The sequence below is a fragment of the Mobula birostris genome, chromosome 1 (genome assembly GCF_030028105.1).
Source record: "Mobula birostris isolate sMobBir1 chromosome 1, sMobBir1.hap1, whole genome shotgun sequence".
Classification (NCBI taxonomy): domain Eukaryota; kingdom Metazoa; phylum Chordata; class Chondrichthyes; order Myliobatiformes; family Myliobatidae; genus Mobula; species Mobula birostris.
In genome coordinates, this window is record NC_092370.1 from 199,979,263 (window position 1) to 200,030,240 (window position 50,978).

At 40.6% G+C, this 50,978-nt stretch overlaps 1 protein-coding gene across 2 annotated transcripts; it reads left to right on the plus strand.

Moving 5' to 3' along the window:
* Positions 1–615: 615 nt before the first annotated feature.
* On the plus strand, positions 616–47,110 carry gch1 (GTP cyclohydrolase 1). 2 transcript variants are annotated; one of them, XM_072268589.1, is made up of 6 exons: positions 626–1,075; positions 27,389–27,498; positions 34,571–34,626; positions 36,283–36,314; positions 37,974–38,058; positions 43,647–47,110. In XM_072268589.1, the coding sequence occupies exons 1-6, from the start codon at positions 727–729 to the stop codon at positions 43,771–43,773; spliced, it is 759 nt and encodes a 252-aa protein (XP_072124690.1). In that variant the 5' UTR covers positions 626–726; the 3' UTR covers positions 43,774–47,110. The 2 variants fall into 2 exon arrangements, with proteins under 2 accessions (XP_072124699.1, XP_072124690.1); XM_072268598.1 differs by lacking the exons at positions 34,571–34,626; positions 36,283–36,314; positions 37,974–38,058; positions 43,647–47,110 and adding an exon at positions 37,363–37,961 and having other exon boundaries at positions 616–1,075.
* Positions 47,111–50,978: the final 3,868 nt, after the last annotated feature.

Consider the following 50,978-nt stretch of genomic DNA (forward strand, 5'->3'; position numbering starts at 1 on the left):
TCTTGTCATGTCTTATAAAACTGTGTACTGCTGAACAAAACAGCTACTTTCACTTTATGTCAGTGATAATACACCTGCTCCCAATTCTGATATATTTTTGGATGCACAATGTGTGATTGGGTTTTGCTGCAGGCTGGAGAATCTCTAATGTACTCATGCCTATCAGTGCCTTCCTGTAGTGCTGTGGCCAAAATTGTACACAATAATCTTTATATGTGGTATAATCAGTGTTTATAACGTGCAACTGTAACATAACATCCCCACTCTGATTCTCAAACCAGTGATCTGTTAGGACAAGCATCTGTGTCAACATTTTCAACGAGCTGTGGACTTGCACCCTACAGTCTCAAAGTACGAACACTCCGAAACTTCAAACTTCTCTGCCATTTTCTCACTACTAGAATTTGACCATCTACTTAGTGTTCATTACTCGTCCGTTTTAAATTCCGTCTGCCGCGGCTTCGCCTAGTTTTCCAGATCTGCCTCCTCTATTTTCACATTTGTGATTGGGGTTGAGTGAAGGCGGTTTTGTCACTAATCTCAGCCGAGTGTTCAATGAATGAATGTGTTCTGTAAATGGGGGAGCGGCAACCTACGCAGCCAATGACAGGTTGCCGCTGAAATCCTACTTGTATTAAAGGAGACGAGCACTGGCGGCTTGCACAGCGGACAGACCCGTTTTCGTCACCGTAAGGTGCTGTCTAACCACACACACACACAACGTTCATGGATTACGCAGAGCAGCTCGCTGACGGGAGCAAGGCCGTGGCGTTGAGTGGTGCCGGTTCGAGCAGGCTCCCGGTGCCCGCTAGCGATGAAACGGGAGTCTGGTTGAACGGACTTTCGGAGTCGCCGCAGTGGACTGCGCAGCCAAGAGCGGCAACTCAGTGGAATGCGGAACGGACTCGCAGCACCGAGGATAATGAGATGAACTTGCCGAGCCTGCAAGCTGCGTACTCGGCTATCCTGAGAGGGCTCGGCGAGGATCCCGGGAGACAGGGGCTCTTGCGGACGCCGTGGAGAGCCGCCACTGCCATGCAGTTCTTCACCAAGGGTTACCAAGAGAAAATTTCAGGTAGGGATTACGTTGACGAGGAAGTAGTGAACTAAACAAAAACCTCTGTACTCTCTTGGTGATTAATCAATGTTTCGGGACTTTCTAGATCCTTGCTTTCTTGTAAAATTGTTGGTGATCTATTGTCAAAGATTGAGCTTTCAGTTTATCAAACCCCTTTCGATTTCGCCCTTCTGCCAAATGGTTTATTTTTTTATTGGCGCGAAGCAATGCAATTTTCATTTAGTTTTAAAATGTGCCACCTCACCTAAATGGTCATCCGAGCTTGAAAATATGCGATTTAATAATGTACAGTGTTCAAGTGGAGGAGGTTGGTTCCTGTTGTCTAAAAAAATAAACAGGTGTTTGTGGTGAATAAAACTATTCTCCGAGCACCGACCTAATGCAGAAGCGCTACAAAGCTGATCTGTCAACAATGTGTAGGTGACTTTAACAAATATTCTCAATTCATCAGGACTTTATAATTATTTTCTTGATAGCACTCTTATCTAGGATCCCTTTTCTTTCAGCAGTCTATCCTGTTGCAGAAATGTGTTACTACCTGATGACGTTTTTTTTAAAAAATTGGTATCCAAGTTCCCTTCTGGCAAGGAAACAAAAAGGATTAGGTAATACGGGAATGTACCTCTTTGGTTGCGTATGTAAGTAGCTCTATGCTTTATTGATGAGACATACTTATCTCCAACCATGACTTGATTAATTTAAAACAAAGCCTCTTTAGGATCCTTTAATATGGTTGTTAGGATATTTTATTTTGTAAGGAAATACAGTCAGGGGTATTTGTCATAGCACAACGTTATCCGTGTTAAGGTGATTTCTGATTGCAGTTAAACAATTTTTCATCAATTAGATCTCTATTTCATATATGAGATTTGATTGTGCATCTATACGGGCATGACTCATCAAAACTAACCTTAACATTTGCATTTTTACAAGTCTTGTTTTTGGCAAATTTAGTGGCAGTTTGAAGCACTCCAAAATAAAGTGGGGTTTTATTTTGGGTTTTATATTGGCTTGATGATCCAGTTCTAGATCTACTTTCTGATTTTTAACAATTATGTCATGTTTGGATCTGAACATAGTAAGTTTTGTATATTCTCATGTCAATGTGTGAACCGGACTGACAGCAAATAAATAACCAGGAAAGATTTTTTATCTCTTATTTCTAAATTTCATTATGGGTTAATAGCTGCATATTCCTTGTTGCGATCCACATGATGCTTTATCTTTGTATATGCGTCATTTTGTGGGCTCCCTAGAGTTAATGACCGTTTTGCAATTGGGCATGTACCTGATGCATTCATCTTTTAAGTAAGATCTCATGCTGACATGAGACCATAAGACATAGGAACAAAATGAGGCCATTTGGCACATAAAATCTGCTGTGCCACTTCATCATGGCTGATCCATTTCCCTCTCAATCCCATTCTTGTGCCTTTTCCCTGTAACCTTTCATGTCATAACTAGTCAAGAACCTGTCAACCTCCACGTTAAATACTCCCAATGACCTGGCCTCCACAACACAAAATGCTGGAGGAACTCAGCAGGCCAGGCAGCATCAATGGAAAACAGTACAGTCGACGTTTTGGGCCAAGACCCTTCAGATTTTCTCGTTTGTGACCTGGCCTCCACAGCCACTTTTGGTAATAAATTCCACTGATTCCTCCTTATCTCCATTCTAAATGGACTTTCCTCTACTCTGATTCTCTCGCCCTAGATTCCCCCACCATAAAAAAAATCCTCTCTCCATCAACTCTATCTGAGCTTTCAATATTTATAGGGTTCAATGAGACGTTTCCTCATTCTTCTAAATTCCATTGAGTAAAGGCCCACAGCCATCAAACACTCTTCACGATAAGCCTTTCATTCCTGGTATCGTGCTTGTGAGCCTCCTCTGAACTTTTTCCAATGTCATTGCATCCTTTCTTAAATAAGGGGCCCAAAACTGCTCACTATACTCCAATTGAGGCCTCACCAGCCTCTTGTAGAACCTCAGCAAAGCATTGTTGCTTTTATATTCTAGTCCTCTCGAAATGAATGCTAACGTTATATTTGCCTTCCTCACCGCTGACTCAACTTGTAAATTAGCCTTTAGGGAATCCTGCACAAGGACTCCCTTTGCACCTCTGATTTTTGAATTCCCCCCCCATTTAGAAAATAGTTTAAGCTTTTATTCCTTCTGCCAAAGTGCACAACCGTACACTTCCCAACACTGTATTCCATCTGCCACTTATTTGCCCATTCTCCTAATTAGTCTGTCCTACAGCCTCCCTGCTTCCTCAACACTACACCTAACTTTGTATTGTCTGCAAACTTGGCCACAAACCCATTAATTCTGTCATCCAAATCACTGACATACAATGTAAAAAGAAGCAGCCGCTGCACCCACTTCTGTGGAACACCACTGGTCACTGGCAGCCATTTAGAAAAGGCTGTCTTTACTCCCACTCTTTGCCTCCTACCAATCACCAAAGTTCTATCCATGCTGACGAAGGGTCTCGGCCTGAAGCGTCAACTGCACCTCTTCCTAGAGATGCTGCCTGGCCTGCTGCGTTCACCAGCAACTCTTATGTGTGTTGCTTCTATCCATGCTACTATTTTTCCTGTAATACTATGGGTTCTATTGTTGGGAAGATGCTGGAATCCATTGCTAAGGATGTGGTTTTGAGGTACCTGGAGGCACATGATAAATAGGCCGTAGTCAGCATGGTTTCCTCAAGGGAAAATCTTTTCGGACAAATTTGTTGGAATTCTTTGAAGAAATAACAAGCAGGATAGACAAAGGAGAATCAGTTGATGTTTTGTACTTCTATTTTCAGAAGGCTTTTGACAAGGTGCCATGCATGAGACTGCTTAACAAGCTGCAAGCCAGCCCACAGTATTACAAGAAAGATTCTAGCATGGATAAAGCAGTGGCTGATTGGCAGGTGGCAAAGAGTGGGAATAAAAGGAGCCTTTTCTGGTTGGCTGCCAGTGATTAGTGGTGTCCCACAGGGGTCAGTTTTAGGACTTCTTTTTATGTTATATGTCAATGAATTGGATGATGGAGTTAATGGCTTTGTGGCCAAGATACAGATGATACGAAGATCAGTGGAAGGGCTGGTACTATTGAGGAAACAGAGAGGTTAGTGAAGGACTTGGACAGAGAATGGGCAAAGAAGCAACAGATGGAATATAATGCCAGAAAATGTATGGTCATGCACTCTGATAGAAGAAATAAAAGCGTAAATAATTTTCTTAATGGAAAGAAAATTCGAGAATCTGAGGGGCCAAGGGACTTGGGAGTCCTCGTGCAGGGTTCCCTTAAGGTTAACTTGCAGGTTGAGTTGGTGGTGAGGAAGGCGAATGCAACGTTAGCATTCATTTTGAGAGGACTAGAACATAAAAGCAAGGATGTAACATTGAGACTTTACAACACACTGCTGAGGCCTTACTGGGAACATCGTGAGCAGTTTTGGGCCCTTTATCTAAGGAACGTTTGCTGACATTTGAGAGGGTGTATAGGAGGTTCATGAAAATGCTTCCATGATGGAAAGGAATATCATATGAGGAGCATTTGATGGCTTTGGGCCTGTACTCGCTAGAATTCAGAACAATAAAGGGGGAATCTCATTGAAATCTATGGAATATTGAAAGGCCTCGAAAGAGTGGATGTTTCCAAGGTTTCAAAGGTACATTTAATGTCAGAGAAGTGTGTACAATATACATCCTGAAATGCTTTTTCTTCACAAACATCCACAAAAACAGAGGAGTGCCCCCAAAGAATGAATGACAGTTAAATGTTAGAACCCCACAGCCTCCCCAGCTCCCCTCCCTCCCACACGTAAGCAGCAGCAAAGCAATAATCCCCCTCCCCCCACCAGCAAAACAAAAGCATCAGCACCCACCACCGAGCACTCAAGCATGCAGCAAAGCAACAGCAAAGACATAGACTTGCATTACCCCAAAGACTACTCATTCACCCTGTATTCAACATGCCACAGCCTCTCTCTCTCTCTCTCCCTAACAAGGGAGAAAGGGGTGTTTCCATTTCACAGCGAGAGAGTAGACATAACAAAAAACTTGTTGATTTATGATGTTAGAAGTCTGTTGCATTGCTTTTTCCGAGCTCTATGCCCAAAGATCTCGGATCTCTGGGCACACAGCCAGAGATCTTCCATCTCCTATGACATGCTGATTTCCTGCCAGGACACCGACCTTCGGTCTGCCCGTCTCTAGAACCACAAGATCCTGGAACTCCAAAGACGAGCTAATCTCTTAGGCCGCATCCTTGGTATATCGAATAATGGCATGTTGTGAAACCATGAGAGCGGGTCCTATTCCCGCAAAGAACCGAAACTGAAGTCCGCATGTAACTCCAGGTCAGCATCTTCAAAAGAACCCTGAAAGGGAAAACTAGAGATATTACAGATGGAAATAGAGCTGTTTCTGAAGATGCAAGTAAAGGAGTCGCCGTTAGGCACCATTAGGATGTAGAGAGGATGCTTCCTATGGTAGGGTGGTCTAAGACCAGAGGACACAGCCTCTGAATAGAGGGAAGTCCATTTTGAAAGGAGATCAGAGGGGGAGATTTCTTAAACCAGAGAGTAGTGAATCTTTGGAATTGCCTGCCATAGGTGGCTGCATAGGCCAAGTCATTAGGTATATTTAAAGCAGTAATTGATAGATTCTTGATTGGTCAGAGCATGAAGGGAATCAAGGAGAAGGCAGGATATTTGGGCTGAGAGGAAAAATGGATCAACCAGACTCAATGGGCCAAATGGCCTACTTCCCCCATATCCAATAAGGTTCCTTTACCTTAAGCACCCTAATCCCATCTGGTTCATTACACAACAGTATGAAAGTCCTTTCTATACTTGAAGAAAAATTGCAAGATTGCCTTTCTCGTAATGAGTTCAACTACAAGCTGTTCTAAAGAGCCACCTTGTAGGTATTGTACAAATTCTCTGTTGGGATCTAGCAATAACCTGATTTTCCTAATCTATCTGCACATTGAAATCCCTCTTGACTATCATAACATTGCCCTTTTTAACATGCCTTTTCTCTTCTCCCTTTATAATTGTAGCCACATCCTGGCTGCTGTTCAGAGGCCTGCACATAACTCCTATCAGTGTCTTCTTACTCTTTCAGTTTCTTAACTCTACCCACAAGGATTCTACATCTTCTGATCCAATGTCACCTCTTTCTAAGGATCTGATTTCATGTTTTACCAACAGAGTCATGCCACCCTTGACACCTACCTGCCAGACATCAGGTTGGTATTCTAGTCGACATTATTGCTTCTTACTGATGGAATTGACTGGAGTGGGGCTGAATATAACCCTTCTCACTCAGGCATGTGTACATTTTTGAGTCCCTTGTTTTGATTCATTATGTGGTGGGGTGGAAATACATCCCTACCAAAGGAGGTGTAAGGTGTTCCTTCCCTCTGCTGGCCTGCAGGTCACCTGATCAGGATCATGTGAAGTCATGGGAGCAGGTGGTGGATGGTCGTATGAGCAGCAGGTGCATATCATGTGCTGGTTACATGACCACTGACCTAGGCAGACAATTTCTGAAGAGGTTTGATAATGACTGGCGTCACCCATCTTGCCCAGAAGAAGGCAATGGCAAACTACTTAGATCATAAGACCATAAGATATAGGAGAAGAAGTGGGCCATTCGGCCCATCGAGTCTGCTCCACCATTCTATCATGGACTGATCCAATTCTTCCAGTCATCCCCACTCCCCTGCCTTCACCCCATACCCTTAGATAGGTTCTTGATTAGCCAAGACATCAATCTCTGCCTTAAATACACCCAATGAGTTGGCCTCCACAGCCGCTCATGGCAACAAATTCCACAGATTTACCACCCTCTGACTAAAGTAATTTCTCCGTATCTCGGTTCTAAATGGACGTCCTTCAATCCTGAAGTTGTGCCCTCTTGTCCTAGACTCCCCTACCATGGGAAATAACTTTGTCATATCTAATCTGTTCAGGCCTTTTAGCATTCAGAATGTTTCTATGAGATTCCCCCTCATTCTCCTGAACTCCAGGGAATATAGCCCAAGAGCTGCCAGATGTTCCTCATGCAGTAATCCTTTAATTCCTGGAATCATTCTTATGAATCTTCTCTGAACCCTCTACAATGTCAGTATATCTTTTCTAAAATAAGGACCCAAAACTGCACACAATACTCCAAGTGTGGTCTCACGAGTGCCTTATAGAGCCTCAACATCAATCCCTGCTCTTATATTCTATACCTCTAGAAATAAATGCCAACATTGCATTGGCCTTCTTCACAACCGACTCAACTTGGATGTTAACCTTTAGGGTATCTTGCACAAGGACTCCCAAGTCCCCTTACATCTCCGCATTTTGAATTCTCTCCCCATCTAAATAATAGTCTGCCCGTTTGTTTCTTCCACCAAAGTGCATGAACGTACACTTTCCAACATTGTATTTCATTTGCCACTTTGCCCATTCCCCTAAACTATCCAAGACTCTCTGCAGGCTTTCTGTTTCCTCAACACTACCCGCTCCTCTACCCATCTTTGTATCATTGGCAAATTTAGCCACAAATCCATTAATACCGTAGTCCAAATCATTAACATACATCGTAAAAAGCAGTGGTCCCAATACTGACCCCTGTGGAACTCCACTGGTAACTGGCAGCCAGCCAGAATAGGATCCCTTTATTCCCACTCCCTGTTTTCTACTGACCAGCCAATGCTCCACCCACACTAGTAACTTCCCTGTAATTCCATGGGCTCTGGTCCTGCTATGTAGCCGCATGTGTGGCACCTTGCAAAGGCCTTGTGAAAATCTAAGTACACCACATCTACTACATCTCCTTTGTCTACCCTGCTTGTAATTTCCTCAAAGAATTGCAGTAGGTTTGTCAGGCAGGATTTTCCTTTCAGGAAACCATGCTTGGCTTTGGCCTATCTTGTCATGTGCTTCCAGGTACTCCGTAATCTCATCCTTAACAATCGATTCCAACAACTTCCCAACCACTGATGTCAGGCTAACAGGTCTATAGTTTCCTTTCTGCTGCCTCCCACCCTTCTTAAATAGCGCAGTAACATTTGCCATTTTCCAGTCATCACGTACAATGCCAGAATCTATCGATTCAGCCATGGCAGTGTCCTTTTCCCTTTTTCCCTTTGAAAATTTCTTATTTGGAATATACAGTTGAAGTCAGAAGTTTACATACACTTAGGTTGAAGTCATTAAAACTCATTGTTTAATCACCTCCACGGATTTCATATTAGCAAACTATAGTTTTGGCAAGATGTTGAGGACATCTACTTTGTGCATGACATGAGTAATCTTTCCAGCAATTGTTTACAGACAGATTATTTCACTTTTAATTAACTATATCACAATTCCAGTGGGTCAGAAGTTTACAAACAAAATCAAAAGAAATCAGCCAAGACCTCAGGAAAAAAAAATTGTGGACCTCCACAAGTCTGGTTCATCCTTGGGAGCAATTTCCAAACGGCTGAAGGTACCACGTTCATCTGTACAAACAATAGTACGCAAGTATAAACACCATGGGACCACGCATCCGTCATACCGCTCAGGAAGGAGACGCATTCTGTCTCCTAAGAGATGAACGTACTTTGGTGCGAAAAGTGCAAATCAATCCCAGAACAACAGCAAAGGACCTTGTGAAGATGCTGGAGGAAACAGGTATCTATATCTACAGTAAACCGAGTCCTATATCGACATGACCTGAAAGGCTACTCAGCAAGGAAGAAGCCACTGCTCCAAAACCGCCATTTAAAAAAGCCAGACTACAGTTTGCAAGTGCACATGGGGACAAAGATCTTACTTTTTGGAGAGATGTCCTCTGCTCTGATGAAACAAAAATTGAACTGTTTGGGCCATAATGACCATTGTTATGTTTGGAGGGAAAAGGGTGAGGCCTGCAAGCCAAAGAACACCATCCCAACCATGAAGCATGGAGCTGGCAGCACCACGTTGTGAGGGTGCTTTGCTGCAGGAGGGACTAGTGCACTTCAGAAAATAGATGGCATCATGAGGAAGGAAAATTATATGGATATATCGAAGCAACATCTCAAGGCATCAGCCAGCAAGCTAAAGCTCGGTCGCAATTGGGTCTTCCAAATGGACAATGGCCCCAAGCATGCCTCCAAAGTTGTGCAAAATTGCTTAAGGACAACAAAGTCAAGGTATTGGAGTGGCCATCACAAAGCTCTGACCTCAATCCGATAGAAAATTTGTGGGCAGAACTGAAAAAGCGTGTGCGAGCAAGGAGGCCTACAAACCTGACTCAGTTACACCAGTTCTGTCTAGAGGAATGGAACAAAATTCCAGCACCTTATTGTGAGAAGCTTGTGGAAGGCTACTCAAAATGTTTGACCCAAGTTAAACAATTTAAAGGCAATGCTACCAAATACTAACAAAGTGTATGTAAACTTCTAACCCATTGGGAATGTGATGAAAGAAATAAAAGCTAAAATAAATCATTCTCTCTACTATTACTCTGACCTTTCACATTCTTAAAATAAAGTAGTGATCCTAACTGACCTAAGACAGGGAATGTTTTCTAGGATTAAATGTCAGGAATTGTGAAAAACTTGAGTTTAAATGTATTTGGCTAATGTGTATGTAAACTTCTGACTTCAACTGTATCTGTCTTGTACTTCCCTCATTTTTTGCAGAAACTCCAACCATTGCTGCTCTGCTGTCCTTCCTGCAAATGTCCCTTACCAGTCAACTTCGGCCAGTTCCTCTCTCATGCCACTGTAATTTCCTTTATTCCACTGAAATATGACACATTGGATTTTATTTTTTCCCTCTCAAATTTCAATGTAAACTCGATTATATTGTGATCACTGTTCCCTAAGGGTTCTTTAACCTGAAGCTCTCTTATCACCTCCGGATCATTGCACAACACCCAATCCAGCACAACCGATCCCCTAGTGGGCTCAACAACAAGCTGTTCTAAAAAGCCATCCCTCAGACATCCCACAAATTCTCTCTCTTGAGGTCCAGTACTAACCTGGTTTTCCCAATCCACTTTCATGTTAAAATCCCCAACGATTATCATAACATTGCCTTTCTGACACACCTTTTCTATCTCCTGCTGTAATTTGTAATCCACATCCTGGCTGCTGTTTGGAGGCCTGTATACAACTGTCATTAGGGTTCTTTTACCCTTGCCATTTCTTAATTCAACACATAGAGGCTCTACACCTTCCAATCCTATGTCATCTCTTTCTAATGATTTAATATTATTTCTTATACACAGAGCCACACCACCCCCTCTGCCTACTAACCTATCTTTCCAAAACACCGTGTATCCTTGGACGTTCAGCTCCCAATGGCAGCCATCCTTTGGCCAAGTTTCAGAGATGGCCACAATGCCATACTTGCTATTCTATAGCTGAATTTCAAGATCGTCCATTTTATTCCTTTTGCTGTGTGCATTCAAATATAACACTTTCAGTCTCAGTATTTGTTGCTTTCTGTTTTAACTGTACCACGCCTCTATTGCCCTGTGACTCATGCCACTGGCTGTGATTAAGCCTCATCTCCTGCCTGTTCTTTCTATAATCTCTGTCGCATGCTATCTTTGATTTATTTCTGTTTTCCCTTTCCTCAACCCTGTCACTCCGGTCCCATTTCCCTGTCAAATTAGTTTAAACCCTCCCTAACAGCTCTATTGAATGTGCCTGCTAGGATATTGGACCCCTTTGGGTTCAGGTGTAACCAGTCCTTTTTGTACAGGTCGTACCTCCCCCAGAAGAGGCCCCAATAATCCAGGAATCCAAAGCCCTGCCCCCTGCACCAGTCTCTCAGCCACACAGTAATATACCCGATCATGCTATTCTTGCACTCGCTAGCACGTGGCACAGGCAGCAATCCCGAGATTACTTCTCTAGAAAACATTGCTAAGAACAATCGTGGTCATGGAAAGACCACGATCATTTTCGTCATGCACATAGCAAACAAACAAACTTCACAACGTCAAAGGCAAAATTTCAACATGGCTTGTGAAAGATGCCACTGAGCGCACAAGATGTTCATGAGAAATAGTCTTCGATATAAAATCTCGTGCAGCTTTTTAGATAACTGTCTGCTACTCTTAAGGAATTAATCTATGTTTATTGCAATCACGAACATTTTAAATCCTCTACTTTATTCCAGAGGTATTAGTATTCCTTTTGTAAACACTAATCAATACATGATTCATCTTGGGGAAATACTGTAGGCCTGTTCTCAGAACACACCACATACACTTCATACTGTGGACTTTTGTACTGTGAATCATACAGTAAGTAATGTTAGTTGCAACAGATTTCAAAATCATATTGCTTCAATAAGAGGAACTAATGTTTTCATTTACAAGAAGTGTGAAGTTACTTAGCTGTCATAATTGTTTGGCCTAAAATACTGTGGGTCAGATATCCCTACAGTATATCTGCTTTTGGAGATTGCTTTTGTTCTGTGACTAATGGATCACCTGTGTCATTGTACACTGGAGCTAAGAGAAAGGACCCAATATGTTAATTTATGTGTTGGAAGTGAGAGAGAGAGAGAGAGAGAGAGAAGGCTGAGAGAAGAATTCAAAACTGGATTGGGGGCTAAGTCTGTAAATGATGATTCTGAGTTATTTCTTCTTTGAAAACGTATTCACTAGAGTACTGCAGTGAGTGTAGACAGTGTTTTCAACATGTTGAAGTTTAATCAAAGTCAATCCTTTTGCCTTTAAGACTGCTAAAGGATAGGAATTGAATGGGATACACTAGTTGCTTCAAACAACATTTAATAAGATTACACTTTGTAAGCAATTATAATTAATTTTTGCGTTAAGTTGTAGAATGTGTGGCCTTTTTTGTAGTTAGCACCTCTGTCCATTCCTGCATTGTAGACAATAATGTGCAATGTGTGCCTTATTTCTGGAAAATGTGATTTCCTGCTCTCTGTTGCTCATGCAAGGGTTGCACAGTTTTCACGCACAAGAGAATTCAAAGGTACACTCATCTGATGGAACTGCACTGAAGGGATCATTTAACAGAACAAGTTTATATTTTTTTGCCAATTAAAGTTTTTGAATGCATTTCATAATATTCCATACAGGAAGTTGTTAATAAAATTAACAGCATATGGAATTAAAAGCAACTTTGTTTTGTATATAAGAATTGTTTTGGAGATTTAAATAAAAACTCATTGTTCATAGAATGTCTATGGAAATGCTGTGATTTGTTGTCCACCCCCTGTTGTCCATTAAATGAGGAAGCAGTTCAGGTCACACCGTCCCAGTTGACATTGTTAGATCTGGAGATGCACGTTAAGCTAGACTGGGTAAGTTAATGAACCAAATGAGTTTAAGTGACAAAATGGCAATTTCACGATTAACATTACTATTTCTCCTTTAATTTCATAGTTACTTTATGTAATTATTTAAACTTAAAGTTCCCAGCTGCCATGGTAGAATACGAACTAACCTCTCTGGGTAGTTTAACTATTATACATCTACTCGAGTATGGTTAATGGTTACAACCTCAATTTGACAGGAGATGCCTTCACCTTGGTTGGGTAATTCCAAAGCATTTTGGTTTATTTTCAAACATCCTTTATGAAAGACTGAAAAATTTATGTGTAGAAATTCAGTGGCAGAATCTTGTTAAATGGCAAACTAAGTAGTGTCAATAAAGTAGAAAGTTACAAAATGGCTTTGAGGAATAAAGTAAATGGGCAAATCTGGAGTTCAAAGTGAGAAGTATGAAATCATTCATTTGGATTGTAAACTCAATGCAAGGATGAGTGATAGGTGCCCACTGGAATGGAACTAGTTCAACCTTGGCAACTCCCTCCCGGAGTCATAGTCACATCACCCTCAACCACCAAGCTGCAATGTGCAGACAACACTTGCTGATGTACACATTTAGAGTCCCAGGTCCAAGTCATCATTATCACTAAAGCATAGCAGGTAATAAATATCAGTACCTCCCTGTTCCATTGCGTAAAGAAATCCTACAAATGATAAAAGTCCATAACATGGCCTTGGAAAACACAACCCACTTATGAGTGAAGGGAGACATCAATGCTTAAATTCATCATTCCCTCCAGTGTGCCAGTACAGCTTCTGAGGAAAAGATTGTTCAAAGATCAAGACCTCAAACCAATCAACTGGCAGCAATGATATCTGTCCTCCAGTATGTTTCAGAGGCTTAGACTGCCTCTAGCAGACAACTCAGAGCACTAGAGTGATACCACCATAAAATGTCTGATAAATGCAGATTCACTAATGGGATAAGTGAACCATATCAGTACAGCCTAGCAGGGCAGGTTGCTATCCCCAGTGTTGAGGCCCTGGGCTCGTATCTGACTCGTGTGATTGAGCTATTTTGTTCATACATCCCAGCATTAGGCTTCTAAAATGACAGGCATCTTATTTCATGTTCTATCACAACAAGAGCTTAGTAAAAGATTGAAGGTGTTACATACCTCATGGATATCTTGTGACTTGTGTTGGCGCGTGGCCAAGTGGTTAAGGCGTTTGTCTAGTGATTTGAAGGTCACTAGTTCGAGCCTTGGCTGAGGCAGCGTGTGTGTCCTTGAGCAAGGCACTTAACCATACATTGCTCTGCGATGACACCGGTGCCAAGCTGTATGGGTCCTAATGCCCTTCCCTTGGACAACATCGGTGGCATGGAGAGGGGAGACTTGCAGCATGGGCAACTGCTGGTCTTCCAAACAACCTTGCCCAGGCCTGCTCCCTGGAAACCTTCCAAGGCGCAAATCCATGGTCTCATGAGACGTAACGGATGCCTATAGATCTTGTAACTGTCTTATGACCATGATGTAATTGAGTATCTCATGAGCATGAGGTAATGGTCATGTGATGGGATGATGTAATTTTCCTGCCAGTGTGAGGTTACGTGATGACATGTTCATCACAGGTATAAAAGGGAGACCCCTGTGGTGACGCAGTTAATTTTTCCAGTTGAGTTTTTAAGTTTAGTTCCTTATTTAATTCATCAGTTACTCCGTTATGCTGTGTATTCATCTTATGACGCAGTTTCGTTTTAAAGTGGAGTTCTACTTTCTATCGTAAGTAGTATTGGAGAGTGAAGACGTTACCAAAGTACAGGAATTCACCGAGTCGAGTAAGGCTGATGTCGTTTGATGGTTTTGGAGAGGATCGACCTTTATTGAATCTTCGTTCAAGAAATAGTGACCTGCATCTGAGATATCCTCTGCTAAAGCAGGAAGGATTGCACAGTGTATATTCTCCAGAGGAAAAGGTCAGTTCCTTTAAACCGTTTTATTTCCGTCGTTGTTAATCCTGCGGACAAGGCAGGTTCCGGCTGGGATCAGCAGTAACGTCACATCTTCGAGGAATTCTTTACTTCAAGAAAGTCTCTCCTACTTGACTGTATAAATCTCTTGGACTTCTGAATTTACCATTCTAAGAACTGTGTTCGAATTTACCACTTTAAGAACTGTTTTCACATTTACCCTTTTAAGAACTGTTCCAGAGTTGCCGTATAGCAGTTAATTTCCGGTTAAGTTAGTCGGTTAAATACATTTTGCTATTTTTGAGCAGAGTTTAATAAATGTTTGTTTTTATAAAACCTGACTCAATTCTATATTCATTGTTGCCGGTCATGTGACAAAGGAAATGATTCAAAAAGTTCTCAGGTCCTCCTCATAACTTCCCAGCAACTTATGGGAATCCCTGTCATGTGATTTCAGTGTGGAACAGGAATATTTGGAATGGCGTTGTGAAATGGCAATGAAATGATCATCTGTTCAAAAATGATGGAAGGAGTGCACCATTCTTAAATCCCTTTCTCCCCCCCCCCCACCCTTGCCCCAAGAATACTGACTCACACTTCTCATGCATGGCTTATATTCTAGAGCTAAAAGAAATCGAGTGAAAACCATTCTGTGTTGTGTGCAGTTTTGGTCACCAAATTACAGGAAGGATATTAATAAGGTTGAACAACACTCACAACACGCTGGAGGAACTCTGCAGGTCGGGCAGCATCTGTGGAAACGATGAGTCGACATTCCGACCCGAAACGTCGACTCATCGTTTCCACGGATGCTGCCCGACCTGCTGAGCTCCTGCAGCGTGTTGTGAGTGTTGTTCGACCCCAGCATCTGCAGAGTATTTTGTGTTTAATAAGGTTGGAAGAGTGCAGAGAAGGTTTACAAGGATGTTGCCGTGACTTGAGAAAGTGAGTTACAGAGAAAGGTTGCATAGGTTAGGACTTTATTCCCTGGAGTGTAGAAGAATGAGGGGAGATTTGATAGAGGTATATAAAATAAATTATCTTGGGTATAGATAGAGTGATTGCAAGCAGGCTTTTTCCACTGAGGCTATGGGAGAAAAAAAATACCAGAGGACATGGGTTAAGGGTGAAGGGGGAAAAGTTTAAAGGGAATATTAGGAGGGGCTTCTTCACACAGAGAGTGATGGGAGTGTGGAATGAGCTGCCGGATGAAGTGGTGAATGCGGGCTCACTTTTAACATTTAATAAAAATTTGGACAGGTACACAGATGAGAGGTGTATGGAGGGATATAGTCCAGGTGCAGGTCAGTGGGACCAGGCAGAAAAATGGTTCGGCACAGTCAAGAAGGGCCAAAAGGCCTGTTTCTGTGCTGTAGTTTCTATGGTTCATTCAACACTGGCCTCAAGAGACTGCTCAAAGGGATAAGCCTCCCCATTAGCAGGGCAGATGAAGAGAGTGAAAACAAATTATTATTCCTAATTAGCATTGAAGAATAGGGCATGGATGAGGGGAGTGCCCAAGGAGAGGAAATAATAATTCAGCAAGTTTGGGAAACACCAGAGAAAACAGTGAGAAGCAAGGAACTCTGGAAGACCAAGGGCATTTAATCCAAATATAGATCCAAACGAGCTAAGTTATGAAGGCAAGTTGCCATGAGCAAGCTTGAATTAATGTGGAATGTTTGATGTAAAGAAATGACTAGAACTGTGTATTAAGTGGAACTGCTCTCTCGGGGTGGGGGGTGGGGCGAGGTGGTATCAAAGCAAATGGGCAGCACATTAGAGAAGTAGTAGAGCAGCTGCCAAAAAGGTCCAGTACCGAACTCTGCACTGTCTACGTGGAGTTTGCACGTGGGTTTTCCCTGGATGTAATAGTTTTCTCCCACATCCTAAATACATGCAGATTGATAGACTAGTTGTCCTTTGCAGGTTGCTAGTAGTAGAGTTGAAGGGGGATGTGGAAGAAAATAAATTGCATGGAAAATGGATGGGGGGGTTGGGAATTGTTCTGTGAGCTAGAATCAACTCTGGGCTGAGTGGCCTCTTGTGTAATGAAAGTAGGACACGGTTGTCACTTAAAATTAGTGATATGCCTTTTAAGTGTAACTATTAAAAAGCTTGTACAAAGAAAAGTGGAAATCTGGAACTGCCAGAGGAATACAATCCATTTTGATATTGATCTTCACGCTAGATTAGCAATGATAGCAATAATACCACACCAGTGTGAAAGTTAAATTACTTTCATTGCTGACCAAACAGTATCAGGGATAATATCCTGGCATGCATTGACAATTTGTCCCATTTATTCCTACTTTCCTTCTTTGCATTGACAATTTGTCAATGTATAGCAAGAAAGTGGGAATAAATAGGTTGTTCTTGAATATGAAAGTTACTTCCAGTAGGATGCCATAGAGATTAGTGCTATGTCCTCAATTGCACACATACCACATCAGTGAATTAGTTGAAGGAATCATGTATATCATATCCAAATTTCCTGGTGCTAGATCTCAGTGTGAGCTGAGAGGTTCGGGGGTTATGAATGGGATAAGTGATTGGGCAAGGACAGGATATTTTGAATATGTGGCAAAATGATACATCATTTACTTTGTAAGAGAACATAGAAGGCAGGTTTTTTTTTTAATGTTAGAGGTTTGAAAGAGATTGAAATTGTTTAGAAAAGCTTCTGTCTCTCAAATTTCTAAAACTTGATCTGTAGGTACAGTATATAATTAGGTTAACCTTTATGACGGGAGGATTTCAATGCAAGAGTTGATCCAATTACAAAGAACCTTGGCGAGGCTGGATGTCCAGTAATATGGCCCAAGAGGATTTCCTAGGACTACTGAATTCTTTCCATTAATACACAAGCACACTTTCATTTCATTGATCTTGGGGTTACACAATAGTAGAATAAATATTTCTGTGTTCAAAGGGAACAAGGAAAGCAGAAAAGCTCTGAGCCCCAGCTCCAGCCACAAACCTATCCAGTATCTAGACCTCTGCCTTTGGCTCACGTTCCTGATGCAACTGTTCCCTGCGGGGCACTGAAGTCTCAGTCTTGTAGCTCTTCACCTAGTCTCTTCTGTACCTTGGTTCAAAATAACATTTTCTACAGTGATCTACTCTGTTCCCTCTTCTCATTCAGAGTTTCCTACTGGGCCTTCCTGACTCAGTGTGTTCACTTGTCTTTGCACATGCCCAGCTGACATATGCTTGTATTTTCCATATCATCATCATTGATATATTTCAACAGGTGCTTAATTACATATAAATTCAGGGACAATGGCATTAAATATAGATGTTCCATCATATACAGTATATTGAACTGAAAGAGTTCAAACCCATGAGGCTGTCACTGCTACTGTTCAGGGGGTTAAAGCTGTGAATAAAGCACTGGACGTTTGCTATGAAAGACTCCGGTTTAAGTTCTTTCAGTTCAACATGTAGTCTTATGATTGTGACATTTAGAATTTAAAAATCACTTGAATATCTCACTGAACTACAGGGGAAAGTAAAAAAGAACAGCTGTATGTTTACCCTGTTTTACTGAGTTCTGTTCAATAATGTATCAGTTTAATATCCTTCATTTAGTTTTTCCTTGGTTTACAATAGCGTTGATAAGCTACTCCCATTGCTTTTTATCAGTTTCTTCTGTAACCAGGGTGTACACTGAGATGTTTGCAACAATTGAGACAGTTGCCATATCAACCCATTGTCTTTATATAATGCAGTTTCTGAAAATAAATGGGTGAAGTCAAACTTAATCTCAATTTGTTGAAAGATATGGTCTCATCATGTTTACTGTTTCATATCCCCGAGTGATTGAAACTCTGTATGTCAACTAAACGTGTTGCTGAAATATTTACAGTGATTGGAATTGTTTTAGCTGGTGCTAATCATTTTGTATGACAATCGATGTGTTCTTTTGCCATTAAATGGAAGAAAGATATTTGAAAAATCTCCAGTTTAATCTTTAAATAATATAAGTTAGATTATTTATTTGGCTGTCTAACCACTAACCAAAATCATTGTCAGAACTGTGTTTTGTTAATTCCTGATTATTATTAGTTAATTATGACTATAAAGGATTGTGCAGTGGCATATGATTGGTGAATGACTTACAGTGGTGTTTCTAGACATGAAGAAGTGGTCTTTCTTATCATGGTTAGGTCTGAAAATAAGACTTTGTCAATAATTGAGTTAACTATAAACTCGCACAATTCCTGTAAAAATCAATCCCCCTTGGCTAATAACTCTATCTATCCATCCTGTATAAAATTCTAGTCTCACGCCAACAATTGAATTGATTTTATTTTTTTACATCCTTCACGTACATGAGTAAAAATCTTTGTTACGTCTGTCTAAATGTGCAATGTACAATTTATAGTAATTTGTAATAAATAGTATGTACAACAGAACAGTCAATATAGCTTAGAAATACAATTGTATCAGCATGAATTAATCAGTCTGATGGCCTGGTGGAAGAAGCTGTCCCGGAGCCTGTTGGTCCTGGCTTTTTTGCTGCAGTACAGTTTCCCATTGATAGCAGCTGGAACAGTTTGTGGTTGGGGTGATTCAGGTCCCCAATGATTCTTTCCCCCGTTTTATACACCTGTCTCTGTAAATGTCCTGAACAATGGGAAGTTCACAACTACAGATGCGCTGGGCTGTCCGCACCACTCTCTGCAGAGTCCTGCGATTGAGGGAAGTACAGTCCCCATACCAGGCAGTGATGCAGCCAGTCAGGATACTCTCAGTTATGCCCCTGTAGAAAGTCCTTAGGATTTGGGGACTCATACGAAACAACTTCAATCGTCTGAAGTGAAAGAGGAGCTGTTGTGCTTTTTTCACCACATAGCCAGTATGTACAGACTACGTGAGATCCTCGGTGATGTTTATGCCGAGGAATTTAAAGCTGTTCAACCTCTCAACTCCAAATCCCTTGATGTCAATAGTGGTTAGCCTGTCTCCATTCCTAATGTAGTCCACAACCAGCTCCTTTGTTTTGGTGACATTAAGGGAGAGGTTGTTTTCTCGACACCAGTGTGTCAGGGTGATGACTTCTTCTCTGAAGGCTGCCTTGTTATTATTTGAGATTAGGCTAATCAATGTAGTATCATCAGCAAATTTAATTAGCAGATTGGAGCTGTGGATGGTGACACAGTCATGGGTATACAGTGAGTAAAGGAGGGGGCTTAGTAGACAGCCCTGAGGGGAACCTGTGTTGAGGTCAGAGGGGCAGAGGTGAGGGAGCCCACTCTTACCACCTGCTGGCGATCTGACAGGAAGTCCAGGATCTAGCTGCATGAGGCAGGGTGAAGGCCAAGGTCTCTGAACTTCTTGTCGAGCCTGGAGGGAATTATCGTGTTGAATGATGAACTGTAGTGCAAGAACAGCATTCTCACATAAGCGTCCTCCTTCTCCAGATGAGGAAGGATGGTGTGTAGAGCTGTGGCTATTGTGGTCATCCGTTGATTGGTTGTGTCAGTAGACAAATTGTTAGGGGGCCAGTGTGGGTGGTAGCAAGCTGTAGATGTAGTCCTTGACCAGCCTCTCAAAGCATTTGCTTATTATTGAGGTGATTGTGACAGGACACCAATCGTTCAGGCATGTTACCCTGGTCTTTTTAGGTACAGAGGCAATGGTGGATATTTTGAAGCAGGAGAGGACTCTATATTGGGAGAGGGAGAGATTAAAAATGTCAGTGAACACACCTGCCAGTTGTGCCACACATATCCTGAGTACCCACCCTGGGATGCTGTCCAGTCCCATAGCCTTACGACTGTCCACTTGTTGTAAACACCTGCGTACTTCAGCCTCAGAGATGACCAAGGTGCAGGTCGCTTCAGCGGCTCTCCTTGGGGGCTCAGTGTTGGTGATATCGAACCGAGCGTATAAAAGATTTAAGCTCATCTGGGAGAGAGGCAGCGATGTTGGCAGCACCACTGCGGTTAGCTTTGAAGTCTGCGATGATGTGCAGACCTTGCCATAAGCTGCATATGCTGTTGTTGGTGGAGGGTTGTGTCTGGACCTTGTCCCTGTATTGTCATTTCTCTGCCTTGATGACTTTGCATAGATGTTAGCTACTTTTCTTGAGTTCCTGTTGGTTACCGGCAATGTAAGCTCTATCTCGTGCGATAAGTGCTGCTTGCTTGGAACTGTTTATCTGGGGGTTCTGGTTTGGATAGACCCTGACCAATTTTTGGGGGACAACATCCTCGATGCACTTCCGGATAAAGCTTGTGACCGCATCCATGAACTCGAAGACATTCCAGTTGGTGTCATCAAAGCAGTCCTGTAGCATGGAGACCGATTGATCGGACAAACAGTGGATGGTTTTAACCATGGCTGCCTCTTGTTTCAGCTTCTGCCTGTACGTCGGCAGAAGCAAAATGGAGGAATGATCCAACTGATCAAATGGCGGTTGGAGGAGCGCTTTGTAAGCATTGCGGAAGGGAGAGTAGCAGTGATCGAGTATGCTATCTCCCCGTGTGCTCACCTGGATGTGTTGACAAAACTTTGGAGAGACTTTAGACAGTCACACTCTTTTAAAGTCACCAGCGATGACGAAGGCAGCCTCTGGGTGTGCAGTCTCCAGGGTGCTGATGGTCTCGTACAGTTCCTTGAGAGCCAGGTCAGTGTCAGCCTGCGGCAGAATATACACAGCTGTGATAGTAACAGTCGTGAACTCCCTAGGTAGACGAGCCTATCTGCCCAAAGTAACTGGTTTTAAGGCACCAGTAACCCACCTTTGCCCCTTCTCCTGTCAGTAGAAATGGTTCTGATGGGCTTAGTAGCTAAGCCACACATGGAGGCCAGTAGCTGGACTTGGTTGTCAGAGGCTATTTGAAACGCATACCATTGGGAGCATTTAATAAGTATTGGGAGCTTGTCCCCACTACCACCCCTGACTATGAGAACCATAAGGAGCCAATGCAATCAATAAAGCCCATTGATACAGTGCAAGCGTTTTGTTTGAAGTCTATGTTTAACAACTAAGAATTATGCACACTTTGTAGTTTCTGTAATTACAGACAAAGGTCATGGATAAAAGACAGGAAATTAACATTGTGCAGTGCTACTTTGATCCTGTGAGCCACAAGTAATAATGCATTTTTTGAAAAATGGATTGAGGAGAAAATGTTTTTCAAAATAAGTGGAAATATTTTCAGAAATGCCAACTCTGAAAGGTTTGAAAAGATTAAATTAAATTCAGTTAATTAAATATCCCAGCATTTAACCATTCATTTAACGTGGATTTTATAAAACAAAATTATTCAGCTTTGCTTTCTTGATTTTTAATTTTGTGCGAATGAACAAGAGGGAATAAAAACAACACATAAAATGCTGGAGGAAATGCTCAGCAGGCCAGGTGGCATCTGTGGAAAAAAGTACAGTCAACATTTCAGGCCGAGACCCTTCATCGGGACTGGAGAAGGAAAGATGAGGAGTCAGAGTAAGAAGGTGGGGGGAGGGGACGAGGAACCACAAGGTGAGAGGTGAAACTGGGAGGGTGGGGAGAGGTGAAGTAAAGAGCTGGGAAGTTGATTGGTGAAAGAGATACAGGGCTAGAGAAGGGGGAATCTGATTGGAGAGGACAGAAGGCCATGGAAGAAAGGAAAGGGGGAGGAGCACCAGACGGAGGTGATGGGCAGGTAAGGAGAGAAGATGAGAGAGAGGAATGGTGAGGGGGGTGGGGCATTAACGGAAGTTTGAGAAATCAGTGTTCATGCCATCAGGCTGGAGGCTACCCAGATGGAATATAAGGTGTTCCACCAACATCATCGCGGCAGTAGAGGAGGCCATGGACTGACATATGGGAATGGGAAGGCATTATTCATTTCTATCTCTAGATATTCTATCTCTCTTGCTTATTGTTTCTCAGAAAATAAGTATATTGAAAGATGCTGGCAATTAGCTATGTGCTTAATTTTTTGTGTGTGGGAATGCAATACAGTATATTAAAATGAAAGAACTATATGGAAAGTGTATTCCTTGTCAGGGTAGAGTTGAACAGGGTGTGAAACTTGAGGAATAGGAAACATAGAGCATGATAAGACAGTGGAGGGTTTGCAGATGAGGATTTTCCAACAGCACAAAGATTTATCAAAACTAAGTTGGAAAGAAAATTAAGAATGAAAGAAAATTGAAGCCACAAAGCTACTTGTGTTTAAAAATGGAAATACATTTTGCTTAATCACTCTGGTTAAATATTCTGATGCAATAGTTGATGCATCACTTCCAGCCAACCAAGTGTCTATTCAGGAAATTGATTTCTCTGCCAGAATATTTTGAAATAAGGTATCTAGAGGAAGAAATTTGAGGAAGAAGTCCCGTTTCTGTGACAGAATATTTTTAATTGCCAGTGTCATCAACCATCTTTTCAAGTTCCTTTTTCTGCATTATGGTATTGTATGTAGCTGCTCAGATCACCATTCAGCTTACTGGTTTGCCTAATTAAAAGAAACAAGTTAGAAAAACAAAACACATAAATGGCAGGAGTTATTCAGACACTTCCAACAAAAAAGTTGTCTGTTTGTTATATTACTTTTAATCTCCACTTCATAAATTCTGTATTCGAATTTCCATGATTGAAACAATAACTGTTACCTATTCACATCTGCATAATTTCCGCACTGGGAAAAAACTATGAAATGCTGCACTCCATTGTGAAATCACAGTGTCGTGCTTCAAAAGACTTCCTGCTTACTTCCATAATCTTTTGGATCTTCAGACCTCTAGAGCAATAAAGTGAGTTTCCTTGGATCAATTTGAAAATAACAGTTGATAACATCTTGTTGTCTTTATTCACTTTGCTAGAGAGACTGAGGAACAGGAATGAAACTTCATTTACATGGTTCTTATTTTTAATCATTTGAACTGGCTGTAGAATATTGTTTTATAGTTCCTGTTCAGGAATTGGATCTGGAATTTACATTTCTTCAGTAAATGTTCTTCAACAGAGTACTAGTAAAATTTTCTTAAAATCTTAGCTCTGCATGTAAACAGAGTAGATAATATTGTACTATTTTTAATTTCCTTTTTATCCCCTTCACTTGCTCTTTCCCAGTTGTCTCCAACTCTCCAATAACATAAGAAATAGGAGCAGGAGTAGGCCACGAGCCTGGTCTGCCTTTCAATGAGATCATGGCTGATTTGGCCATGGACTCATCTCCACCTACCTGCCTTTTCCCCATAACCCTCAATTCCCCTACTATGCAAAAATCTATCCAACCTTGTCTTAAACATATCTACTGAGGTAGCCTCCATTGTTACATTGGGCAGAGAATTCCACAGATTCACCACCCTCTGGGAAAAACAATTCCTTCTCCTCTCCATCCAAATCTACTCCCCCGAATCTTGAGGCTATGTCCTCTAGTTCTAGTGTCACCTACCAGTGGAAACAACTTCCTGCCTCTATCTTATCTATCCCTTTCATAATTTTATAAGTTTCTATAAGTTCTCCTCTCATTTTTCTGAATTCCAGCGAGTACAGTCCCAGGCAACTCAGTCTCTCCTCATAGTCTAACCCCCTCATCTCTGGAATCAACCTGGTGAACTTCCTCTGCACTCTGCTCCAAAGCCAGTATATCCCTCAAGTAAGGAGACCAAAACTGCACACAGTACTCCATGTCATGTCATACTGCATAAATTTTTTTATCCTCCAGCACACTTTTCTCCTATGTCTTTATGCCTAATCTATTTCCTTTCCCTCTCAAGTGAGTTTGGTGTTGTAAATCTTAAAACCATTAGAGTGATTCTGAACAATTAGTAAAATGTCTGCTTTGTATCACAAAATATTTCAGAATCCTCAGGATTCCTTATGGATGTCCAGAGTATCTCAATAATGTACACTGCCCTAAACCACCCCTGAGAGAAAAACCAGAGTTCACATGAGAATGGGTTCCTCAAAGCAAAGGCAGGATAAAAGCATATACAGTAATATCAAAACTATTGGCCGTTCGTAGCCGCCTTTAGTGGCAAGAAATGTAATGAACTCCATTCTAAAGGAAAAAATATAAACTGGAAATAAAACTACTATAATCAGAATCAATTTTAATATCATCAGCATCTGTCATGAAATTTGTTGTTATATGGCTGCAGTACAGTGTGATACATCATAAAAACCAACTAACAGTAAGAACTGTGTGTACGTGTTAAATAAGTAGTGAGGTATTATTCATAGGTTCAATGTCCATTCAGAAATCTGATGGCAGAGGTGAAGTAGTTGTTCCTGAATCACTGAGTGTGTATCTTCAGACCTCTGTACCTCCTCCCTGATGGTAGCAGTGAGCAAAGGGCATGTCCTGGGTGATGGGGGTCCTTAACAACGGATGCCACCTTTCTGAGGCCTTTCTCCTGGATGCTGGGCAGGCTAGTGTCATGATGGAGCTAACTAAGTTTACAACTTTCTGCAGCTTATTTCGATCCTGTGCAGTATCCCCCACTCTCATACTAGGTGATGATGCAGCCTGTTAGAATGCTGTCCACGGTACATCTGTAGAAATTTGCAAGTGTCTTTGGTGACATACCAATCTCCTCAAACTCCTGATGAAACGCAGATGCTGTTGTGCATTCTTTGTAACTGTATCAATATGTTGGACCCAGGATAGACCCTCAGAGATGCTCACACCCAGGAACTTGAAGTTGCTCACCCTTTACACTTCTGATGGCTTTGTGAGGACTGGTGTTTGTTCCTTCATCTTACCCTTTCTGAAGGCCAGAATCAATTCTTTGGTGTTACTGATGCTGAGTACAAGGTTGTTGCTGCGACACCACTTAACTAGCTGATATATCTCCCTCCTGTACACCCTCTCGTTACCATCTGAAATCCTGCCAACAATAGTTGTGTCATCAGCAAATTTGCAGATGAGTTTTGACCTGTGCCTGGCCACACAGTCATGGGTGTAAAGAGAGTAGAGCAGTGGGCTAAGCACACGTCCTTGAAGTGCACCAGTGTTGATTATCAGCGAGGTGGAGATGTTAGACCATAAGACCAGGAGCAGAATTATGCCATCTTGCCCATTGAGTCTGTTCCAACACTCAATCACGGCTGATCCTTTTTTTTTCTCCTCCTCAACCCCAGTTCCCGGCCTTCACCCTGTAACCTGGGCCTCTGTAAGAAGTGTGTGTGTTAAATAAGTAGTGCAAAAAAGTTTTGAGGTATTGTTCAAAGGAATGTTATTTCTGATCCACACAGACTCTGGTCTTCTGGTGAGGACGTCGAGGATCCAGTTGCAGAGGGAGGTACAGAGGCCCAGCTTTTAGTCACCTTAGATCTTACAAGGGAAAATCTTGCTTGAATAGTGATACTGCATTCTTTGAAAAGGAATAGGGAAAGCAGGCAAAGTTAATGCCTTAGAAGTATTTTTTCTATATTCTTAAAAGATATTTCCTTAGCTAATTGATAATTGCTTTGTTATTGTGGTATGTACAAGATACAGGGAGAAGCTCTTTGGAATTGGAATTAGCTTTTTATTGTCACATGCACCCAGGTGCAGTGAAATGCTTGTCTTGCGTTACCGTTCATGCAGATCAAATCATTACACAGCGTGTAGGTAGATAATAAGGTGTAAGATCATAACAAAGTAGACTGTGAGGTCAAGAATCCATCTTGTCATAATGGGGAGCCATTTAGTAGTCTTTTAAAACCAGGGTTGAAGCGGTCTTCGAGCCTGGTGGTACATGCTTTCAGGCTTTTGTACCTTCTGCACAGCGGTAGAGGGGAGAAGGGGAGATATCCAGGGTTGATTATGCTGAGTGTTTTACTGAGGCAGCAAACAGTACAGGTGGAGTCCAGAGATGGAAGGCTGGATTCTGTGATGTGATGTGATGAACTGAGCCACAACTTTCTGCAGCTTCTTGCAGTCACAGGCAGAGTGGAGTGGCCATGATGTATCCAGGTAGGGTGCTTTCTATGGTGCATTGATTAAAATTGGTAATGGTTGATGGGGATGTGCCAAATTTTTTTAACCTCATGAACAAGTAGAGGTGTTGGTGAACTTTCTTGGCTGTGGTTGGACCAGGACAGGCTGTTGCTGATGTTCATTCCCAGAAACTTGAAGCTTTCAACCCTTTCAACTTCAGCACCATTGAGGAGATAAGAACATGTATACCACCCCTTTCAGACAGATCGTTCCAAAAGTACATTGCAGAGGTACAAAAGGAATAAATGCAGAATATAGTATTACTGATAAAAAGAAATTGTAGTGCAGGTGGACAAATGAAGTACAAGGGCCATGTAGATTGAAAGTTCATCCTTATTGGGGATTTGCTGAATTTCATCAGCCGTCTGAGGAAGTAGAGGCAGTGGTGTGTGCATTACTGGCAATTCTAAAATCTAAAAGTTTGTGGATGATACAAAGATACATGGAAGGACAGATAGTTTTGAGGAAGCAGGGCATCTGCAGAAGGATTTAGACAGATTAGGAGAATGCATAAAGAAGTGGCAGATGGAATACAGTGTAAAACAATATCTGGTCATGCACTTTGGTAGAAGGCTAAAAAAAGCATAAAACTATTTTCTAAGCAGGGAGCAATTAGAAATCAGAGGTACAAAGGGACTTGGGAGGCCTTGTGCAGGAATCTCTAAAGTAGGGGTTCCCAAACACTTTTATGCCATGGACCAATACCATTAAGCAATGGCATAAAAATGTTTGGGAACCCCCTTCTTTAGAGAGGTCCTTTCCTAAAGGTTAACTTGCAGGTAGAGTTGGTGGTAATGAAGGCAAACTCAATGTTGGCATTCATTTTGAGAGAACTAGAATATAAAATCAAGAATGTAATCCTGAAGCTTTATAAGGCATTGGTCTGACTGCACTTGGAGCATTTCGGCACATTATGTAAGAAACGATGTGCTGGCATTGGAGATGGATGTATCCGCCAGCATATTGTGTGTGTTGAAAGATGTTACAGCTTCTGCTAACTACTTGTAACTAAGCAATTTGAAATGCTTTCCATTCGCTCCAAATGATGAGTAGTGATTTAATATCAAAAAGTATATTCAGTCCTGTATGTTTCTTGCTATATAATAGATGATGTCTTTTCCTCTTTAGATGTTTTGAATGATGCCATATTTGACGAGGACCATGATGAGATGGTAATAGTGAAGGACATTGACATGTTTTCAATGTGTGAACATCATTTAGTTCCATTTATTGGAAAGGTAAGAACAACAAAATCTATCTGAAGTTGAGATCAGCCACAGCATTAACTGAGTGGCTAATCTGAATACAATGTCACACTGTAGTGAAACTGCACAGTGAGATAAAACGTCTAATGAGAAAAGTGACATAATGTTGGTTTCTGGGTCATGCACTAATTTTTTTGAAGGCTGATTTCCAATAGAAAGAGGTTGATTTACCCCACCACCAACACCCAGAGCTCGAGCATTTGAAAAGCCCTTGACATTTATTTAAAAATTCTTTAGTGAGTGCAAGGAATGCTCCAGGGTAGACATCACCAAAATAAAGCAGATCACAACTGACAGAACCTTAATACAATTTGAAAATTATTGCATGAGCAGGTCTCTGTAAGGGGATGTTTGTTTTCTATCAAGCCTAAGGGATCAATTCAACAGCAATGGTCAATAAGTATTTAGTGAATATTGAATTTTACCATGACCATTTCCAGTAAAAAAAATGATTAGTATTCTTGCAATATTTTTGCAATTCTGCCCTCATTGTTGGGCTTAAGGATTATGTTTCCAACACTCCTCCTCCATATGAATTTTTAATTTTAGACTGGGACTAGCTGCAGCAAAAAAAAAGTGTAATCCTGAGATGGAATCTCAATCTAGTGTTTAGTTGTACACTCAGTTGATACAAACAATGCCTGTCTTTGATGTTAAAGCTTGAGGCCTAGCCGATTCCTGCGACAGGCTGCAGGGAAGGAAGGTCGAATGAAGTTACAGAGCACTGCAGCTCAAAAACAGGCCCTTCGGTCCATCTAGTCAGTGTGAACTGGTATTCTGCCTGGTCCCACCGACCTGCACCTGGACCACAGCCCCCCATACCTCTCCCATCCATGGACATCCAAACCTCCGTCAATCGAACCTGCATTAACCACCTCCACTCGCAGCTTGTTCTACACTCGCACCATCTTCTATCTGAAGAAGATTCCCCTTAAATATTTCACCTTTCCATCTTAAAACATAACATTGAGTTCCAGTCTCACCCAGCCTCAGTGGAAAAAGCCTGCTTGTATTTACTCTCATACTCATAATTTTGTATACCTCTTTAAATTCCCCCTCATTCTCCTATGCACCAGGGATTAAATCCTAACCTATTCACCCTTTCTCTATAACTCAGGTCCTCAAGTCTTAGTAACATCTTTCGAAATTTTCTCTGTACTCTTTCAATCTTATTGATATCTTTCCTGTAGGTAGGTGACCTGAAATGCATACAATACTCCAACTTTGGCCTCGCCAATGTCTGATACAACTTCACTATTACACCCCAACTCCTGTACTCAAAACTCTGATTTACGAAGGCCAGTATGCCAAAAGCACTCTGTGACACCGCCTTCGAGGAATTACGGATTTGTCTCCCCATTATGGATCACTTTGTTCTATCGCATTCCTCAGTGACCCATTGTCCACTACAAGTCCTACCCAGGTTTCTCCTCCCAAAGTGCAGCACTTCACACTTGTCTGCATTAAATTCCATCTGCCGTTTTTTTTAGCTATTTTTCCAGCTGGTCCAGATCCCGCTGCAAGCTTAGATAGACTTCCTCATTGTCCAGTACACCCCCAGTCTTAGTGTCATCCGTAAATTTGCTGATCCAGTTAGCTACATTATCATTCAGATCATTGATAGAGATGACAAATGAAAAGGGACCCAGCACTGATCCCTGCAGCACACCACTAGTCTCAGGCCCCTGGTCAGAGAGACAACCATCTACGATCACTAACAAGAAAAAATCTGCAGATGCTGGAAATCCGAACAAGACACACAAAATGCTGGAGGAACTCAGCAAGCTAGGCAGCATCTATAGAAAAGAGTACAGTCAACATACTCTTTTGGCCGAAACATCAACTGTACTCTTTTCCATAGATGCTGCCTGGCCTGCTGAGTTCCTCCAGCATTTTGTGTGTGTTGCATCTGGTACCACTCTTTGGTTACTTCCTTGAAGCCAATGTCAAATCCAATTTTCTACCTCATCTTGGATACCGAGTGACTGAACCTCCTTGACCAGCCTCCCATCCAGGACTTCGTTAAACACTTTGTTAAAGTCTATCTTGACAACATCCACTGCCTTTTCTTCTTCAACTTTCCTGGTAACTTCTTCAAAAAAAACTTTATAAGATTAATCAGATGGTACCTAGTACGCACAAAGCCACTATGACTATTCCTAATCAGGTTCTGTCTATCCAAATACTTGTAATAATTTCAATTATTTACCTTCCAATAATTTACCCTCTACCGATGTCAGACTTATTGACCAATAATTTTCTGTCTTATTCTTAGAACCTTTCTTGAACAACAGAAGAACATTTGCTATCCTCCAGTCTTCCAGCATCTCACCTGTAGTTTAGGATTTTTTAAATACCTCTGCCAAACTCTAATTTCTACACTAACTTCCCTTAAGATCCGAGGGAACACCTTGTCAAGTCCTGGGTATTTTTCCACCCTAATTTGCCTTAAAACAGCAAAAACCTCCTCTTCTATATTCCATATACGGTTCATAATCTTGTTACTGTATGCCTCAGTTTATAGACTCTGTGTCCGTATCCAGTATAGATACAGATGCAAAAAATCCTTTTGAGATCTCCTCCGTCTGTTGACAGCTCACTGTAAAAAAAAAAATTACTTACTTCTGAGATGCAATGCGGGACACAGCCTTCCGGCCCAGTGAACTACGCCATCCAACAACACACCATTTAGCCCTAGTCTAATCACAGGACCATTTACAATGACCAATTAAGCTACTAACCAGTAAATCGTTGGACATGGGGTGGAAAGCAGAAGACGCAAAGGAAACCCATACAGTCACAGGGAGAACATACAAAATCTATACAGGTGGTGCTGGAATGAACCATTTTTCATGACTGGTTTAAATAAAAATATTAATCTGTTCCCTAGGTATTAACTTTTAAAATGTACTAACTGTTTAATATTGCTTTCAAATAAAACAAACTGCTGCAGTTTACTACTAAGGTCAGCAACCCCAACCAATTAATTGGAATTACCAGGTGTAGAATGCAACTGGCCCTTCCGCTCAGAACATTTTGCACTTCGTACTTCATATTGAGTCCTTTGGCAGAGCAGCAGATCAAGCGTAATGGCATCTGACATCTGCATTGTCTAAGAGTGTGTTTGCAACAACCAGACATAAAAGTCAACGGTAGAACGGCCTGCAAACTGTTCCTTTTGTTGGACCAGCAAAACAGTGGCCAATTTAGGCTATAGTTCATCGCTGAATTTTAACTGCAGAATAATAAATAGTACAATGTTCAAATGTTTTGGGGAGGAAAAAGTCTTCTTATCTTCTATTGCCTGCAGTACATTTGATCTGATAATATATTGTAAGCGTTATGTTTTGTTTTGCTGGGTTTGTGCATTCCTTTGATTTGGGGACAAATAGAGCAATTGCCTATGTAATCCTGGATAAAGATTACTGCCATTTTTATCGACAAAATGTTTATGTAGCAGGATTGTTCATAATCATTTTTTCTTCAATTTATTTTTAAAACAATATTAGATGGAAGAGGAATTATAAATTGCTACATTTTTTCTAATGGGGATTGTTGCTTGGTCTAGGTTATTTAAGGGATTTAAAGACTCACTTTTCAATCAATTAGTTAATGCTCTTCTCCACATCTTGAAACAAAAGCATACAATAATGAAATAATAGATCCAAACAGCTGTCATGGTTTGCCTAATTGTAGTATTCTTGGTTCTTCTCACTTTAACAACATTAGGTCGAGGATTAAACTCTAGGGACCCAAAACTGCATTGCTGATCAATGTGATCATTTCTGATCCCAAAGCCTTCAACACCTCGTTTCCTTCTCCATTCATTCCCATGATATATTAAAAAAAACTTTGCTCTTGATTTGAACAATTCATGAACCAAAGATCCACAGCCCTGCAAAAATGGTGCACAGGTAACTTTCATGCGATGGAGTGGTAGTGTTCCTACAAACCACCCATATCATGGTTTTCCATAATGCTAATCTCTATTTCCCACCAAATCCAACAAAACACGAGAGGTAAAAACAAAACATTTGGTGTTTCTTTAATACTTCTTTTAGACATACAATTTCTCAGTACTTTTTACAGCATCCTGAGACTGAGCAGCTGGGAAGGGTCTGGGAGGGAGAACTGGGAGTACAAATGACAGCTGAAACATGGGAAGATATCTGTGATAATGCAAAGAAAATTTCAGTTTGTAATAGAACTAAAGCATTGCAACTCAAAATTCTGCACAGAGCCCATCTGACTCCAGATTGTCTCTCGAAATTTAAGACTGGGGTTCCTCCAATGTGTTCTAAATGTTAAGTAAATACTGGAACTTTTACCCACTGTTTTTGGACTTGTCCCAAACTTCAGGCATACTGGAGTAATATTTTGTGTGAAATGCAAAAGATTCTGAAGATGGAGCTTGAACTGGACCCAGTGTCTTTCCTCTTAGGCTTACCCAGCAGTCGTATTATTAACGTACATCAGAAAAATCTTTTTAACATCCTGACTTTTGGTGCGAGGAAGAACATCTTACTTTGTTGGATATCCAATAAGGCCCCTGGACTTTTTGGTTGGCGTAAATTAATCATGGAATACATTCCTTTGGGCTTTTTGACATGTATGGTACACTCAAAAACAAATGGTTTTCAGAAAACATGGCAACCTTTTCTGCAGTATATAGATGTAAACCTGTCTGCTATACTAATAAGGGCTTTTGTATAGGATGTTGGGGTGATGTCTATATTTTGATGGAAGTGTTCTGATAGCTGATATCTGTGAGGGGATGAAATGTATATGTATCTGTAAATTGAAAGTTTTGTTATGCTGAGCAAAAAAAATTTTTTTAAAAAGACACTATTTCTGTAAAAGCAAATTTCATTCTGTATCTTATGTTTTTGTGTTTATGGCTTGTGAATTTCACAACAGCACATTTCTGTAACCAGAGCAAACATAATATTTGGGTCACCTGTATTTCAGAGATTTTTAATTACCCCTCTCTAAAGAACATTATAATCTGATCAGCCAGAAAAGCAACCTCTCAGAAGCAATGGTCAGTTCCTCGCAGAATCCTGAATGTCTATGAAATCCGCTTCATTTTTCTCAACTCAGATGAATGCAGGCATATTTTAATCAATCATTACAGGAAGGTTATTGTATTTTCTCTACAGGACATCATCCCTTTCCTTTCTCTGTCATTGGTACCAAAGTGTACCATGACTTCTAGCTACTCAGCACCCCCTTAATAATGGTGTGGAGCCGATCTGGGATGTCCCTGATCCTGGCACCTGGGAAGCAAAAGAGCATCCAGGAATATCTTCCATGTCCACACAATCTCCTGTCTGTTCCCCTAACTATTGAATCCCCAATCATTGCTGCTCTCCTCTGTTCTGGCCCTTCCGCTCTGAGCTGCAGTGCCAGAACCTGGTGACTGCTGCTTTCCCTTGGTAGGTCATTCCCCCCCGCAACCCCAGCAGTATCCAAGGTGGTCCACTTAATATTGAGGGGAATGACCACAGGGGTACTCCATACTAACTGCCTATTCCTTTTCTTTCTCCCGCAAGTTGGGTGTGACTACCTCTCTGTACACCTATCTGTACTCTTTCTTCCAAATGAGCCGAAGGTCATCCTGCCTCCATCTCTAGTTTGCTGACATGGTCCATTAGGAGCTGCACCATATTGGCGATCTCCCAGATCTCCTGAGTCTTGTATGAGGAGCACATCTCTGAGCAGGGAACCATTCTGACCACATTAGTTAGACACTAAGACAGAAAGAAAGGTAAATAGGACAAAAACTCAAACTAGCCTCTGCCTCTCCTCCCCGAAGCTTTTGAGCCAAAGACTTAGTTCCTCACTCTAACTCCATCCCACTCACACTATGGCTGCTCTGCTTAAACTTAACTTCTTTTTATTGGTGCTTGCCAATTGTATAATAACTCAGACGATCTCAAACTTCTCAGGAAGTTTGGACAAGCTCCGCTTGCTTTATAAATCTGACGCTAAGGTCCACAAGTAACTGTACCCGTGATCGGAAGCTCGGGAGAAAGTCACAAAATCTAGCATTCAGAGAATCGAGGATGCAATACATATTACAACACAACATGCTACTGTAACCTGCCAGGTTTGTTTTTTGCCCTTTAAACATCCTTTAACCAAGATTAATCCTGATGAAATGCAAACTAATTTCCTTTATTGTCTCTTCAGTTATATTTTCTACTCATAAACCAGAGTTACCAATATAATCTATTAAATGTAAGATTCTCTACCTTTGAAACTCTCTCCTTTTTTTCCAGGTTTCAATTGGTTATATACCAAACAGAAAAGTTATAGGAGTGAGCAAATTAGCCAGGTAACTAGGCCTAAGAGCTTGAGAGAGAGCGAGAGAGAGTGAAAGATGCAACAAATGGGAGTTTGTAGAAACAATGGTTTCAGTTGGATGTGCACTATTTCAGTTAGCCTGAATAGGAGCAAGCACCCAATGAAACAAAATTGCATTTCCCCAATTGTTGTTATCTGTGGCAATACCCTAAGTCTTTGGTTTGACAGAAGAAAGAAGTTAAAACTACTGTAACATGGTGCATGTGTGCCAGTAATTTTTCTTCATGAACTATTTTAATCATATTTAACTGTTGAACATTACTATATATTGGTGTGATCAAAAGATACCCAAATGCCATTGATGTAGATTTGCATGACCATTGCATTACTGGAAATCTTCTGTAACGTCCGTTTTGCCAAAGACTTGAGAGATATAACACTGGCTGTTAGTACCTCTAGAAAATCAGAGTTGCATATAGTTTAGTTCATTGTCTTGTAGTTGAATGAACACCTTTTCCTGGAGCAGTATTACTCACAGCTTGCTATTTATTCCAAAAGGCTGCTTACAATTGCATGGTCATCCCATTGCACACATTTGGCCTCATACTGATTCGGGACCCATCAGAAAATATCAGCATCTCTTTTGTGTTTAGATATTTCAGTTTGACCTGGCTGAGAAAGTTCTTGGTCCCCTCATTGTGTGGTCAGATGGAGTCAATGTTTTCTTTCCGTTCTGTAGGTACATATAGGTTATCTACCTGAGAAGCGGCTCCTTGGTCTTAGCAAGCTAGCCAGGTAAGTAGTGAATAGCTGTGAATGAGGAACTATGAGGGCATATTTACTTCAAATCAATGCCTTCCATCATTGCTTTGTTTTTATTTAACATCTTACATTTACCTTAAGAAATTGGTGCAAAATGACTGTTGAATATATCAGATATGGTGTACTGCTAACAAACCATAATTTCAAAAAACATCTGGGCTAATTCATTAATTATTTTGGATTCAAGATACACTTAAGATATATATGAATGCCAAGTTATTGAGTAGGTGCTTAACTGAAGTCAATATATTTTTGGGGCAGAAAGAGGATCGAGAATACTAAGAATGGCAGGAATGTGGTTGAATGAGACTATCAGCCAGAATGTCACTGTATGGTGAAGAGAATACATATATTTCTGTTTGTTTCATATATATCAACAATATTTCTTTAATTATATTTTGACAACAGTTTGATTTTGTACTTATAGGTTGTCAGATATTTTTAATGTATTTATCCTCAAGGGAAAGAAGAACAGATCTACTCAAACTGAAAATCTGATTTTTGTTCAGAAATCACAAATCAATCATTGGTGCAGTCCTGTAATGTTGCATTTGTTTTTGTTACATGTCTCAGTCAATTATGTGGTTAACTAGTTTATGTTTTGTAATAAATCAATTATAATTTATCTACTAACACACCTTTTGAAGTGTAGAATTGGAGCAAAAATTAATTAGTTTCAATTGCGAACATTTACATAAATTAGATTTCATTTTTCTGTAATTCCTCAGGTGTAAAGATCTTTCCTTCAGCATATTTAGCAACTACCACCCTTAATGGGAATATTTCATAGTCAACAGTAACACATCAAAGAAAGATGGACCAGCAGGTTCAAGGCTGAAATATCTGAATATTGCAACACTCATTTATCCAATAAAAAACAACTTGTACCTGTGCGTTTACAATAGACTCCAAAGTAATCTCTGCATAGTAGCCAAAAGCTGACTATTTGAGTGTGTTGACATCTGTCAAGTATCAAACTATCCCAGCAGTTCGAGCTAATGTTTTTACTTAAAGCAAATAAGTTATCATTCTTTGGAGAAGTCCTCATGTTCTGTGAATTAGAAAATGAACTTTCCATCATTTAGTAAAGCCAGCCTCTTTGGTCAGTTGCTATTCCAGCACTATTTCTTTCATTAATATTTGATCATCTATGGAATACCGACTTTCCTTCCTTACCTTCAGGATGCATCTCCATGAATCTGAAATGGAAATTCACCTTGGCAATCAAAATTATTCAAATTAACTCCATTTACACTTCATTTACCATGAGTATCTTGTTGCTATTGAAACATTTGATTTACCTATTCATAAACCTGTTGTACATGTATTACTATAAAACATTTTCTCAAATGCATCCTCCTGGTATTTTTTTTTAGCTGACTTAGTTCAGAAAAATGCCATATCAAAGTACAGATATTAATGTTGTTATGGATTTTGATATTAAATGGCAAATATCATAGAGAAGCAATAACATTAAGACTTACTTAAATGCCATTTTTTGTGATCATGCCACACTAGGGAAAAAAAGACTGAGTGAAAGGAAAAGTTTGTTGTAATTTACTGAAGCATTTCTACTGCATTTATGTACATGCTTAAATTAATTGCTCATTCTGAATTTTGATTTTCCAGAATTGTTGAGATTTACAGTAGGAGACTTCAAGGTAGGTAGTTAATTAAACTGCCAACGTTTTATTTTTAAATTTGATATGCATTTTACCACATAATATTCTGGTGGGATTTGACAGGATAGATGACAAGAGGAAGTCTCCCTCATGGGGAAATCTGTAACGTTGAGGCACAAGTTCATAGAAACACCTACACTCCTTTTAAGACAAATATGGAATACTCTTTACAGATCTTGTGGATGGAGTATTTGAATCACTGAATCTTTTCTAGGCTGAGATAGAGAGAGGAACTAAGGTTTCAGGACATAGCAGGAGTGTGAATCTGAGCCTGTCAGATGAACACAATTACGGAATATGGAGTAAGTTTTATGGCATACTGCTACACGTGTTCTTCTATGCTTACCTAATTTTAACTATACTCTTTGTGCTGTTTGGTCTAATAATTAATAAACTAACCCAGTGGGGCCACTGTTCAATGAAAATTGTTAAACATCAATGAATTGATTGTGGACTTAACGAATGGGAAGGGTCAGCAGAACATGCACCGGTCTTCATTGAGGTAGAAAGCTTTACGTTCGAGGGCATCAGTGTCTCGAAGGATCTGTCCTGGGCCCAAGATATTGATGCAGTAATGCAGAAGGCACACCAGTGGCTCGACTTCATTAGGAGTTTGAGGATGTCCATCAAAGATTCTCGCAAATTTCTACAGATGAATGGTGGAGATCATTCTTACAGGTTGCATCACAACCTGCTATGGAGGCTCCCTTGCACAGGATCACAAAGTTGTTGACTCAGCCAGCTCCATCAAATGCACAACCCTCCCCACTGTTAAGGGCATCTTCAAGAGCAGTGCCTCAAGAACGTGACATCCACCATGAAGGGTTTTTACCACCTGACATATGCCCTCCTCGCAGACAGAAGTAATGAGAAGAGTTATGAGGATTTAATATATTTTTATGCTAATAGCTGTATATTCAAACACTTGCCTTTTGCATGGTGTATCAAACTACTATATAGTAGGAATTTAAAGGTTCATTTTATTGTCAAAGTATACATGTACAACTCTGATATTTGTCTTCTCCAGATAGCCATGAAATACAGAAAGACCATGGAAGTTGATGAAAGAAAAAACATCAACTCCCCTGCACAAAAAAGAAACAAAACTTGCAGAACCCAATATCTTCTACCCCCTCCCCGTGCAAAAAAAAGTGACAATAGCATCCAACTCCTGACTGCCTCATCTGTGGAAAAAAACAACAGTGACAATAACCATCGCCAACCTCCTCACTCGCAGAAAAAAACAGCTACAATAATAATCCCTGACCCCCTCACTCATAGAAAAGAACAGCAACAGTAGCACCAAAACCACCCCCCCCATATACAAAAAATTAGCCGCCAATTGGCCACAAGAAAGAAAACACCAAAAAAACTGAAGGAAGCCGATATAAAATACAGCCCAGTAATCACATAAATCTCAGAATATTGGCAACATCTTTTCGTCTGCATGCAGGGAGAGTGGCTGCATGAACTCAGTCCTTCGATAAAGAGTGAGCGCTGATCCGGGTCCGAATTTAGTTTTGTCAGAAAAAGTATATTGAAATAAACATCATTAAGTACAGGTCTAATTTCCCATTTTAAAGTAACAGTTAACTCTGAATTGCTTTCTAATGGGTACATTGTTCTGCCCATTTGCAGTCCAAGAGCGTCTCACTAAACAAATTGCTGTTGCAATCACAGAAGCTTTACAGCCTGCAGGAGTTGGAGTTGTAATTGAAGCCACGTAAGTTCTGAACACAAAAATGCTAAACTCCTTCTTTCTCTATAATAATTCTTAGTACAGTTTGAAAATGAATCCAACATTAAGTTGGTAATTGTATTATTGAGAGTATGTGCTGTTTTTATAGTTAAAGAATCTCACTGAATTTGTTAGTGTTTTTAAGACCATAAGACAGCAGAGTGAGACCATTCAGCCCATTGTGTCAGCTTCACCATTCCATCACGGCTAATCCATTACCCCTCTCAGCCTTATTCTCCCGCCTTCTCCCTGGAATCTTTGACACATTTACTAACCAAGAACCTATCAAACCCTGCCTTAAATATACCCGATGACTTGGCCTCCACAGCCACCTGTAGCAATTTAATGAATCACATGAAATTTACAAAAGTGAAAGTGTTTTTCATTAATTGGAATGCTCAGATTAAATCAAAGTCCATTTTGGATATGATTTTATATCCATGTGAATGCGAGTATTTATATTAATTATCTGAGAAGGGAGTGATGGACAACTAATGTATATTAATATTGATAGAAACTTGCAGGATCAAAAAATGCCTGGTCAGTATTAGTAATGATAGTGTGTTCTTCATTGGTATGGTGAAGTGTAGCTGAATTAAATTTAGTGAGCTGCTACAATGTCTTTGTGAGATTACAATCACTGTAGTCACCCAGACAGCATGCTAGTAAACCTAGTGTAGACTACATGTTCTCTGACAAGTGCACTATACTAGCAATCTGTTTTAGAACTTTGAACTGTACAACACGGTAATATGGCTTCAGCCCACCAAATCTTTACAGTACACAGTGCCAAATTAAACTAAATCTCTTCTGCTTGCGTATGATCCATTAATCTCCACTCCCTGCTTATTCATGTGTCCAAGAGCCTCTTAAGCACCACTGTTGTATCTGCTTTCATGACTATCCCTGGCTGCCTGTTCCAGGCACCCATCACTCTATGTAAAACACAAAGTCGCTCATACGTCTCTCTTAAACTTTACCCCTCACCTTAAATACCTTTAGTATTTGACATTTCTACCTTGGGTAAAAGATTCTGACTTCGACCCAGCCTATGAACCTCATAATTTTATAAACTTTTATCCAGTCTTCACTCTGCTTCCAAGAAAATAACCTGTTTGTTCGATATCTCCTCCTAGCTACTACTCTCTAATCTAGGTAGCATCCTACTAAACCTCTTCTGTACTCTTTTCAAATTGTCCACATTCCTCCTGCAATGGGGCACACAATACTCCAAGTACAGCCTGACAAGTTTTATATGTCCGCAACATAACTCCTTGCTCTTGTACTCAGTGACCAACCAGTGAAGGCATAGATAGGATTCTTTACGACCCTATTTACTCGTATGGCCACTTTCAGAGTGGTGTCCTTTGACAACCTACTTCACTGTCCAGAACTCCACCAAGCTTGGTGGTGTCTGCAAATCTACTAACCCACTTATCTATATTTTCATCTAAAAAAGTCCCAGCACTAATCCTGTGGAAAAACACTAGCATGGACCTCAAGCTGGAATAACATCCTTCCCCTAAGGACAAGCCAAATTCTGAAACCAAACCACCAGGTCCCTGTGGATCCCATATATCTTGATCTTATGAATCAGCATATATGAGCAACCTTGTCAAATGGAGTACAGAAAATCAAGTTCTTTGGCCCAACTGGGCCATGCCCACCAAGATTCCCATTTACCTACATTGGTCCATATCCCTCTAAACTTTACCTATCCATGTATTTGCCCAAGCACCTTTTAAATGTTTTAACCACTTCTGGCAGATCATGAAATAAACTAACTGCTCTCTGGCTGGAACTAGTTGTCCCTCAGGTTCCTTTTAATCTGTCCCCCTCTGATCTTGAATTGGTGCCTTGATTTCCCAATTCTAGGTTTAAAAAAACTAAGTTCATTCATCCTATCTACATTATGCCCTCATAATTTTGTAAACGCCTCATTCTCCTGCTCTCCTAAACTGCTCAACCTCTCTCCACAACTCAGACCCCCAAATCCAGGCAACATTCTTATAAATCTCCTCGGCACTCTTTCCAGCATTAAACTTCCCATTAGTAAGATGATCAAAACTAAATATAATATTCCATTTGTGGCCTCACCCAACATCTTGTACAACTGCAGCGTAACATCCTAACTTCTACACTCAGTGCCCTAACTGATGAAGGGCAGTGTGCCAAAAGTCATCTTTACCATCCTGTGTACCTGCAACCCCACTTTCAGCGAGTCATGTACTCCCAGTCCCCCTGTTCTACAACACACCTTAGGCTCCAACTGTTCACTGTGCAAGTCCTACCCTCATTTGTCTTCCAAAAATGCAAAGTCCATTTGCTGTTCCTCGGCCCACTTACCTATCCAATTAAGATCCACCTGTAAATCCTGGTGACCATTTTCACTGCCAACTGCTCTACCTTTTTTTTAGGTAAACTTACAAACCATGCCTTGTATATTCTCATCAAAATCATTGACATTGATGCCTAATAGCAGTAGGACTTGCGCAGACCCCTGGGGAACACCATGACTCATGGGCCTCCAGTCTGGAAAAATAGCTTCCCGCCATCACCCTCTGCTTCCTACCCTCAAGCCAATTCCTTATCCAATTAGTTAGCTCTCTCAGTATCACACACAATCCAACTTTCCATAGCAGCATACCATGCAGAACTTTATCAATGACCTTATTGAAGTCCATGGTCTTTTAGACTACCATGGTCGACCTTCTTGTTACTTCTCTAAAAAACTCAATTAAATTCATGAGAGGTGATCTCCTACGCACACAGCTACGCTGACTAGAGTGATATGTTGGGACCAGGTTAGATCCTCAGAGATCTTGACACCTAGGACCTAACCTGGTCCCAACATATCGAGCAACACACATAAAAGCTGCTGGTGCAGGCCAGGCAGCATCTCTAGGAAGAAGTACAATGCCCCACTTCTGTACCCCATCCGTTATTTATTTATATACACACATTCTTTTTCTCTCTCTCCTTTTTCTCCCTCTGTCCCTCTCACTATACCCCTTGCCCATCCTCTGGGTTTCCCCCCCTCCCCCTTTTCTTTCTCCCTAGGCCTCCTGTCCTATTATCCTCTCGTATCCCTTTTGCCAATCAACTGTCCAGTTCTTGGCTCCATCCCTCCCCCTCCTGTCTTCTCCCATCATTTCGGATCCCCCCCTCCCCCTCCCACTTTCAAATCTCTTACTAGCTCTTCTTTCAGTTAGTCCTGACAAAGGGTCTCAGCCGGAAACGTCAACTGTACCTCTTCCTATAGATGCTGCCTGGCCTGCTGTGTTCACCAGCAACTTTTACGTGTGTTGCTTGAAATTCCAGCATCTGCAGATTTCCTCATGTTTGGCCAACATATCGATGTAGTTATAAAAAAGGCAAGACAGCGGCTATACTTTATTAGGAGTTTGAAGAGATTTGGCATGTCAACAAATACACTCAAAAACTTCTATAGTTGTACCATGGAGAGCATTCTGACAGGCTGCATCACTGTCTGGTATGGAGGGGCTACTGCACAGGACCAAAAGAAGCTGCAGAAGGTGTAAATCTAGTCAGCTCCATCTTGGGTACTAGCCTACAAAGTAGCCAGGACATCTTTAGGGAGCGGTGTCTCAGAAAGGCAGCGTCTATTATTAAGGACCTCCAGCACCCAGGGCATGCCCTTTTCTCACTGTTACCATCAGGTAGGAGGTACAGAAGCCTGAAGGCACACACTCAGTGATTCAGGAACAGCTTCTTCCCCTCTGCCATCCGATTCCTAAATGGATGTTAAAGCTTTGGACACTACTTCACTTTTTTTAAAATGTACATTTTAAAAAATCTATGCAATATACGTAATTGATTCACTTGTTTATTTATTATCATGTTTTATTTTATTTATCATTATTATTATTTTTCTCTCTGCTAGATTATGAATTGCTGCTGCTAAGTTAACGAATTTCACGTCACATGCCGGTGATAATAAACGTGACTCTGATAATCAGCCTGTATTTCTAAATTTTATCCCTCAGAAATCCCCCTAGCAACTACCAACCCCAGATATTAAGAAACTGGAGTACAGTTCCCAGGCTTATCTTTGCAGCCTTCTTAAATAAAAAAGGCATAACATTAGCCATGCTCCAGTCTTGTTCCCACAATTTCTTCTTTGCCTTGCCACAGTTTTCTTGAATAGATCTGACGAAGCTCTGGAGATTGATCTCCCTTTATACAGATTAAGACATCCGATACTACCCCTGTTGCAATGCAGACTGTTCCCAAACTTCTCCATTTACTTTCTCAAGGTCCAAAGTCTTCATTGCCTTTATGGTAAAAACAGAGGAGAAATATTCATTGAGGATCTCACCCATCTCCTGCAGTCCATTTTGGTCCTTGAGGAACCCTATTTTTCTTCCTGGTTACTGTAAATATAATTATAAAATTTGTGTGGATTGCCTTAATCTTCTCTATCAAAGCTACCTTCTGCCTCTTTGCTGATTTCTTTCTTGAGTACATTTATGCATCCCCTCTCTCCTCCCGGGCTTCTTGTGATCCTAGCTTGCCTGTATCCGACCTTCTCCTGATATATGCCATCAAGGCCTAATGGCATGTATCCCAGAATGGTCTTTAAACAAGTCTCACATGTCAAATATGGACTTGCCTGATAACAGCTGCTCCCAGTTAATGACCCTTAGCTCCTGTCTCAATGTCGTAATTTGTCCTCCTTCCCCCCCACCCCCCCCATCCCTTTGGTACTTACCCACAGACCTGCTCTTATTCATAACCTCTTAAAACTTAAGGTGTTGTTATCACTGTTCTCCAAATGCTCTCCCACTGAAAGGCTAGTCACCCGGCCAGGCTCATTTCCCAGAACTAGTTTCAGAGGGAGAAGCTGAAATCAGATGCATCAGATGCAGGGTAGATGCATCCCAAAGAAGTGTTCTTATGGGATGATGAAACAACCGTGGCTGACAAGGGAAGTCAAAGACAGAATAAAAGCAGAAGAGAGGGCGTATAATATAACAAATGTTATTGGGAAGTTAGGGGTTTGAAAAACTTTAAAAACCAAGAGAAGGCAACTTAAAAAAAAACACAAGGAAATAGAAGATGAAATATGAAGGAAAAGCAGAAGAATAAGAGTACAGTAAAATCTTAATGGCGTTAGTTCACAATTTAAATATTACTCAGGGTCGGTTCAAAGATTCAATTTAATGTCAGAGAAATGTATACAATATACATCCTGAAATCTGTTTTCTTCTCAAAACATCCACGAAAACAGAGAAGTGCCCCAAAGAATGAACGACAGTTAAACTAGTTAAACGCGAGAAACCCAAAGCCCCCCCACCGCGTGTAAGTGGCGGCGAGCAACAATCCCCCTCTCCGGCCCACCGGCAAAACAAAATGCGTACCCACTAGATATTGATATTGAAAAATGGAAAACTTGGTAGTCCAGTTACAAAATCACTACGAACATTTTCTTTAAATTTAAAAGTTTTAATGGAATGAAGTTAGACTAATATTACTGAACAAACAAACACTTCTGGAGGATTTCATGGGAAAGAAAGATGGACAACAGTTCCTAATGCAACTTTTCTTTGCAGGCACATGTGCATGGTAATGAGGGGAGTACAAAAGATGAACAGTAAAACAGTAACGAGCACTATGTTGGGTGTGTTTCGGGAAGACCCAAAGACCCGAGAAGAGTTTCTGACACTTATCAGGAATTGAAAATCTTGTCCTCGATGGAACTTCATTGGATGTTCAAGATCCTTATAGACATTCAGTAAATGTTTTATATTGTAAGAGGAAGAGATGTGGGATTCGGAATTTCTTTTAAGTCACATTTGTTTAAAAACTAAACTCGGACTGTGTACTTGTATCAAAGTTTCAAATAGACAATATTTTAGTTTTATAAATATGATTTTCGATAAAACAGCATAGCATCTGATACATATTTAAACAGTGATTTATAATAGCTACGGAACTATAAAGTTTGATAATTACATGAAATATTTTCTCCTTCCCTATGTGTTGTAATGATCACATAGATACACTAAATATTAAGTCTATTCTACATCAGTCAATTATTTGATATTTTTCCCAACACAGATTGGATACTTTTATTTCCCATGTCAGTATTCATTAATGATTCTCATGGCTTAGAGTTGATGCAGTGATGAGCATGGGTCTTCCCTTCCCAGAACACTGCACCCCATACTGTTCTGTTCTTTCTTTGAGATTTTTTTCATCTCTCTAACCATTGAAATAAGCACCAGAGTTTACTTAACCAGTAATGTAGATCAATCACCATATTTGGCCTGCTAATTCCAGAATGCATCCCAGTTTCCTTTTCTTTAAAATTTTTAGCCAGAATGCCTCTACTACAGCTACAACTCTAATTGGTTCTGAATGGTAATCTATATGTGGACAAAACCAATCCATTTTAGTTATATCATCCTAGCACCCTGTGCTTGAATCTCACAATTGTAAATATTTTTCAAATTATTATTTCAAAACTTTTCAGACTAAATTCTTCTGAACATTAAAAGCCCTAGGGAACAGCTGTGTCCCCTTTGTCACCGTGACTAAACGTGGAACTGATACTTATGGCAAGGTCTGACCACGTCTGCAAAACGGTGAATCTCAAGGTTGTACATGGTATACATATTTTGATAATAAATTTCAAGCTTGAACTTTAAATTTTGCTAATATAATTCAATATAGTATTGTTTTTCCATAGATATTATAACTTGAAAATGGCCTAGTCATGGTTTCTTTTAGAGGTCCAAAAATATATTGATCACCGTCTTGAAATTATTCACAGCCCTCTGGAATACAGAATTTTAGAAGTACAAGCCGTGAAGAAATTTCTCAATTACATTCCGAAATGCCTGAGCATTTAAAGGGAGACTCTGCTATTTAGTTACAAGTTCTTCAGTGAGGGTAAGCAGCCTCTCACCACCTGTTAAAATCTCGTAAACTTTTATAAATGAATGAGCTTGATTCTTATTCTACTCACCTCCACTGAGTATTGTGCAAAACATTTGTGCTCAGGAACTACCCTCTCATCCCAGGTATTGAACTTCTTTCCAATATACTGTATCAAATGCAAGCACATCTTTCCATGAGTAGAGACCAAAACACCACTGCAGATGTGTTTTTCCCAAAGCCCTATCAAATTTTTACCAAATTCCTTCAACTACAACATCTTTAATTACACCTTTTCAATAAAGTCCATCAGTCAATTAGCCTTTATCATTCCTACCTGCCCCTGAACATAAAGGATGCATCACGTTAGTAAAATAACAAGGGATGGATGGAACATTCATTTCAATATCCTCACTGTGAATTCCTAATATCATTTGGTCAATTAGAGGGATAGTGGGTGACAGAAGGAAAGAATATTTTGTTTGTGAAGGAAAAAAAAATAACAAGTTACAGTAGATTTGGAAAAGATCGAGAAATTGTGTGAAAAAATATATAATAATATGTTAATAACATTGACCGATTTATCTCAAATGAGAATACAGACTGCCATATCTTCCAATAGGAATATAGATAACCAAATTTGAGACATTTGTCATTGATAAATGGTTGAGCTTTTAGAGTAAGAAGACAAGTAAGAAACCCTTTTGATGTAAGGACCAACTGGATTCCTGTTTACAGATAATTCTTATAAACTATCCAGTTTTACAGTGTTTAAATGTGTATTTATTCATTAAAGCCCCAACACAACAGATGCAACCTTGCAAAAGTGGGGATTTGAAATCACAAGTAATAGATATTAAAAAGCTTAATGGGTTGAATAGAATTATTTTGATGCTTAGGGTTAATGGTATTGTTAAATTATTTAATGATTCTAAGTTAATGTCTTTGAAAAACCAAGTAAATAAATTTGTAGAAGGGTGTTAACCAGTTGTATATAGTACGGTTTAAAAATGCACATACATCAGTTATGATCTTAACTATTTATAAAACAGTGAAGGAAAATTTATGTCAGAGTATCAATATATCGTCAGTGAGCATTTTATTAATGAAATACAGAACTAGTTACTTGGAAATTAACTTTATAATCATAATTATTTTTTAAAATTAACACTATTCTTCAGCATAGCCTAATTTCTAGATCTGAGAGTGCAATACAACGTTCAGAATTTAGGAACCAACTAATATGTATACATTTATGTAAATGAAGGTCTAAAATGGGTTGTGACTTTAACAGATACTGTTGTGTTTACCAGGCAACTAATTCCCCTTATTTTTCCTCTTGTTAAGTTAAATTTCAAGGTTGAAGGTTGGATTTAGGATTTCATTTACGTTAAGTAGTTGAGCAGATATTTTATTTGTAATAAACAATGTAGCTGTAGATTTGCTGTATATTTCATTTATGATAGGGACCAGTTGGAATTTGGTTTGGTTGTCCATGATGTGATGTGCCATTGACCAAGATGACATTGTTTACACAAGCACTGTCTAATCACTACTGTGTGATTTGTTTTAAATTGCACTTAAATGCCACAGACTTAATGACAGAATTATTCTCTTTGAAACATGGATGCATATATCTTTGATGCCTGTATTCCAAAAGATGACTACCTTCACATTCCCATTCTATGACATTGCAAAACTCAGTTGTACTCAAGTGAATGAACTGCTAAAATGTCATTGTGCAATTTTGTATAACGAAAATTGAATGTCATTAATTGACCTGTTTTGTCATATAAAAAAGAACACAGTCATCCAGAATGGTACTCAAATTTATCATGAACTCATTCAAGTATGTCAAAATCCAGACTCACTGTATGTTGTTCTGAGTATCCCTGTTGGGTGTATTAACCTGTCGTTTGTTCACACAAGAAAGTGGCCTTGGACTCTGTAATGTCTGCAGAAGCAAATAGATTTGTTTGTTTTAATCATGCTTTTTGTACTTGTTTTGTCTTTTATTGAAATGCATTTGTGGTTTTAATGCACATTCAGCACTGTGGTAGTTGTGTCTAATTAATATATTGTACATTAGCTTTTATTAGTTAATTTACGTCCATTAAATTATACTTTAAAACTTTAATTCAGCTTGTGTTCAAACTATTTCATTAAAATACAAATATATCTGGAACTTGAGTAGCATTTCAGTGTCAGTTGTAACACTGACATTTTGCTTTACCCTTCCTGTTTGATTTTGAGGTAGAGTAATGATTTTGACTTGGCTGTCTCACCCAGGTTAATAACTGGGGTGGAATGGAGTAAGGTGAAGGAACATGTCAGGTGCGATGACGTACAAACAAGCCAGCTGTTTCAGAACAAATCCAATTAAACCTTGTTAAGGTGTTACTTTGCTAATGCAGAGATAAGACATTGAACTTGTGCGAGTCAACAACAATCTGGCCTGGATTTTTGCAATCGCTTGCTGCTGACCTAAAAGAAACATTCCCATAAATATCAAATGATCTCTAGCGTAGACTTCCATTTTCCTAACTTTGATTACTGTCAGATATCTGTCTAAGGTTGATGCCAGACGTTGGAGGTCTGTGCATCTTCGAGATTACCATGTTGAGTGCACCGTAGTGGAGCAGGTAGTTCTGCCGTTTTCCAGGGCCAACATCAAGCCAACCGTCCAGCCAATCACACAAAACTCATCGATTAGAAACAATAAAAACAATTTTTAGGCTAATATTTTAAACATTTGCCAGAGCACTATGAAAAGATTAAAATATGTGCAATTAAATTAGAGCCAAAATGTTAAGATCATTACACTTGGAAATATTTACTAGGGCTAGGGAGCTTGACAGTAGTAATTATGACAGTATGGCATTTTTCTTGAATATAAGAGGCATTGATAAAGTGCACAGCCTTTTTCCAGGGCAGAAATGGTTAATATGAGAGGGCACAATTTTAAAGTGATTTGAGGAAAGTATAGGGGATGTCAAAGGTAGATTTTGTGTTTTACGCAGTGTTACGTATCCCGTAACTGGGTTGTCAAACCAGCAGAAATGGAACACTCGGAGTCTGTGATTACTAGAACTAATAAAGTTTTATTAACAAAAATAAGTAAAACAGTACACTGACCGCAATGTAACAGGTTAGCACTGATAGTATACTCATATACAGAGAAATTGGGTAATAGGAATTAACCAAGCTCTATCGCAGTCTGGGGGTAAAATGATCAGTCTTAAGGTGAAGCAGAGTTCAGTTCAGTCTAGTGTAATTTGAAGTAATCGCTGCTGTTTTACCATTGGGGGGAGAGAGAGTGAGAGATACAGTTGGTTTCAGGCAAACCATTCAATGCCTTCTGATCCCGCTGTGGTCACCGACTGTGACCTCTCCATTCCGGATGCGACCGTTCTTCCGTGGTGAACCTGGCACCCAGGCAAGGGCGGACACACAACCGGTCCCCACCGGTCGTACCTTTACACCCTGTGAGCCTCTGACCGATTCCCGCGAATCGGTCCTCCAAACTCCCACCAACTTGTAGGGCACAATGCTCTTTCCAGGGTCTCATGGCGTGTGTGTCGTGCCTTAGCAAACCCGCTATTTTTATTCCCCTGATGGGGTATCACCTGTCCATCAAACTTCACACTTCCTATTGTCTCAGCAGGATTGTTAAAGAACAGTTCAGGTTCAAAGCAAACTGTCTGTGGCAGATGCCACATACTGAATTATGTGTCTCTCTCTCGTTCTCTCTCTTCTCTCTTATTAGCATTTTGAATGGCTCTCCGTTGTCTCTCATTAGCTCTCTCATTAACATCATCCGTTCTGCAGCTCTGCTTGGCTTCACACATGACAACAGAGAGTACTAATTGTGTGGAACACACTGCCGGGGTGGTGGGAAGTGTGGATACATAGGGAGATTGAAGAGTCTCTTAGACAGACATATGGATGAAAGTAAAGAGGAGGGTATGCGGGAGGGAATGGTTGGAATGACCTTGAAGTTAAAAAGTTGGCACAACATCGTGGGCTGAAGTGCCTGTACTGTTCTATGTTCCATTTTACTACAGCTTGAAATTTTAACTAGTTAACATTTTGGTCAATTTATTTTTCTCAGCATTAAAAGTCCAACCACTGAAAATAGCTTCAGGATTTCTGTGTAAGGTGCAGTGCAGCGAAACAGGTGGGTGAATGTAATTGTTCTGAGACTAGGTATGCACTCAATGGTCCAAGTGGTCTCCTGTGTCAGAGAAAAATATAGTACATATTATAACCGCTCAAAATCGTAGAACTATTTTCAGTGGTAAATGCTGATAGTTCATCAGTATTGTAACTGCAAATTCTGTGCCATTATGATTGGTGATTAACAGAGTTGCCAATAGACGTATTCAAGGTGTGGCTTAGATGAAGTAGTGAAAAGGCAAGTGAAGAACATAAATTGAACATGTTAAAGCACTGGTTTCTAATGATGGGATTAAGTGAACAGTGAGATTTCCTCGCGTTTGCGTTTTTAAATTCACTACTGCGAAGCCTCTTCCGATGATGCCTTCCATCCCTCCCGGCACTTATCCTTGGAAGCGGAACAAGTGCTACACATGCCCTTACACTTCCTCCCTTACCACCATCCAGGGACCCAGACAGAACTTCCAGGTGAGTCAACACTTCATCTGTGAGTCGGCTGGGGTGATATACTGCGTCCGGTGCTCCCGGTGCGACCTTCTATATATTGGCGAGACCCAACGCAGACTGGGAGACCGTTTCACTGAACACCTACGCTCTGTCCGCCAGAGAAAACAGGATCTCCCAGTGGCCACACATTTTAATTCCACATCCCATTCCCATTCTGACATGTCTATCCATGGCCTCCTCTACTGTAAAGACGAAGCCACACTCGGGTTGGAGGAACAACACCTTATATTCTGTCTGGGTAGCCTCCAACTTGATGGCATGAACGTTGACTTCTCTAACTTCTGTTAATGCCCCACCTCCCCCTCGTACCCCATTCGTTATTTATTTATATACACACACTCTCTCTCTCTGTCTCTCTCTCTTTCTCTCCTTTTTCTCCCTCTGTCCCTCTCGCTACACTCCTTGCCCATCCTCTGGGTTCCTGCCCACCTTGTCTTTCTCCCGAGGCCTCCTGTCCCATGATCCTCTCATATCCCTTTTGCCAATCAACTGTCCAGCTCTTGGCTCCATCCCTCCACCTCCTGTCTTCTCCTATCATTTCGGATCTCCCCCTCCCCCTCCCACTTTCAAATCTCTTACTAGCTCTTCTTTCAGTTTGTCCTGAGGAAAGGTCTTGGCCCGAAACGTCGACTGTACCTCTTCCTAGAGATGCTGCCTAGCCTACTGCATTCACCAGCAATTTTTATGTGTGTTGCTTGAAATAGTCATAGTCATAGTCATACTTTATTGATCCTGGGGGAAATTGGTTTTTGTTACAGTTACACCATAAATAGTTAAATAGTAATATGTAAATTATTCCAGGAAATAAGTCCAGGACCAGCCTATTGGCTCAGGGTGTCTGACCCCCCAAGGGAGGAGTTGTAAAGTTTGATGGCCACAGGCAGGAATGACTTCCTATGACGCTTTGTGTTGCATCTCGGTGGAATGAGTCTCTGGCTGAATGTACTCCTGTGCCTAACCAGTACATTATGTAGTGGATGGGAGACATTGTCCAAGATGGCAGCAACTTGGACAGCATCCTCTTTTCAGACACCACCATCTAAGAGAGTCCAGTTCCATCCCCACAACATCACTGGCCTTACGAATGAGTTTGTTGATTCTGTTGGTGTCTGCTACCCTCGGCCTGCTGCCCCAGCACACAACAGCAAACATGATCGCACTGGCCACCACAGACTCGAAGAACATCCTCAGCATCGTCCGGCAGATGTTAAGGACCTCAGTCTCCTCAGGAAATAGAGACGGCTCTGACCTTTCTTGTAGACAGCCTCAGTGTTCTTTGACCAGTCCAGTTTATTGTCAATACGTATCCCCAGGTATTTGTA

What these genes read in the sequence shown, in the direction of transcription:
- gch1 (XM_072268589.1), top strand. Translation starts at nt 727, where the DNA reads ATGGATTACGCAGAGCAGCTCGCTGACGGGAGCAAGGCCGTGGCGTTG. An exon ending in TTACAGTAGGAGACTTCAAG is followed by an intron (nt 36,315 to 37,973) that starts GTAGGTAGTTAA and finishes GCCCATTTGCAG; the next exon opens with TCCAAGAGCGTCTCACTAAA. An exon ending in GGAGTTGTAATTGAAGCCAC is followed by an intron (nt 38,059 to 43,646) that starts GTAAGTTCTGAA and finishes TTTTCTTTGCAG; the next exon opens with GCACATGTGCATGGTAATGA.